This window comes from Euprymna scolopes, chromosome 46 (assembly GCF_053919585.1).
Source record: "Euprymna scolopes isolate OS-2025 chromosome 46, ASM5391958v1, whole genome shotgun sequence".
Classification (NCBI taxonomy): domain Eukaryota; kingdom Metazoa; phylum Mollusca; class Cephalopoda; order Sepiida; family Sepiolidae; genus Euprymna; species Euprymna scolopes.
The window spans coordinates 171999189-172071277 of NC_136527.1; the positions used below are offsets into that span (position 1 = coordinate 171999189).

At 29.9% G+C, this 72089-nt stretch overlaps 1 protein-coding gene across 1 annotated transcript; it reads left to right on the forward strand.

The window, feature by feature from the left end:
- Nucleotides 1–11291: 11291 nt before the first annotated feature.
- LOC145270274 (uncharacterized) lies at nucleotides 11292–54679 on the forward strand. Its single transcript, XM_080125918.1, has 5 exons — nucleotides 11292–12869; nucleotides 19201–19261; nucleotides 36798–36845; nucleotides 38037–39188; nucleotides 53625–54679. The coding sequence occupies exons 1-5, from the start codon at nucleotides 12514–12516 to the stop codon at nucleotides 54636–54638; spliced, it is 2631 nt and encodes an 876-aa protein (XP_079982044.1). The 5' UTR covers nucleotides 11292–12513; the 3' UTR covers nucleotides 54639–54679.
- The last annotated feature ends 17410 nt before the right edge of the window (nucleotides 54680–72089 follow it).

The following is a 72089-nucleotide window of genomic DNA, read 5'->3' on the forward strand; positions in this document are numbered from 1 at the left end:
TGTGAATGTGTTTTTGTGTGAGACTTGAAAAAGGCTCGTACAAGTCAACCACTTGCTCTTATTTACGAATTTACATAAAATATAGTCGTGTGCAATCAGGTAGTTATGAATAGAATGTCACAATAATTTAATTTACTTAGATAGTAATTGTTTCTAATAGTTATAGTGTGCTTTTTAACTTACTCATCATATCGCCAAAATTTTCAAATTAACATGAGAATAAATATAAATTTAGCATTTACAGAATGTTGATTAGAACGAAAAATATCAGATATCCACGCATTGTTTGGATTACAATAATAATTATGTTACAATAATAATTATGATTTAAAGTGTTCCTTGCTGTTCACTACATTCGACATAACAAAACTATATTTACCAGAAGTTAAAAGCCAACCATCTGTCCTATTGAATAACTAGGAGAAGATGTAGTTTGTGGGAACATGATGAGAATTAGCAGCGAACCGGATGTTAACGCATCCACTATAAGAGACAAAATGAAAAAAATTGTCTTTTGCACATGGCTCCACGCATCGCTTCCGCTTGGGAAGAAAAATCAGATAACCACAAAATAATAATCGACTGGAAGCCGGTGTACCACTATAAAACGAGGGATGTGAGGGAACCGAAAAGAGGGAGGAGATTCGCCCTGCTGCGTCAGTGAATGCACGGACAGATTCTCCCACCCGACCTAGAGAGATGAAGAGAAGAGAACACGCCCCGCTGTGTCAGTGAACGTATGGACGGATTCTGTCACCAAACCTGAAGAGATATAATGAAGAAGAAAAGGAAATAGGCACCAGTGAATTGAAGCCGATTACAGTCTCATGTTATGGGCCAAACGCCTTCAATTCTAAACACTGCCTAATTCATACGAACCAAAGAAGATAGGAGGAAAAAGAAGACAAAGACGCCGGGCTGCTAGCTGCTGATGAAAAAGTCACCCGCTTTCCAGTTACAAGCCAGGACACGCATCACCGACAGCAGGATGGCCGGCCTACCCTAACCATATCCATCGTCCAAAAGATAAGTTACATTTTACGAACATTCATTCCTTTTCAATTCACACATACCTACAAACAGTTTACAAACATTCATTCTTTGTCAATTCATGTATATCTACAAACATTTTACGAACATTCATTCTTTGTTAAATCGTACATACCTGCAAACATTCTACGAACATTTCACTGTAATACAAGCTGTCAAATATCTCCATTGGACAATCCATTCTTCATTAAATTACATTCCATCCTACGAACACTTTGCCTCTTCTAATACAAGTTGTTGGTAGTAAATAAAATCGTTTCTCAACCTTCAATATTCGTCTGTCTTTAATTATATGGAGTAAGAATCTACACACTTCCAACGTTGTTCATTTCACGTATGCTTTGTTGTGACCTCTATGGCATCTTTCCTACCCCTAACCCTTTTTATAAATACCGAGGCCATAAGTTTGTAAATATCTTTGCGTTAAGGAGAATACAACCATTGAGCATTATATGATGTGAGATAATGTCCATGAGAATGCATCAAACACTTTAATCAGATTCTCATAAATAAAATATCTGCCATCAACTGATTTGCATTTTTATCAGATTATATCAGATTATAAATGGTCTTGACACAAACGATGAAGAAAATGACGTCCCTGCTTTATGCCGTTACCTAATATAGAATATAATGACAAACTATACTTAAAATGGAGAGAATGTTGTTTCGCCTAAAAGAATCCTCGAATAAAAATGATCTCATAGCGAATCAAGTGACACGAATTGTCGCTTATTGTCTATAAATGGCTTGAAAACAATTAAACTTGCAAGAAAGTTATATATGTATTATTGTGGATTGTCCGAATTAAAAATATAAAGAAATTAGTCAGAATTAAACCAAACTAGCAAAACGTTTTGTAAATATACTCAAACCTCATTTAATATTGACGTTAGAACTTTACATTAAAAATGTTTATAACTGATTTCGACGTTTATGACTGATTGTTTGATTTGGGAGTTATTTGAATTATTGGGACTTCTATTTGAAATGTTGTCAATGCCCCAGCTCGCGGATATGAGAGGATACGAAAAAAATAGAACCAAACCCAATATCGTTTAAGGGGCAGGTAATTCTTTTGGGAGTTATGCCCCTTTGATTGCATTATTACATTGTTCTTATCTCGGATGTAAATCCTTAAAATAATGAAGTCTTCATAAATATACATTATTTTTTTATCTTCATATTTTTTAAATTTTATAATGACTTGGACAGACAAAACCGAAATTATGGTAATCCTAACGCTCCGCACTTCTTTATTTACATTGGAAGTGACGTCACACAAATCTTATAATACGGATGGCTACAATTGTAAAAATAATTTGTTTTATTTTTCTTTCATTTTGAGCTCCTTTTTTTCTCCCGTTTGTTTTTGTTTTCTACAATTAATTAATGAGCGGAGAATTTATTTTATTTTCATTTTGAGCTCTTTTTCCAATCCGGCGTTACCTTTTATAGGTATTCCTGCAGTGCAGTAGTGCAGTCAGTACTGCACTTTACGACTCGAGTTATTTTGTAACGCTATTATTTAGAAACCTATTATTTAACATGGGGAAGGAAGGGTGTATTGTAACTATTCTGTACTTTCACCTAACAATTCAATTAAAAAAAAGGGTAAATATGAAGAATTACTCCACCCTCAAATTCCTTTAAAATTACCACTCTTAAAGGTTTTCGAGGTCGCTGAAAATGAAAATAACGTTTGAAATTACGGCAAACGAGTAGTTTCCAAAATTTAATTTACTTGTAAACTGGTTTATTAATTGTAGAAAACAAAAAACAAACGGGAGAAAAAAGGAGCTCAAAATGAAAGAAAAATAAATCAAATTAGGGTTTGTATCGTATCACTGTACACATAGATTCGAAAAAGTTGTCAAAAAACAAATATATAACAAATAAATGTTACCAAAGGCAAGATAACTTACTTTTCTACCAAACTGGATATATTTTTCGTGTTTTTATTCAATCTAACATGTTTATTCAGCTCGAAAACCATACAGTGTTTACCGATGTATTGGACCATTCAAGATGGCGTCTGACTTTCTCTTTAACACGGTAAGTTTAGGAAAAGGTGTTATAAATAAAAAAACTGGATAAAATACTGTTAAAACTCGCTCAATATATGTTACCGTGACATAGGATGACATATATTCGGCGGGGTTTTAATAGTATGTTGTCTAGTTTTTTTTTATTTATTTATAATACCTTTCCCAAACTTGCCGTGTTAAAGAGGGAATAAGCGCCATCTTGAATTTTCCAATACATCGGTAACCACTGTATGTTTTTCGAGCTGAATAAACATGTTACATTGAATAAAAACACGAAAAATATATCCAGTTTGGTAGAAAAGTAACTTATCTTGTCTTTGGTAACATTTATTTGTTATATATTTGTTTTTTTGACAACTTTTTCAAATCTATGTGTACAGTAATACAAACCCACAAATTATTTTTACAACTGTATCCATCCGTATTATAAGATTTGTGTGACGTCACTTCTAATGTAAATAAAGAAGTGCGGAGCGTCAGGATAACCGAAATTAACATCAGAAATCGTAACAAGCCTTAAGCGTCAGTTTTGCACTTATGTCCGGCAAAGTCGAGAGTAAGTTCGACAAGGGTCACACCAGATGTTACTCTGTAAAATCACGATATTACGAATCATTACGAATTTGAATTTGATCAAATAAATTAAACGAACAAAATATAAATGTATACAAAATAAAACACAGTTGAACGTTACACTATTGTTGTCTTGCTTGTAATAATTTCAAATTTATAGAAAAAGTAAATGTTTAAAAAAAAGCATGAAACTTAAAATAAATAAAAACAAATATTTTAAAACTTGATGTAAAAAACGTGAAACTTCGTCGTGCTTAATAAATAAAAAGCATAAAACTTAAAATATTTTAAGAAATATTTTAAAATAAAAAAAATATTTTTTAAATATTTTTTAATTCTAAGTTTAGAAAATTTAATAATTCGTAATATCGTGATTTGACGGTGTAAAATACTGATGCGACCTTTCTAAAGTTGTCGAACTTACTCGACTTTGCCGGGTGTAAGTGCAAGACTATCCTTTAAGCACTGACAAATATAATCTAAACTTGGCAGGAAAACAAATGTTTACAAGAGGAACGAAATAATGATTACACCGGGTTCTGATGACCTAAATTTCTTGTTTTTTAACAATTGATTTTCTATTAAAATAATTTTTAACGTTTTAATCGTGTTTTAAATTTGTTTAGTTTATATACTGATTTGTTTTATTATTAATAATAATATCAACTTGATAGGAAACAATTCGTACAGTTCAATAATGATCAAACATTTTTATACGAGGAACGAAATAGAGATTACACCGTGTTACGATGACCTGAATTCATTGTTCATATTAGCAATTTTCTCTTTAAATAATTACACGTTTAAATCGTGTTTTTAATGTTTTAATTTTTTTCTTTTATATTTTCATATATTTTATTTCTTAATGCATTGGACACACAAAACAAAAGTTGTATCAATTTAATTTACATAGCCTAACAAACAAAAACAACTTTTCTGTTTTGAACAGAAAAGAAAAGAAAAAAATCATCCATTTTTTTTTTTTTCCCGTATTGAATTCCTGGAATGAAAGGTTAGTTTATTTTTCTTCCTTTTTTACACTTTCGAAAATATCATTAATTAAATTTTTAAATACTCGAGTTTGCATTACTGTACACATAGATTCGAAAAAGTTGTCAAAAAACAAATATATAACAAATAAATGTTATCAAAGGCAAGATAAGTTACTGTTCTACCTAACTGGATAGGTTTTTAGTGGTTTTATTGATTGTAACATGTTTATTCAGTTCGAAAAACATACAGTGTTTACCGATGTATTGGAAAATTTAAAATGATGCCCGAATCTCTCTTTGACACAGAAATGGAGTTATAAAAAAAAATTTAAATAGACAAAATACGGTTAAAAACTCGCTCAATATATATTACCGTGACATAACCTAACATATATTCGGTGGGGTTTTAACAGTATTTTGCATATTTTCTTTATTTGTAACTGCTTTTCTCAAACTTACCGTGCCAAAGAGAGACTCGGGCACCATTTTAAATTTATTGTGACAACTTTTTCGAATCTATGTGTACAGTAATACAAACTCAAAACTTTGCAAAAAGTGTCGTGACATATACTTGATTTATTTCTGCAAGTATTTGATTTAATTTTCGATTCATGAGGGATTATCGGTTCTCCTGAAATGACCAACTCATGTCAGCCAATTCTTCTTTTTCTAACAGAATATTCGGCAGTATTTTTCAAAATAAACAAACACTTATATATAAGTTAAAACATTAAAATAAAAATGATCTAGGTTGGTAGAAAATAACTTATATTTCCTTTGGTAACATTTCTTTGTTTTATATGTTTTTTTTCAGTAAGTTTTCGCTTTTCGTTCATACTACAAGATAATAATAAATAAATAGGATGGCACTTTTAAAAAATCTCAAGTATAAATTTGAATATTAAAATTTAAAAACGCCAACAACGATATTATGTGTTAAGCATTGATTTATTTATATTTTATTTATTATGTTTTATTTATTCTATGCTTAAATGTTTTACGCATTTTTTATTATTGTTAATCATCTCTCCCTTTTAATAGTAACTTAATCATAAAGGAAAAAAGTCGTTCATAAAATCATGTGTAATTCTCTCCCTGCTCCCTGTTTTCTTGACTATATGAACATACAAAAACTTTACTTTGATGTAACAGACATATCACATCACAAGTCACTTAGAATTCCTCTGTTAATATGACCCTAATATATAGTATCCCATCATGTTTCAGTATCAATGTGTGTTGATTTGAGGGAATACATTGTTTTATTAAGCAAAGAGTAAAACATAAAAATCCTGACCAAACAACCATACATAAGAATTCTAACGATTTTGCTACAAAGAAAATAAATTAACAAGAATAAGCATGCTGGAATAATCAGGGACACATAGAATCGCAAAAGATAGGATTTCTGGAAAATCTATAATAGTGTAGTGAATAATGGGTAATCAGTAATTCCTCCACTAAGCAAAAACCAGAAGGTTACATGCACAGATACGGAGAAGGCAGAACTAATTGCCCAGCGATTCTCCTCCAACTCCACCTTAGAGCCAACAAACGACTCCCTCCCAAAATTCCCTATGCAGACTGTAGCCATATTAGATGATGTAAAAATCAACCCTTCTCATGTCTGCGATATCATAAAAAACTTAGATACCTCAAAGGCGTGTGAGCCTGATCTCACCTCTGCTATACTAATTAAGAAATGTTTAACTGAGCTAGCCCCCATACTTCCAAGCTCTACAATAAATGCCTTGCTGAATTTTGCTTCCATAATAGCTGGAAGATTGCCTTTGTGGCCCTCTCAATTATCTCCCCATTAGTCTCCTCCCACTCTTCACTAAAATCTTAGGAAGCTTAATTAATGAAGCATTAGTTTATCACCTCGCAAAAGCAAATATTCTCTCTGACAAACAGCAAGGATTCAGGAAATGTCATTCTACTGCAGATATTTTAACAGTCAACGAGTGAGGCCAGGGCTGTAGTCCTTAATATATCCAAAGCGTTAGAAAAAGTCCACCAATAGGAGCTGCTAAAGAAAATTAAATCGTACAGTATAACTGGACGTATACTAAATAGGATAAGATCCTTCCTAGATAAGAGAAGCATACAGGTTATCATTGATGGAAGTATATCCAAGCAGCATAACATTAATGCAAGAGTGCCTCAGGGGTCGATCCTGGCTGTACTAATGCAGAAGTTTAAATGGAACATAACCCAACATCTTGTTAACGTTTCCTAGATATGGCCCCAAATAGTACCCCTGTTATGTCATAGTGGCGATATGCCTTGCTAGGGGTGAACGTGAGAAAAAAACAAGTTATATTTTCTAAATATTTTAATCTGAAAAAATATATATGTCTAACAAAACATAACCGTATTACTTTGTGTAGGGATTGAGTTATGCTTCATAAAAATCCATTTTATTTAGAAATTAGCTTTAGCTTGCATATAACACATCAAGTGTCCCATGTCTCACTATGTCGTGTACCAATCTCTTACTCTCTTTCAAAATTAATAAATCGTTGCTCTAAATATATTCGTAAATTTTTTTATGGCATTTTCACCCCAAACAAGGCACATTTCCACTTTGGGGTAGAGGGCTACTATCAGGAACATAAGCATCAGGGGTACTGTGTTGGGAGTTAGACAGCAAGATGTCGGTTAACGTTACACTTGAACTTCTGCATGTCAGTACAGTTGGGGAAGTAGGTACCCGGAAGGGAATTCCAAAGTCTAGCTGTTCTGGGGAAGAAACTACTGAAGTAGAATGCTCTCTTACATCTAGGGATCTCTACCGTGAAGGGGTGGGATTTAGCTGCCTATTGGGTCTGTCGGGGTTATTTACGTCGTCGAGGCAAGCGTGCTTGCAGTTTGTCAGAGAATTCACCGTTAAAGTACTTGTAGAACAGGCAGAAGGATGCAAAATTTCGTTTATGGGACAGAGGGTGAAGTTTAGATGACAGTTCAGGACCTATCAGATTGGCGACTCTCTTTTGAACCTTGTCTAGGAGCGAGAGATAAGTGGCAGATGCACCAGCCCAAATATGACAACAATACTCCATACATGGGCGAATGGTGGCCTCAGAGAGGTATAAGATACTTTCAGGCGTTAATAGCTTTCTAGCACGGTAGAGACAACTCACCTTCTTTGCAGCAGTCCTGGCAATGTTCTCAATGTAATTGTTCCAACTCATATTTCCTGCGAACGTAAGGCCAGGGAGTTTAAAAGATGTACTTTCAGATAAAGAGTCATTGGCCATTGCTATTGGCGGTAGGGAAGGCTTTTTGTAATTATTGAAGGAAACAAGTTTAGTCTTGGCAGCATTGAATGTGATCATCCATTTTTGTCCCCATTCCACTACAGATCAGAGGTCATCCTCTAGTGTTTCTGCCATTTCTTAAGATATGTGTTCATTTGTTTTCCTGTCATGTCTTTTATAGAGCGTGGTGTCGTCAGCATGCATACCATCTCACAGACAATTTTGTCAGGGAGGTCATTTATAAATATTAGGAATAAAAGATGTCCAAAGATAGTTTTAGAAAACATTTCTTCAACTTGAAAAATGAAAAATATGTTGAGTAAACAACTTCTAATAAATTACTTCATAAGTCTGTACTTTATAAAGCACACACAAAATGGATAGTTACAGCTCAGACCTGTTTGATAAGTCTATCTAATTGAATTCTTACATAAAGAAGAAGTGCAACCACACAATATATATATTGTCTGATTATTATGTAAATATAAATAAGTATTGATACAACACATAACCATTTTAAGGCCAATCGATTTGGCAGATGAGTTGTTACACACTCCTTACACATAATACAACTTATCCAAGATAATATTGGTCTATTTTCTAAACAAATTATACATCATTATTAATTTGATGACGTCACCCCAGCCGGCCTGAACTTCATAAACCATGTGCAAAGTGGCAGCTCAAAAATGAGAAATAAGCTTCGTCAACCTGCATATTAGCTAACTTTATCACTACCAACGTATGGTCCGTAATATGTTAAAATATATCAATTTATAATAACTTCTCTTGAATTTGAACAATTTTTTTATTTTTCCGTAAAAGGGCTCTTAAAATCTATAATACTGGTGATTCAAGTTTAATTCTAACATGTTTCAACAGTTCATTAAGACATGCTTTGTGAAACTCAGGCAGTTCTCACTAAAGAGGATAATTAAGTACAATATTGAAACTCATTCAATATATGTTATCGTGACAGGTGGACATATATTCGATGCAAGAAGTTTTAGCTTGAAGTCTTTCAAAGAGAACACACTGCATATGGTAATCTTTGAAATCTTTCAAGCAGAACACAATTCATATGGTAATATTTAAAGTATTTTAAACAGAACACAATGCAGATGGTAATCTCTGAAGTCTTTCAAGCAGAACACAATGCAGATGGTAATATTTGCTTTGAAGACGTATAAGATTCTTTCGTGTCTAACTAGTTTTCTAGTGGAGTTGAGTAATTCCCACCTCGTTAGTAATGTTCTCACTATGTGAATAGTGTACTTAATAATTAGTAAATTACAATTTTATTTTAACTAATTGTTAAGGATTAAACATTTACTCGCGGATAATTTAAACACATGTACGGTAAGATGAATTAGCGATACTTAAACATTTGAGAAATAAATGAAAAGAGAAATAAACTAACTTTAAAATAGACTTTTCCCTGAATTATTTTTCTTTTACCTGAATTATTTTTCTTTTAGTAACTAAATAAGCCCCATTTTCGGGAAATGCTGATAGTTTTGATAATTTTACATATTCTTATATAAAATATGTGTGTATGTGCTGTTGCATAATAGGGTGGTTCATATTGGAGAGAGACGGGACATGTATATAACACTGATGTTAAGGAGAGTGGCATTTATAACAGGGAGGAGACATGTTCCTTTATTACATACGATTGGTTGCAATGATTTCACATCCAGGAATTCAAGTCGACTACATGATTAAAACTCTCCCTCGCTTCCAAAGGGAACTGCATTCTCTGACAATGTCAGCTCTCTCTCTAACTTGACTCTCCCCCTGTCTCAAACTAGCAAACTATATTGGCAATTCATTTCTACATGACGTCATACGTGTATTTGGCCACGTGATCGATCCATGTGGCCTAAACGTGGATTGGTTCAGAACGTTTCCAAACCACTTTTGCAGACAATTAATTTTCTCTAACCTATTTTTCGACCTAACTTATTTTTCAACATATTTCAATTTGCTATTGTTCGTTCTTCTAATTGACCTTATTTTAATTCAGTTTTCATGAAAAAGAATTTTACAATCAAAACTCCTTTTACTCAAACATATCTATTTTATATTAATTTGAACAATGCGAATTCCTTCCTGAATCTATTTCCGAACCTTGCTTACAACCTCGGTCTATATAATCTCATTTTTACTTGTTCAAGGTTTTTCTCACTTACAAGAAAGGGGAAACCTTTCTTGTTACAGTGCTTGAGGACGGCGGAAATAATTGTATGCAAGAAAAAACTTTTCTGGAGAGATTTCTCTCATTAGGACAATGGTAAACATAACGTTAGATACACACACATTCACACGCACACACACACACACACACACTCACACACATATATATGCCTGTGTGTGCCTTGTTTTGTTGCCCTGATTTATTCAAAAAAATTCAAGTATAAATGTCTCTAGCCCATATCATAAGCAACACCTTTATTAACTAGTTTTGATATCAGTTTATTTTTCAAACGTGTTTCATGTGTTGCATGTTGGTTTAAATTAATCAAAAGGTTGTAAGTTTAAGTCAATAATATTGGCAACAAAAAAAAACAGATCCCTAATACTATATGAATTGCAATACTAAAAATAGCAAGTTTCGTTTATTTGTTTTATTTTCATATGTTACTGCTTAAGCGCTTTTATTGAATTTTAATGGGCCATAATTTTCTTTACACAGTATTTTGTAGACTATTAAAGCCTTATGTAGCAGAGAACAGAGACACTTGTACAAAACTTTATGTATGCTTGTGTAGAGAGTTGTTTTATCTGGCAGATTTAGCAAATAGTGATAAAAACGTCACACATCACAAAGATAATATTTATATTCGCGAACAATGTGTGTTTAATAATCCAATAAATCATAAGATAACAAAGTAAATAGATATTCTTATGTCAAATATAGTCATGTGCTTGAGGAAGGCAGAAACAATTGTATGCAAAAAACTTATATCTTACTATAACATTACATTAAGATGCACACACACACACACACACACACACACACATATATATATATATATATATATATATATATATATATATATATATATATATATATATATATATATCAATGTGTATTGTTTTGTTGCCACAATTAATTCATTAAAATTCCGGGTATAATTGTCTCTGTCATAAGCAACACGTGTATCAACTAGTTCCGTGTTAAGTTTTAAATATCAGCTTATTTTCATATGTATTTAATGCGGCGTGTTTGTTTAAACTAATTAAAATAAACAATATGCAGTAATGAAATTTCGTTTATTTTTTTTTCAGATGTTCCAGCTTTAACGTATTTATTGAATTTCAATGGATTATAGTATTACTTTTCGTGGAAGACAACAAGCAAAAACTTTATTTAGACATTTGTGTGAAGATGTGTTTTATTTGGCAGATTAAGCGAATGGTAATAGCAAGGCCACACATCTTGAAGATCATAATTTTTATAACAAAGTGTTGATGATTTTGGTCGAGTAGCAACTTTATTAAAACAGCAAGTACACATTGGAAAAAGGTCACATTCCTATGAAGTGTACAGATGTACTTTCAAAAATCAGAAATGAGAAATCACGCTGGGAGAAACAACATTCTAGTGCAGTTGTGGAGCTTGTTCTGGAAAATCAGATTTAGTGACACATATGAGGATACTTTTTCCATAGAAGTAAAACCTGACCAAATATTCAAAATCAAATAGTATTCACTGCCCAAATAAGATCTCTTCACTGTGGCTAACCCACATTAGCTTTTCCGAGGAATGGTGCACCTTCTCCAAGTGATCTTACCTCAAGTAATTGCACGAATATGGAAATTCAACCAGACTAGATAAATTCTTGTCCTGAAAGCCATAAAGACCAAGAGACCAAAATGAAAGATATACTACAACGTATAAAAATGGTTAATTGAGGAGAGGAAAATTATGTTCTCAATTTCTTTACTATATCAGTGTTTGAGAAATGAAAAACTTAAATAGAACAATCGAATATCTATGTATATCATATAGTTATGTATTTCTTATAGAGTTCAAGTGTTAGCCCCAGGTTGTAGGCCCCTTGGTTTCTTAGAACATCGCCTGAAGTAAAATAAAACAAAAGGAAAAAACTACATTCTAGTGAAGTTTGTGGGCTTTTTTTCTAAAAGAATCTACGCTAGTGAAACATGAGAACTCACACTGGGGAAAAGCCACATTGTTGTGGAGTTTGTAAATTTTCTTTTTCTAAAAAATCTACGTTAGTGAAGCATATGAGAACTCACACTGGGGAAAAACCATATTCTTGTGAAGTTTGTGGACTGTCTTTTTCTCAAAAATCTACATTAATGAAACATATGAGAACACACACTGGTGAAAAGCCATATTCTTGTGCGATGTGTGGATATTCTTGTTCTTCAAAATCAACATTAGTGATACATAATAGACGTCACACTAAGGAACAGCCACATTCTTGTGAAGTGTGTGGATATTCTTGTTCTGAAAAATCAAATTTAGTAAAACATATGAGAATTCACACTGGGGAAAAACCACATTCTTGTGAGGTGTGTGGATATTCTTTTTCTCAAAAATCTACGTTAGTAGAACATATGAGAACTCACACTGGCGAAAAGCCATATTCTTGTTCGGTGTGTAGATATTCTTGTTCTTCAAAATCAACGTTAGTGATACATAATAGAACTCACACTAGGGAAAAGCCATATACTTGTGAAGTGTGTGGATATTCTTGTTCTGAAAAGTCAAATTTAGTCAAACATATGAGAACGCACACCGGGGAAAAGCCATACTCTTGTGAAATTTGTGGATATTCTTATTCTCAAAAACCACATTTAGTTACTCATATGAGAAGTCACACTGGGGAAAAGCCATATTCTTGTACAGTATGTGAATATTCTTGTTCTTATAAATCTAGTTTATCGATACATATGAAAAACAGACACAGTTCGTAAACCCTATTGTTGTAAAATGTATTTCTACAAAAACTTCTAATGTGAGAAGCTACAGAATTGTTCTATACCACATAGTCTCTGAATAATATAAACATACCAGTTGTAGTTGAATTAAATTGCATCAAAATCTTAATAAATAGTTAGATACAATCTCTGGAACAGATCACAGCTGTAGGAGTACGTTCATACTTAATAGAACCATTTACTTTATATTTAAGAATGTCATCTGCAAAAGGCAAGTATTTGATTCATTAAAGCTTTCTGATGTGAAAAAGAAAAGACAATTGATTTTTTGCTGATGTAAAAATAGGAGGGGAAACATTATTTTGGAACACTATAAATATTTTGGTCTCATAAATAAAGTGCAAGCAATTTATAAAAATAAATAATATATAAAAAAACAATAATGTGTAAGAACGATTGAGTAATTATAAGAAATCAAGTTTTGTTATACATTTGAGAATTCACGAAGACAGGACAGTTCTTGGATGACCTTTGCCAGGAGTATTTAAGGATATAGACAGGGATGCCACACTGTAATAGCGCAAAGGTATGAGCCTTCAATTTTATGAGAAAATCATCATTGTAAGATAAAAATTGATTTTGACAAATAGTCTACAAGGAAATCACACGTTTTCTCACTCGAAAATATAGAATATTGTTGCTCAGTGCTGGTTTTTTTATGATCTTCAACAAGCCAGCAATGTATTAATTCTATCATGACGCACGAACCATGAAATAAACCTTTCTTCAACAAGCCAACAATGTATTAATTCTATCATGACGCACGAAACATGAACTAAACTCTTCTTCAACAAGCCAACAATGTATTAATTCTATCATGACGCACGAACCATGAAATAAACTTTTCTTCAACAATCAGCAATGTATTAATTCTGTCATGACGCACGAACCATGAAATAAACTTTTCTTCAACAAGCCAGCAATGTATTAATTCTATCATGACGCACGAAACATGAACTAAACCTTTCTTCAACAAGTCAGCAATGTATTAATTCTATCATGACGCACGAACCATGAAATAAACTTTTCTTCAACAAGTCAGCAATGTATTAATTCTATCATGACGCACGAACCATGAAATAAACTTTTCTTCAACAATCAGCAATGTATTCTATCATGACGCACGAACCATGAAATAAACTTTCCTTCAACAAGCCAGCAATGTATTAATTCTATCATGACGCACGAACCATAGAAATAAACTTTTCTTCAACAAGTCAGCAATGTATTAATTCTATCATGACGCACGAACCATGAAATAAACTTTTCTTCAACAAGTCAGCAATGTATTAATTCTATCATGACGCACGAACCATGAAATAAACTTTTCTTCAACAAGCCAGCAATGTATTAATTCTATCATGACGCACGAACCATGAAATAAACTTTTCTTCAACAAGTCAGCAATGTATTAATTCTATCATGACGCACGAACCATGAAATAAACTTTCCTTCAACAAGTCAGCAATGTATTAATTCTATCATGACGCACGAACCATGAAATAAACTTTTCTTCAACAAGCCAGCAATGTATTCATTCTATGATGACGCACGAACCATGACATAAACCTTTCTTCAACAATCAGCAATGTATTAATTCTATCATGACGCACGAACCATGAAATAAACTTTTCTTCAACAAGCCAGCAATGTATTAATTCTATCATGACGCACGATACATGAACTAAACCTTTCTTCAACAAGCCAACAATGTATTAATTCTATCAGGACGCACGAAAAATGAAATAAACTCTTCTTCAACAAGCCAACAATGTATTAATTCTATGAGTACGCACGAACCATGAAATAAACTTTTCTTCAACAAGCCGGCAATCTATTAATTCTATGATGACGCACGAACCATGAAATAAACTTTTCTTCAACAAGCTAGCAATGTATTAATTCTATCATGACGAACGAAACATGAAATAAACTTTTCTTCAACAAGCCGGCAATGTATTAATTCTATGATGACGCATGAACCATGAAATAAACTTTTCTTCAACAAGCCAGCAATGTGTAAATTCTATCAGGACGCATGAACCATGAACTTAACTTTTCTTCAACAAGTCAGCAATGTATTCAATCTATCATGACGCACGAACCATGAACTATACTCTTCTTCAACAAGCGAGCAATGTATTAATTCTATCATGACGCACGAACCATGAAATAAACCTTTCTTCAACAAGCCAACAATGTATTAATTCTATCATGACGCACGAAACATGAACTAAACTCTTCTTCAACAAGCCAACAATGTATTAATTCTATGATGACGCACGAACCATGAAATAAACTTTTCTTCAACAAGTCAGCAATGTATTAATTCTATGATCACGCACGAACCATGAAATAAATTTTTCTTAAACAAGCCAGCAATGTATTAATTCTATGATGACGCACGAACAATGAAATAAACTTTTCTTCAATAAGCCGGCAATGTATTAATTCTATCATGACGCACGAACCATGAAATAAACTTTTCTTCAATAAGCCAGCAATGTATTAATTTTATCATGATGCACGAACCATGAAATAAACTTTCTTCAACAAGTCAGCAATGTATTAATTCTATCATGACGCATGAACCATGAAATAAACTTTTCTTCAACAAGTCAGCAATGTATTAATTCTATCATGACGCACGAACCATGAAATAAACTTTTCTTCAACAAGTCAGCAATGTATTAATTCTATCATGACGCACGAACCATGAAATAAACTTTTCTTCAACAATCAGCAATGTATTAATTCTGTCATGACGCACGAACCATGAAATAAACTTTTCTTCAACAAGCCAGCAATGTATTAATTCTATCATGACGCACGAAACATGAACTAAACCTTTCTTCAACAAGTCAGCAATGTATTAATTCTATCATGACGCACGAACCATGAAATAAACTTTTCTTCAACAAGTCAGCAATGTATTAATTCTATCATGACGCACGAACCATGAAATAAACTTTTCTTCAACAATCAGCAATGTATTCTATCATGACGCACGAACCATGAAATAAACTTTCCTTCAACAAGCCAGCAATGTATTAATTCTATCATGACGCACGAACCATAGAAATAAACTTTTCTTCAACAAGTCAGCAATGTATTAATTCTATCATGACGCACGAACCATGAAATAAACTTTTCTTCAACAAGTCAGCAATGTATTAATTCTATCATGACGCACGAACCATGAAATAAACTTTTCTTCAACAAGCCAGCAATGTATTAATTCTATCATGACGCACGAACCATGAAATAAACTTTTCTTCAACAAGTCAGCAATGTATTAATTCTATCATGACGCACGAACCATGAAATAAACTTTCCTTCAACAAGTCAGCAATGTATTAATTCTATCATGACGCACGAACCATGAAATAAACTTTTCTTCAACAAGCCAGCAATGTATTCATTCTATGATGACGCACGAACCATGACATAAACCTTTCTTCAACAATCAGCAATGTATTAATTCTATCATGACGCACGAACCATGAAATAAACTTTTCTTCAACAAGCCAGCAATGTATTAATTCTATCATGACGCACGATACATGAACTAAACCTTTCTTCAACAAGCCAACAATGTATTAATTCTATCAGGACGCACGAAAAATGAAATAAACTCTTCTTCAACAAGCCAACAATGTATTAATTCTATGAGTACGCACGAACCATGAAATAAACTTTTCTTCAACAAGCCGGCAATCTATTAATTCTATGATGACGCACGAACCATGAAATAAACTTTTCTTCAACAAGCTAGCAATGTATTAATTCTATCATGACGAACGAAACATGAAATAAACTTTTCTTCAACAAGCCGGCAATGTATTAATTCTATGATGACGCATGAACCATGAAATAAACTTTTCTTCAACAAGCCAGCAATGTGTAAATTCTATCAGGACGCATGAACCATGAACTTAACTTTTCTTCAACAAGTCAGCAATGTATTCAATCTATCATGACGCACGAACCATGAACTATACTCTTCTTCAACAAGCGAGCAATGTATTAATTATATCATGGCGCACGAACACTGAACAAAACTCTTCTTCAACAAGCCTGCAATGTATTAATTTTATCATGACGCACGATCACTGAACTTGACTCTTCTTCAACAAGCCAGCAATGTATTAATTCTATCATGACGCACGAACCATGAAATAAACTTTTCTTCAACAAGTCAGCAATGTATTAATTCTATCATGACGCACGAACCATAAAATAAACTTTTCTTCAACAAGTCAGCAATGTATTAATTCTATCATGACGCACGATACATGAACTAAACTTTTCTTCAACAAGCATGCAATGTATTAATTTTATCATGATGCACGAACTATGAACTAAACATTTCTTCAACAAGTCAGCAATGTATTTATTCTATCATGACGCACGAACCATGAAATAAACTTTTCTTCAACAAGCCTGCAATGTATTAATTTTATCATGACGCACGATCACTGAACTTGACTCTTCTTCAACAAGCCAGCAATGTATTAATTCTATCATGACGCACGAACCATGAAATAAACTTTCCTTCAACAAGTCAGCAATGTATTAATTCTATCATGACGCACGAACCATGAAATACACTTTTCTTCAACAAGCCAGCAATGAATTTATTCTATCATGACGCACGAAACATGAACTAAACTTTTCTTCAACAAGCATGCAATGTATTAATTTTATCATGATGCACGAACTATGAACTAAACTTTTCTTCAGCAAGTCAGCAATGTATTAATTCTATCATGACGCACGAACCATGAAATAAACTTTTCTTCAACAAGTCAGCAATGTATTAATTCTATCATGACGCACGAACCATGAAATAAACTTTTCTTCAACAAGCCAGCAATGTATTAATTCTATCATGACGCACGAACCATGAAATAAACTTTTCTTCAACCAGTCAGCAATATATTAATTTTATCATGACGCACGAACCATGAAATAAACTTTTCTTCAACAAGTCAGCAATGTATTAATTCTATCATGACGCACGAACCATGAAATAAACTTTTCTTCAACAAGCCAGCAATGTATTAATTCTATCATGACGAACGAACCATGAAATAAACTTTTCTTCAACAAGCCAGCAATGTATTAATTCTATCATGACGCACGAACCCTGAAATAAACTTTTCTTAAACAAGCCAGCAATGTATTAATTCTATCATGACGAACGAACCATGAAATAAACTTTTCTTAAACAAGCCAGCAATGTATTAATTCTATCATGACGAACGAACCATGAAATAAACTTTTCTTCAACAAGCCAGCAATGTATTAATTTTTTCATGATGCACGAACCATGAACTAAACTTTTCTTCAACAAGCCGGCAATGTATTAATTTTATCATGACGCACGAACCATGAACTTAACTTTTCTTCAACAAGCCAGCAATGTATTAATTCTATCATGGCGCACGAACACTGAACAAAACTCTTCTTCAACAAGCCTGCAATGTATTAATTTTATCATGACGCACGATCACTGAACTTGACTCTTCTTCAACAAGCCAGCAATGTATTAATTCTATCATGACGCATGAACACTGAGTTGTTCCCTTCTTCAAACAGCCACCATGGTATTAAATCTATCTTTATATACACTGAGCACCTGTCTTTTTCTTTCTTTCATTCTCCTTCAACAAGCCTGACCTGTATCTAACTGTCGGGTATCTAATCTTTATTTCGACACAACAAACTCTTCAAGACAATTATAAGAACAGGTGCGCATACGAACACCGAACTCTCTTACTAATACATTTCTTTCTTGTACTCTTCTACCAAAGCTACCAACGTGAATGACAAATAAAGTTTATTTGTTAATAGAGAATGAAATATCCATTGCGTTCTATCATTTCTATAAACATTTTGAACCCTTCCTTAACTTAAAAATTCATTAAAAATCAAGAAATTAACCAATTTTAATGAAATGTTCAATATTCATCAGATAATAATCACGAAATATAATAGAATCATTCTTTTTATTTGAATCCTAGTGAACATGTGTTATTCTGTTAAAACAGAAAATTCCTTTACTGAAATTATGGTTTTCAAGTAGTAAAAAATGCAAGAATTCATTTTTTTCTTTTTTTATGAAAATACAGCATCGTAAATTATAACAATTAATTACGAAAAGAAAACCCTCTTATAAATTACTCAATGTTGCATAACTGAAAGAAATTAATTTTATCATTGAATGAAGTAGTGTTTACGTAATATTTTTCCACAAACAAATTATAATTGCAATCAATATTTCCACTTTTTAAATTACAGGTTTCGCATGATGTTTATATCTAAGATTGTTTACTTGCTGCATGAATGTGAAACTTTTAGCGTAACATTATTTTTTCATATTCTTGAAAAATATTTGTTCATAATTTAATTTAAACATTATTTTTACATAATCTTGAAAAATATTTGTTCATAATTTAATTTAAACATTATTTTTACATAATCTTGAGAAATATTTGTTCATAATTTAATTTAAACATTATTTTTACATAATCTTGAAAAATATTTGTTCATAATTTAATTTAAACATTATTTTTACATAATCTTGAAAGATATTTGTTCATAATTTAATTTAAAAGCACAGACATGGAAAAATAATTAACATTTAAAAAATGGTAAAAATCATACAAGCATTCAGGATATGAATGTACGGACACAAGTCTTGTGGGCGGGGGAAATAAAACCAACACCCCCTACGTCCCTTTAACTACTTGACGTCATTTTAATTCAGCCTTTCAACTGTCTGAGATTTTGGGCTTCCGTATAATCTATCTTGGAGAGTTCAGTTTTGTTGACATTCAACGAAGCGAGAAACTCTTGCAGCTATTTTTTTTTGTTTTTTTTTCAAAATTTATCACTTTTGGAAACTAATCAATATTTTTTTTTACATAGGCATCACCACATTATCAAGGCCAAGAGGCCACTCAAGGATAAGGGTTAAAGAGTGTACAATAGAAATTGGACAATAAATATAGTAATCATTAGTAATGAAAATTTGGTACATTTAATAACTTATATAGAACGGCTCATCAAGAACTTATTTACGTTAGACCTGAAGACAACCATATTGTAGTTAGCCGGAAAGCAGGAAAACGGAAGACAATTCCACAGGCGTGCAGTTCTAAGAAAGAAGCTTTGTTCATGGAATCTACGTTTAGGTTTAGGCACAGATAAAGAGTGGGGGAATTATTGATAGTGTTTACAGCTAGACGTGTGTTTCTTGTGAAAGTTTGGCGAGGGGGACCATAGATTGAAGCTCAGTCGAACACTTTCCATGAAAATAACGATACATCAGAGACAAACTCGCAACATCTCTTCTGTGATATGTTTATTATATTTAATTCAATATCTTAGGGCGTTACTTTACTAATTATCATTGAACTCGACCCATAAAACTAATATATATATATATATATCTTTCAAAGGATTTGGAAAATGAATTTATTCAACTTCAACATTTAGTTGAATTAGCTTACCGTGAAAATATTTTGCATAACTGTTTTTTTACATGTACAAATATTATTTTTCCCTTGGAAATAAACTTTAGTCTTTAGTCTTTCAAATACAAAAATTAGTCAGAAACCTACAAAAAAATATGATAAATCGGCTTTCAAAATTATGTCCCCCTATCTTTAATCTACAAAAATGAATAACTTATTATAAACATCGGCTGCAAAGGACTCAATCAAGTAACAAAACAATACCAAGAAAATGCATACACATTTTGGGGGTTGTATTACTGTACACACACTATACAAAATACTATTAAAAGCCCGCCGAATATATGTCAACCTATGTCACTGTAAAATATATTGAGCGAGTTTTTAACAGTATTTTATCCGTTTTTTTGTTTTTTTTATAACACCTTTTCCCAAACTTACCGTGTTAAAGAGAGAGTCAGACGCCATCTTGAATGTTCCAATACATCGGTAAAAACTGTATGGTTTTCGAGCTGAATAAACATGTTACATTGAATAAAAACACGAAAAATATATGCAGTTTGGTAGAAAAGTAACTTATCTTGCCTTTTGATAATATTTATTTGTTATATATTTGTTTTTTGACAACTTTTTCGAATCTATGTGTACAGTAATACAAACCCACATTTTGTTTGCTTTTGTTGTTCTGTCATTTATTTATTTATTTATTAAATGTTGCTTCGCTAATTTAAGTTATTTATACGAAATATTTAGTCCCACGAAATAAAACTGATTTTTGCCTAACAAACGTTTCTTTGTTTAATTCGTATTAATACTTATTTATTTCGCATTTGTTAAGCATTATTCTTAACACTTTAATACTTTTTTTATTTCGCATTTGTAAAGCATTATTCTTAACACTTAAATACTTATTTATTTTGCATTTATTAACCATTATTCTTAACACGTTAATACTTTTTTTTTATTTCGCATTTGTTAAGCATTATTCTTAACACTTAAATATTTATTTATTTCAAATTTGTTAAGCATTATTCTTATCATTTAAATACTTATTGATTTCGCATTTGTTAAGCATTAATCTTAACACTTAAATACTTATTGATTTCGCATTTCTTAAGCATTATTCTTAACACTTAAATACTTATTTATTTCGCATTTGTTAACCATTATTTTTAACACTTAAATACTTATTTATTTCGCATTTGTTAAGCATTATTCTTAACACTTAAATACTTATTTATTTCACATTTGTTAAGCATTATTCTTTACACTTAAATACTTATTTATTTCACATCTGTTAAGCATTATTCTTAACACTTAAATACTTATTTATTTCGCATTTGTTAAGCATTAATCTTAACACTTAAATACTTATTTATTTCGCATTTCTTAAGCATTATTCTTAACACTTAAATACTTATTTATTTCAAATTTGTTAAGAATTATTCTTAACACTTAAATACTTATTTATTTCGCATTTGTTAACCATTATTCTCAACACTTAAATACTTATTTATTTCGCATTTGTTAAGCATTATTCTTAACACTTAAATACTTATTTATTTCAAATTTGTTAAGAATTATTCTTAACACTTAAATACTTATTTATTTCGCATTTGTTAACCATTATTCTTAACACTTAAATACTTATTTATTTCAAATTTGTTAAGAATTATTCTTAACACTTAAATACTTATTTATTTCAAATTTGTTAAGCATTATTCTTAACACTTAAATACTTATTTATTTCAAATTTGTTAAGAATTATTCTTAACACTTAAATACTTATTTATTTCGCATTTGTTAAGCATTATTCTTAACACTTTAATACTTATTTATTTCACATTTGTTAAGCATTATTCTTAACACTTTAATACTTATTTATTTCACATTTGTTAAGCATTATTCTTAACACTTAAATACTTATTTATTTCAAATTTGTTAAGAATTATTCTTAACACTTAAATACTTATTTATTTCGCATTTCTTAAGCATTATTCTTAACACTTAAATACTTATTTATTTCGCATTTGTTACCCATTATTCTTAACACTTAAATACTTATTTATTTCAAATTTGTTAAGAATTATTCTTAACACTTAAATACTTATTTATTTCGCATTTGTTAAGCATTATTTTTAACACTTGAATACTTATTTATTTCAAATTTGTTAAGAATTATTCGTAACACATTAATACTTATTTATTTCACATTTGTTAAGCATTATTCTTAACACTTAAATACTTATTTATTTCGCATTTGTTAAGCATTATTCTTAACACTTAAATACTTATTTATTTCAAATTTGTTAAGAATTATTCTTAACACTTAAATACTTATTTATTTCGCATTTGTTAACCATTATTCTTAACACTTTAATACTTATTTATTTCACATTTGTTAAGCATTATTCTTAACACTTAACTAATGCATTGCATGACCTAAATTCCTGATGTCACCGATTGTACGATTCTATCCTCTTATTTGAGTTTTTATGTGAAATATTCAGTTTTGAATTTTTTAAAATTATTATTATGACGATTTTTTTTTAATTATTTGGACTACTATTCTTATCTTGTATGTTTACAAATTCGACAAAAAATCTATCGAAAATTCTCCGATACCAAAGATAGTGGATAAATCAAAATTAGATGTGATAAAAACGGTTGCGAAATTTTCCAAGATCGTGACCCCCAGCTCTATTAGGAGTCAAGAAACACAAGACTATAAATCAAACCCGCGCGTCTGAACTCTAGTATTGGTAACAAAATAATGGTCGCTCGAAGTATCCGTCGTCAGAACACTTAAATATTTATTGATTTCGCATTTGTTAAGCATTATTCTTAACACTTAACTAATGCATTGCATGACCTAAATTCCTGATTTCACCGATTGTACGATTCGTTCCTGTTATTTGAGTTTTTTGTGTGTGAAATATTCAGTTTTGAATTTTTATTATTATTATTATTATTATTATTATTATTATTATTATTATTGTGACGATTTTTTTAATTATTTGGACTACTATTCTCATCTTGGATGTTTACAAATTCGACAAAAAATCTATCGAAAATTCTCCGACACCAAAGATAATGGATAAATCAAAATTAGATCTAGTAAAAACGGTTGCTAAATTTTCCAAGATCGTGAGTTCCAGCTCTGTTAGGAATCAAGAAACACAAGACTATAAATCAAACCCGTACGTCTGAACTCTAGTATTGGTAACAAAATAATGGTCGCTCGAAGTATCCGTTGTCAGAACAGAACACTGCTCAAGTGCTCAACTGCTGTCCCAATGGAAACACTCCTTTAAATAATTAGCAACATATACAATCATTTCAAGCAGCAGCAATAACAGTAGCAGCAAGAGCAGTAGCAGCAGAGATGTTAGAATTAAAACGTGACTAGGTTTCCACAGTTTAAAATGAATCCGAACCTCCACCTCAAGTAAAGTGAATTGTCTCTTATTTTTCTCCCAAATCCAAAGGTTCAGTCTTACAAAATAAACCTGTTTTTTATATTTACATATATTTTATTTTTTGATATATAAATTGGACAAACAAGAGAGAAATTTGCAAAAGAAATCCCAACAAGCTTTAAGCATTTGACAAATACAATCTAAACTTGATAGGAAAACAAACTTAACTAATGAATGGACATTTTTACACAAGGAACGAAATAATGATTTCACCGTGTTACGATAACCTAAATTACACCGTCATACTATGACCTAAATTCATTGTTTCTTAGCAGTTGATTTTCTGTTTAAATAATTCCACGTTTAAATCGTGTTTTTCATCTTTTAATTGGGATTCTGTTATATTTTCATATATTTTATTTCTTAATGAATTGGACACAGAAAACAAAAGTTGTATCAATTTGCGAAAGAAACAAACAAAACAAATTTTCTATTTTGAAAAAAAAAAAATCGAATTCATCCCACTTTCTTTTCGTACTGAATTCCTGTAATGTAATTCCTGGAATGAAAGGTAAGTTTTTGTAAAACACCTTTTAAAACTTCTATTCAATAACTTTGAAAATAATTATTATAATAAGTTCATTTATTTATTTCTTCGTATTGCATTCCATGAAAGATAACTTTTTTTCTTCTGTTTTTATCCAAATTTTACAAATTTACACTCAATAACTTATTAAATAACGTGAAACATTTTTGGGTTTGTATTACTGTACACATAGATTCGAAAAAGTTGTCAAAAAACAAATATATAACAAATAAATGTCATCAAAAGCAAGATAAGTTACTTTTCTACCAAACTGGATATATTTTTCGTATTTTTATTCAATGTAACATGTTTATTTAGCTCAAAAAATACATTTTATATTGTTAAGTGAAAGTACCGATAGGTGTATCAGAATTTTTGTAGGAATTTTTGACACCCCTAACATGAAACTGCGACTAAAATATAAAAATCTCGTAATTTCTCTGTTAAAAGTGTGTTATTTTCTTTATGGATTATACTTCCAAAATAAACTATTAAAGTTGTTTTAAAAGTAACAGAAATATTTCTTTTTTAAAACAGTAATGAATTTTCCGAACTCAATATTTTTCAATTTTTAAACTTTAAAAATCTATCAAAATTTTTCTATTGATTCTATTTTTACGATATTTTCAGGGTCAATGTGAAATTTTATGTTCTTTCCAATAAACCGATTATAATATTTTAGACAAACGTTTTTTTTTTAATTCACGGCCCCCCATTTTCAAGTGTCTATTAAAAAGTAAATAATTAATTTACTCACCGAAAACTAAATAATTAAATTACTCACAAATTGAAGAGAAAAGGTCAATAAATAATATATTCAAATTTGAAACAAGAAAAACGTACTTTTTTTTTAGAATTTTACCTGTAAAGTTTGAAGTTTAAAACTTTTTTTTTAAAACCACGTTATTTGTTTTTTCTTTTTTTAATGAAACCTTGGTCCTTGCTCCTTTAATTGAAAAAAATATTAGGACTTGAATTACATTTTTCAAGGAGTTATAAGCTGTGAAAGACAGAGGGTCGAATAATTCACGCCTTCCATTTTGCAATGTCTATTAAAAAGTAAATAATTAATTTATGTACCAAAGTCTTATATATCACAAATTGAAGAGAAAAGGTCAGTAAATAATATATTCAAATTTAAAACGAAAAAAAGAACTGTCTTTTAGAAATTTACATATAAAGTCCGAAGTTTAAAACCTTTTTTTAAAAAAAAACACGTTTCTTTTTTAATGAAACCTTAGTCCTTGCTCCTTTAATTGAAAAAAATAATTAGGGGTTGAATTACATTTTTCGAGGAGTTATAAGCTTGGAAAGATGGGGTTGGGTTATTCACTATTTTCACGAAATTTCTGACGCACTTAAACCGATTAGTTGGCAAAGACATTCACCCCAATGTTAGGACTGGTTTTCTAAAACAATAACGTTATTCGTAAAGAGGGTGGAGATTTTATTTGAAATAGAACAGAAAATAAAATGGATAAAAAATTAAATTTAAAAAATCGGTGCGCTCTCTATTTTCATTTAAACAAAAGCAACATACATCAAACGATAATTTTTACTAATTAATATATTTAGTATACATAAAAAAATGGAAACTGCAAAGGATTGGTTCTGAAGTGGTTGATCATTTTACATTAAATATATAGAACAAAAACAAAATAAATCAAACGACAAACTGCAAACGATTGGTTCTGAAGTGGTTGATCATTTTACATTAAATTTACATAAAACAAAAACTAAATAGATCGAACGGCATATTTTACTAATTAATATATTTATTATACCTCACAAAATTGAAAACAGCAAACGATTGGCTATTAAATGGGGGCTCATTTTACATTAAATTTATATAAAACAGAAACAAAATAAATCGAACGAAATTTTTACTAATTAATATATTTATTATACCTAAAAAATAGGAAACTGCGAACAATTGGTTCTGTAGTGGTTGATCATTTTAGATTAAATTCATACAAGAAACTCATTTCCTATTCTAAAGCTTTATTTTTTAATTCCTTGTTTATGGATTTATTTTTCACCTTCTCTAAAATTTTATATATCTCTACTTTTATATAAATGCAACTTTGTGTGAATTGGTTCCTTATGGATTCCTAAACGGCTCCGCTTGATTTTTTTCTTTTTTTAGATGAAGGTACTTTATGAGTTGTGCAGTGTTCTTTGATAGGTTTTGTATGGAAATGTCTTCGGTAATTATCATGTAATAGAAAGAACAGATGCTAATGTCTTATACAACCTAATTGATTCATTTGAAGCGTTTTATTGTCACACAAACAGGCCTAACATTCATTTGAAGCGTTTTATTACCACACAAACAGAAAGGCCTAACATTCATTAGAAGCGTTTCATTTCCGCACAAACATAAAGGCCTAACATTCATTTGAAGCGTTTTATTACCACACAAACAGAAATGCCTAACATTCATTTGAAGCGTTTTATTACCACACAAAGAGAAAGGCCTAACATTCATTTGAAGCGTTTTATTACCACAAAAACAGAAAGGCCTAACATTCATTTGAAGCGTTTTATTACCACACAAACCGAAGGACCTAACATTCATTTGAAGCGTTTTATTACCACACAAAGAGAAAGGCCTAACATTCATTTGATGCGTTTTATTACCACACAAACAGAAAGGCCTAACATTCATTTGATGCGTTTTATTACCACACAAAGAGAAAGGCCTAACATTCATTTGATGCATTTTATTACCACACAAAGAGAAAGGCCTAACATTCATTTGAAGCGTTTTATTACCACACAAAGAGAAAGGCCTAACATTCATTTGAAGCGTTTTATTACCACACAAAGAGAAAGGCCTAACATTCATTTAATGCATTTTATTACCACACAAACAGAAAGGCCTTACATTCATTTGAAGTGTTTTATTACCACACAAACAGAAAGGCCTAAAATTCATTTGAAGCGTTTTATTACCACACAAAGAGAAAGGCCTAACATTCATTTGAAGCGTTTAATTACCACAAAAACAGAAAGGCCTAACATTCATTTGAAGCGTTTTATTACCACACAAACAGAAGGACCTAACATTCATTTGAAGCGTTTTATTACCACACAAAGAGAAAGGCCTAACATTCATTTGATGCGTTTTATTACCACACAAACAGAAAGGCCTAACATTCATTTGATGCGTTTTATTACCACACAAAGAGAAAGGCCTAACATTCATTTGATGCATTTTATTACCACACAAACAGAAAGGCCTAACATTCATTTGAAGCGTTTTATTACCACACAAAGAGAAAGGCCTAACATTCATTTGAAGCGTTTTATTACCACACAAAGAGAAAGGCCTAACATTCATTTAATGCATTTTATTACCACACAAACAGAAAGGCCTTACATTCATTTGAAGCGTTTTATTACCACACAAACAGAAATGCCTAACATTCATTTGATGCATTTTATTACCACACAAACAGAAAGGCCTAACATTCATTTGAAGGTTTTTATTACCACACAAAGAGAAAGGCCTAACATTCATTTGAAGCGTTTTGTTACCACCCAAACAGAAAGGCCTAACATTCATTTGAAGGTTTTTATTACCACACAAAGAGAAAGGCCTAACATTCATTTAATGCATTTTATTACCACACAAACAGAAAGGCCTTACATTCATTTGAAGCGTTTTATTACCACACAAACAGAAAGGCCTAACATTCATTTGAAGCGTTTTATTACCACACAAACAGAAAGGCCTAACATTCATTTTATGCGTTTTATTACCACACAAACAGAAAGGCCTAACATTCATTTGATGCATTTTATTACCACACAAACAGAAAGGCCTAACATTCATTTGAAGCGTTTTATTACCACACAAACAGAAAGGCCTAACATTCATTTGAAGCGTTTTATTACCACACAAACAGAAAGGCCTAACATTCATTTGAAGCGTTTTATTACCACGCAAACAGAAAGGCCTAACATTCATTTGATACGTTTTATTACCACAAAAACAGAAAGGCCTAACATTCATTTGATGCGTTTTATTACCACACAAACAGAAAGACCTAACATTCATTTGATGCATTTTATTACCACACAAACAGAAAGGCCTAACATTCATTTGAAGCGTTTTATTACCACAAAAACAGAAAGGCCTTACATTCATTTGAAGCGTTTTATTACCACACAATCAGAAAGGCCTAACATTCATTTGAAGCGTTTTATTACCACACAAACAGAAAGGCCTAACATTCATTTGATGCGTTTTATTACCACACCAACAGAAAGGCCTAACATTCATTTGATGCATTTTATTACCACACAAACAGAAAGGGCTAACATTCATTTGAAGCGTTTTATTACCACAAAAAAAGAAAGGCCTAACATTCATTTGAAGCGTTTTATTACCACACAAACAGAAAGGCCTTACATTCATTTGAAGCGTTTTATTACCACACAAACAGAAAGGCCTAACATTCATTTGAAGCGTTTTATTACCACACAAACAGAAAGGCCTAGCATTCATTTGAAGCGATTTATTACCACACAAACAGAAAGACCTAACATTCATTTGATGCATTTTATTACCACACAAAGAGAAAGGCCTAACATTCATTTGATGTATTTTATTACCACACAAACAGAAAGGCCTTACATTCATTTGAAGCGTTTTATTACCACACAAACAGAAAGGCCTTACATTCATTTGAAGCGTTTTATTACCACACAAACAGAAAGGCCTAGCATTCATTTGAAGCGATTTATTACCACACAAACAGAAAGACCTAACATTCATTTGATGCATTTTATTACCACACAAAGAGAAAGGCCTAACATTCATTTGATGTATTTTATTACCACACAAACAGAAAGGCCTAACATTCATTTGATGTATTTTATTACCACACAAACAGAAAGGCCTAACATTCATTTGATGCATTTTATTACCACACAAAGAGAAAGGCCTAACATTCATTTGAAGCGTTTTATTACCACACAAACAGAAAGGCCTAACATTCATTTGAAGCGTTTTATTACCACGCAAACAGAAAGGCCTAACATTCATTTGATACGTTTTATTACCACAAAAACAGAAAGGCCTAACATTCATTTGATGCGTTTTATTACCACACAAACAGAAAGACCTAACATTCATTTGATGCATTTTATTACCACACAAACAGAAAGGCCTAACATTCATTTGAAGCGTTTTATTACCACAAAAACAGAAAGGCCTAACATTCATTTGAAGCGTTTTATTACCACACAATCAGAAAGGCCTAACATTCATTTGAAGCGTTTTATTACCACACAAACAGAAAGGCCTAACATTCATTTGATGCGTTTTATTACCACACCAACAGAAAGGCCTAACATTCATTTGATGCATTTTATTACCACACAAACAGAAAGGTCTAACATTCATTTGATGCGTTTTATTACCACATAAACAGAAAGGCCTTACATTCATTTCATACGTTTTATTACCACACAAACAGAACGGCCTAACATTCATTTGATGCGTTTTATTACCACACAAACAGAAAGGCCTAACATTCATTTGAAGGTTTTTATTACCACACAAATAGAAAGGCCTAACATTCATTTGAAGCGTTTTATTACCACACAAACAGAAAGGCCTAACATTCATTTGATGCGTTTTATTACCCCACCAACAGAAAGGCCTAACATTCATTTGATGCGTTTTATTACCACACAAACAGAAAGGTCTAACATTCATTTGATACGTTTTATTACCACACAAACAGAAAGGCCTTACATTCATTTCATACGTTTTATTACCACACAAACAGAAAGGCCTAACATTCATTTGAAGGTTTTTATTACCACACAAATAGAAAGGCCTAACATTCATTTGAAGCGTTTTATTACCACACAAACAGAAAGGCCTAACATTCATTTGAAGCGTTTTATTACCACACAAAGAGAAAGGCCTAACATTCATTTGATGTATTTTATTACCACACAAACAGAAAGGCCTAACATTAATTTGATGCATTTTATTACCACACAAACAGAAAGGCCTAACATTCATTTGAAGCGTTTTATTACCACAAAAACAGAAAGGGCTAACATTCATTTGAAGGTTTTTATTACCACACAAATAGAAAGGCCTAACATTCATTTGAAGCGTTTTATTACCACACAAACAGAAAGGCCTTACATTCATTTGATACGTTTTATTACCACACAAACAGAAAGGCCTAACATTCATTTTATGCGTTTTATTACCACAAAAACAGTAGGCCTAACATTCATTTGAAGCGTTTTATTACCACACAAACAGAAAGGCCTAACATTCATTTGATGCGTTTTATTACCACACAAACAGAAAGGTCTAACATTCATTTGATACGTTTTATTACCACACAAACAGAAAGGCCTAACATTCATTTGATGCGTTTTATTACCACACAAACAGAAAGGCCTAACATTCATTTGATGTATTTTATTACCACACAAACAGAAAGGCCTAACATTCATTTGAAGGTTTTTATTACCACACAAATAGAAAGGCCTAACATTCATTTGATGCGTTTTATTACCACAGAAACAGAAAGGCCTAACATTCATTTGATGCGTTTTATTACCACACAAACAGAAAGGCCTTACATTCATTTGAAGCGTTTTATTACCACACAAACAGAAAGGCCCAACATTCATTTGAAGCGTTTTATTACCACACAAACAGAAAGGCCTAGCATTCATTTGAAGCGATTTATTACCACACAAACAGAAAGGCCTAACATTCATTTGAAGCGTTTTATTACCACACAAACAGTAGGCCTAACATTCATTTGAAGCGTTTTATTACCACACAAACAGAAAGGCCTTACATTCATTTGAAGCGTTTTATTACCACACAAACAGAAAGGCCTTACATTCATTTGATGCATTTTATTACCACACAAACAGAAAGGCCTTACATTCATTTGATGCGTTTTATTACCACACAAACAGAAAGGCCTAACATTCATTTGAAGCGTTTTATTACCACACAAACGGAAAGGCCTAACATTCATTTGATGCGTTTTATTACCACACAAACAGAAAGGCCTAACATTTATTTGAAGCGTTTTATTACCACACAAAGACGAAGGCCTAACATTCATTTGATGCGTTTTATTACCACACAAACAGAAAGGCCTAACATTCATTTGAAGCGTTTTATTACCACACAAACAGAAAGGGCTAACATTCATTTGAAGCGTTTTATTACCACACAAACAGAAAGGCCTAACATTCATTTGAAGCGTTTTATTACCACACAAACAGAAAGGCCTAGCATTCATTTGAAGCGATTTATTACCACACAAACAGAAAAGCCTAACATTCATTTGAAGCGTTTTATTACCACGCAAACAGAAAGGCCTAACATTCATTTGAAGCGTTTTATTACCACACAAACAGAAAGGCCTTACATTCATTTGAAGCGTTTTATTACCACGCAAACAGAAAGGCCTAACATTCATTTGAAGCGATTTATTACCACAAAAACAGAAAGGCCTAACATTCATTTGATGCGTTTATGACCACACAAACAGAAATACCTAACATTCATTTTATGCATTTTATTACCACACAAACGGAAAGGCCTAACATTCATTTGATGCGTTTTATTACCACACCAACAGAAAGGCCTAGCATTCATTTGATGCATTTTATTACCACACAAACAGAAAGGTCTAACATTCATTTGATGCGTTTTATTACCACATAAACAGAAAGGCCTTACATTCATTTCATACGTTTTATTACCACACAAACAGAACGGCCTAACATTCATTTGATGCGTTTTATTACCACACAAACAGAAAGGCCTAACATTCATTTGAAGGTTTTTATTACCACACAAATAGAAAGGCCTAACATTCATTTGAAGCGTTTTATTACCACACAAACAGAAAGGCCTAACATTCATTTGATGCGTTTTATTACCCCACCAACAGAAAGGCCTAACATTCATTTGATGCGTTTTATTACCACACAAACAGAAAGGTCTAACATTCATTTGATACGTTTTATTACCACACAAACAGAAAGGCCTTACATTCATTTCATACGTTTTATTACCACACAAACAGAAAGGCCTAACATTCATTTGAAGGTTTTTATTACCACACAAATAGAAAGGCCTAACATTCATTTGAAGCGTTTTATTACCACACAAACAGAAAGGCCTAACATTCATTTGAAGCGTTTTATTACCACACAAAGAGAAAGGCCTAACATTCATTTGATGTATTTTATTACCACACAAACAGAAAGGCCTAACATTAATTTGATGCATTTTATTACCACACAAACAGAAAGGCCTAACATTCATTTGAAGCGTTTTATTACCACAAAAACAGAAAGGGCTAACATTCATTTGAAGGTTTTTATTACCACACAAATAGAAAGGCCTAACATTCATTTGAAGCGTTTTATTACCACACAAACAGAAAGGCCTTACATTCATTTGATACGTTTTATTACCACACAAACAGAAAGGCCTAACATTCATTTTATGCGTTTTATTACCACAAAAACAGTAGGCCTAACATTCATTTGAAGCGTTTTATTACCACACAAACAGAAAGGCCTAACATTCATTTGATGCGTTTTATTACCACACAAACAGAAAGGTCTAACATTCATTTGATACGTTTTATTACCACACAAACAGAAAGGCCTAACATTCATTTGATGCGTTTTATTACCACACAAACAGAAAGGCCTAACATTCATTTGATGTATTTTATTACCACACAAACAGAAAGGCCTAACATTCATTTGAAGGTTTTTATTACCACACAAATAGAAAGGCCTAACATTCATTTGATGCGTTTTATTACCACAGAAACAGAAAGGCCTAACATTCATTTGATGCGTTTTATTACCACACAAACAGAAAGGCCTTACATTCATTTGAAGCGTTTTATTACCACACAAACAGAAAGGCCTAACATTCATTTGAAGCGTTTTATTACCACACAAACAGAAAGGCCTAGCATTCATTTGAAGCGATTTATTACCACACAAACAGAAAGGCCTAACATTCATTTGAAGCGTTTTATTACCACACAAACAGTAGGCCTAACATTCATTTGAAGCGTTTTATTACCACACAAACAGAAAGGCCTTACATTCATTTGAAGCGTTTTATTACCACACAAACAGAAAGGCCTTACATTCATTTGATGCATTTTATTACCACACAAACAGAAAGGCCTTACATTCATTTGATGCGTTTTATTACCACACAAACAGAAAGGCCTAACATTCATTTGAAGCGTTTTATTACCACACAAACGGAAAGGCCTAACATTCATTTGATGCGTTTTATTACCACACAAACAGAAAGGCCTAACATTTATTTGAAGCGTTTTATTACCACACAAAGACGAAGGCCTAACATTCATTTGATGCGTTTTATTACCACACAAACAGAAAGGCCTAACATTCATTTGAAGCGTTTTATTACCACACAAACAGAAAGGGCTAACATTCATTTGAAGCGTTTTATTACCACACAAACAGAAAGGCCTAACATTCATTTGAAGCGTTTTATTACCACACAAACAGAAAGGCCTAGCATTCATTTGAAGCGATTTATTACCACACAAACAGAAAAGCCTAACATTCATTTGAAGCGTTTTATTACCACGCAAACAGAAAGGCCTAACATTCATTTGAAGCGTTTTATTACCACACAAACAGAAAGGCCTTACATTCATTTGAAGCGTTTTATTACCACGCAAACAGAAAGGCCTAACATTCATTTGAAGCGATTTATTACCACAAAAACAGAAAGGCCTAACATTCATTTGATGCGTTTATGACCACACAAACAGAAATACCTAACATTCATTTTATGCATTTTATTACCACACAAACGGAAAGGCCTAACATTCATTTGATGCGTTTTATTACCACACCAACAGAAAGGCCTAGCATTCATTTGATGCATTTTATTACCACACAAAGAGAAAGGTCTAACATTCACTTGATGCGTTTTATTACCACATAAACAGAAAGGCCTTACATTCATTTCATACGTTTTATTACCACACAAACAGAAAGGCCTAACATTCATTTGAAGCGTTTTATCACCACACAAACAGAAAGGCCTAACATTCATTTGAAGCGTTTTATTACCACATAATCAGAAAGGCCTAACATTCATTTGAAGCGTTTTATTACCACACAAACAGAAAGGCCTTACATTCATTTGAAGCGTTTTATTACCACACAAACAGAAAGGCCTTACATTCATTTGAAGCGTTTTATTACCACACAAACAGAAAGGCCTTACATTCATTTGATGCATTTTATTACCACACAAACAGAAAGGCCTAACATTCATTTGATGCATTTTATTACCACACAAACAGAAAGGCCTTACATTCATTTGAAGCGTTTTATTACCACACAAACAGAAAGGCCTTACATTCATTTGAAGCGTGTTATTACCACACAAACAGAAAGGCCTTACATTCATTTGATGCATTTTATAACCACACAAACAGAAAGGCCTAACATTCATTTGAAGCGTTTTATTACCACACAAACAGAAAGGCCTAGCATTCATTTGAAGTGTTTTATTACCACACAAACAGAAAGGCCTTACATTCATTTGATGCATTTTATTACCACACAAACAGAAAGGCCTTACATTCATTTGATGCATTTTATTACCACACAAACAGAAAGGCCTTACATTCATTTGATGCGTTTTATTACCACACCAACAGAAAGGCCTTACATTCATTTGATGCATTTTATTACCACACAAACAGAAAGGCCTAACATTCATTTGAAGCGTTTTATTATCACATAAACAGAAAGGCCTAGCATTCATTTGAAGTGTTTTATTACCACACAAACAGAAAGGCCCTCCATAGACAATCAATTGTCGGCTTTTTGACAAAGGAATGTTCGAAATAAATGTTTCTGTTTAGAGCACAATTGAACCATGATACTTGATGTTTGCCTTTTAAACCTGAATTAAAACTATTATACCCACACAAGTTGATATGCTCACGATATAAAATCAAAAGTAGTTTTTTGACATGACATCGTCAGCTTCGAAAAGAATATTTCTGTTTAGAGAACAATTAAACCATTATACTAGACATTTGAATTTAAAATTTTAATTCAAGCCATTTTATATAAAAAATAATCTTATAAAATCAACAGTAAGTTTTCTACAGTGTAATTTATAATGTATTGTGCATTAACCTATTTTGAGGAGGCATGTGGAGTTTACTCTCAGTGCAACCCGGGGGGGGGGGTCCCAACTAGAGAATTCAAGGTTTAATGTTTATTACATGTAACATGTATATAGTAATTTTAATATTTAGTTCTAATATTTAAAGATGAAACATTAAAATGTTTATAAGTTAAACATTTGTTGTTGTAAACAATGTTTATTAATTATTTATAGTAATTTAAATATTTAGTAAAAATATTTAAAGATGAACATTAAACTGTTTATAAGTTAAACATCTGTGGCTGCAAATAATGTTTACTAAATATTTATAGTAATTTAAATATTTAGTTCAAATATTTAAGGAAGAAACAGTAAAATGTTTACAAGTTGCTGTTACATCTGTTGTAAATAATGTTTATAAATTATTTATAGTAATTTAAATATTTTGTTCAAATATTTTAAGATGAAACATAAAAATGCTTATAAGTTAAACACCTATATTACATATTTATAGCAATTAAATATTAAATATTTGTAGTAATTTACATTTTTTCAGATAAAATTAACTTTATATTCAGATTACTTAAAGATGGACCGATATATTTCCTTAATTAAATACAAGATAGAATAATAATAAATATATACGAAAAAAGTGTAAATAAAGAAGATATAAAATGTATAGAATTTAACTGTTAAAGTTATCAAACTAATGAAATTTTGAGGTGCTAAACATATATAATTATAAAATTTTGTACACTGTTGATAATATATATATATATATATATATATATATATATATATATATATATATATATATATATAAATTATCAACAGTCTACAAAAATTTATAATTGGCTTAAAATTTATTGGTATATGAACGATTACTGAATTTTCAATTATATTAACCTAGTGAAATTCGGAGTACTATAAATAAGATTATATATATATATATATATATATATATATATATATATATATATATATATCCGAAAGGATGAAACACTAGTCTTTAGGTATTTCATTATTATAGTAAAAAATAATTATGACATCCCCTTTAAGAAACTCATTGCTTATCCTTGGCCACTCTCAGTTGAATTAAGTCGGTCAATTTAGCTCTTATGAATAGATCATCGTATAACGATTAGATCACTGTTCTGACGTAAAGAACATTTGAAATGAAAAATATTTAAATCTAATGTTATTTCATGCAGTTAATGGTAGCTGAATGGACACGGTCTTTGCGAATCAAGCCAGAGATGGTTTGTGTTGCCGAGTTCAAATCTGTCGACTAGTGTTAATCATGATACTCTGCACTGAAGATTCCCAAAAGGATGAAACACTAGTGTCTGTAGGTATTTAATTTTTATAGTAAAATAAATTATATATATATATATAAATTATGAAGAAGGCAAGTAAAGGAAATATCTTGATGTACTTTTTGTAATTTATATATTTATTTTACATGCAAACAAAGTAAATTTATTGATGCCACTGAGAACAGAATACTAATAATAAAAATATTTATTTGCAGATGTTCCTGATTTGACGATTATAATTGCGTATTTACGGAGTATCATTTTCATGAAACATTATCCTATAAACAGTTGTTATCTAATTTGGATTTTTATAACGATATTATTTGGAAGATTTATTATGAATTTTATGAAATATATATTTTTTGTAAAATGTGTTCAATCTTCAAAAGTTAATAAGAAATCAAATCGCAAACTGGGGCAAAGAAGAAATCCAACTTGAAAAAAAATATTCTTGTTAAGTATGTGATTTTATTAAACATCACATTCAGTGACATTTCTGAGAACTCACACTGGAAAAAAGCCACACTATTGAGGAATTCTGTTTTTCTGCAAAATAGGGTTTACTAATACATCTGAAAACACACACTGGCGAAAAAAGAGCTCTCGGCTAGTTTCAGTAAAATATAGGGAATTTTGACCACTGGTCTAGCTGCCCCATAGTCAGCATCACAATATTTAAAAGAAAAAAAAATAAAAAAGAAAAAGATTAAAGCGAAACATAATCAGCATCACAATCTTCAAAGAAAGAAAATTAAAAAAAGAAAAGATTAAAACGAAACACAGTCAGCATCACAATCTTCAAAGAAAAAAAAGGAACAAAAGCTTTTGGATCTGGTAGAAACTCCTATCCTCAGCATAAAAAAATGAAAAAAATGTTTCTGTAAAATGTCAAATATGCTTTATTTGAAAAATCAAAATTGATGATACACATGAGCATTCACATTGCGGAAAAGCCAATTACTTTTGAAGTGCATGAATATTCTAGTTCTTGAAAATTCTCGTTTGTGAGACATATGAGAAATAAAACTGGGAAAAAGCCTAATTATTGTGAAATGTGTGATTCCTTTTCTCAAAAATCATAGTTATCCATATGAGAACTCACACGGTAGAAAAACCACATTCTTGTTCGGATAGTCTTGTTCTCAAAACGCAAACTTAATAAGGAATATGCAGACTCACACTAGGGAAAAGCTACATTCTTGTAAAGTGTGTGGATATTCCTCTTCTGTAAAAGCAAATTTAATAGCACATATGAGAACTCACACTGGGGAAAAGCCACATTCTTGCAAAGTGTGTAATTATTCTTGTTCTCAAAAGGCATCGTTACTGAAACATATGAGGACTCACACTGGGGAAAAGCCACATTCTTGTAAAGTGTGTGGATATTCCTTTTCTGTAAAAAACAATTTAATAGCACATATGAGAACTCACACTGGGGAAAAGCCACATTCTTGCGAAGCCTGTAATTATTCTTGTTCTCAGAAGGCCTCGTTAGTAACGCATATGAGAACTCACACTGGGGAAAAGCCACATTCTTGTAAAGTATGTGGATATTCCACTTCTGTAAAAACAAGTTTAGTAGCACATATGAGAACTCACACTGGAGAAAAACCACATTCTTGCAAAATGTGTAAATATTCTTGTTCTCAAAAAGCATCGTTAGTTACACATATGAGAACTCACACTGGGGAAAAGCCACATTCTTGCAAAGTGTGTGGATATTCGTTTTCTGTAAAAACTAATTTAATAGCACATATGAGAACTCACACTGGTACAAAACCACATTCTTGCAAAGTGTGCAAATATTCTTCTTCTCAAAAAGCATCATTAGTGAAACATATGAGAACTCACACTGGAGAAAAGCCACATTCTTGTAACGTATGTGGGTATTCCTTTTCTCAAACATCAAATTTATTAGCACATATGAGAACTCACACTGGGGAAAAGCCACATTCTTGTGAAGTCTGTAATTTTTCTTGTTCTCATAAAGTATCTTTAGTGAAACATATGAGAACTCACACTGGGGAAAAGCCTCATTCTTGTGAAGTTTGTGGATATTCTTGTTCTCAAAAAGCATCGTTACTGAAACATATGAGAACTCACACTGGGGAAAAACCACATTCTTGTAATGTGTGTGGATATTCCTTTTCTCAAAAATCAAATTTAGTTACACATATAAGAACTCACACTGGAGAAAAGCCACATTCTTGTAAAGTGTGTAATTATTCTTGTTCTCAAAAAGCATCGTTAGTGAAACATGAGAATTCACACTGGGGAAAAAACACATTCTTGTGAAGTTGTTGGATATTCTTATTCTGACAAATCAAATTTAGTTCTTCATGTAAGAACTCGTACTGGGGAAAGCCATATTCTGGCACAAAAGCGAATATTCTTGCTGTTATAAATCAAGCTTAGTGATACATATAAAAAATAAACATAATTAGAAAATGTCATCTCAATCTTAGTTTGCATTCATTCAAGTAAGACATGAAACAATTATGTATTACAGTATTACATAAGACATAAAATTAGATAAAACAAACGTGAAACGTGTCCAAACTTCCAAACTTCTGTATACGTAACGCACCTTCTCACAACGAACTTCTGCTAATTCAACTTATTTCTTCGAAATCCAACTTCAAAATGAACGTCCCTCTAAAAATCAACCCTCTTTTATCTCCAACCAGGGGCATCACATTTGCATATCGGGTGGTCACATTGCAGGCATATAACGAGATAAAGCAGCCATTTTTGTTTCTTTCTTCTTCATTCATTTCATTCCACGACACACGTGCTAATTAGGTAAGTCGCACGTTTCCCTACAGGTTAAACATACGATAATCTTCTGATTTCAAACTTAATCCTGCTAATTATCTGTTAGGTATAATATCAGAACCCGGAGAAGAATGACTAACGTGTAGTAGCTGTTCCTGTTTTGAGTTTGGGTTATCATTATTCTGGCGTGATAAATGCAATCTTTACATGTCATGAGTTGCATTCTCCCATGCATTTACTCCTTCATTGAAATAAGTAATGTCAACGTGTCTTTCTCGGTCATTTTTCATGTGAGAGTGCCCCAGCCATTAAGTAGTTTTTTTTTCGTATTAAACGATAAATTTATTAAATCTTCACAGCATCATAAACTCATAAAAACTACTTGTTTATGTTCTGCAATAACGTAGCTTTTTTCCTTTATCAATAAACTTGTGTTTACAAAAAAATTGTTTTGACAATAAATTAAAATCCAAGCGGAATTCCTGTTGATTTGTTCATGTTTTTGTTATTTACTTATCACTGTCAATAACTCGTCTGTAAAAAACTATGTTTTGACATTAATATTAAAATGAAAGTGTAGTACCAGTTTCTGGTTTGTTCTGTCATATCTGCCGCGTTTATGTACTCATAACAACCATGTGTAAGATTATCATTATTATTGCAAGTTAAATTCAAGTTTTGCTTGTTGAAATGAACTATGGTTTGTCTGTGTCTCATGAGTTGACTCCTCCCATGCATTATGGCCTCCTTTCAGATGAATTTGATTAATAGCCAATCTGTAATGCCGTTACTATGAAATGCTAAGTGATCTTTGGATTTTTTAATCTATATATATATATATATATATATATATATATATATATAAATTCGTATTCCTGTCTGTTTGTTTATTTGTTTGTTTGTTCACAATTTGATTAATATATATAAAAGGTTCATTCAGTCCTATATATAGTATTAGTCGTGTAAAATAGACGATTGAGAGATGGCATGATTTGCATATTATATTAAGGAAAATCGATTTATAAAATAACGGTTTGTTTGTTATTGCTTATAGTAAGATAATTGTTTTAAGTGTTCTATTTAAGTTTATTATTTAAATTTGATTTATATTGATAACCTATTTAATTTTATTTATTTTTACCAACAACGATTTTTTTTATAAAACAGTTTGAGTTATTTGAGTTTTGAGTTATTTCCTTTTCTTCTTATTGTTTTTGTTTTCTTTTTCAGTGGATAATCAAACTAAAAATAATTCACACAAGATTTCAAGCATTATTTATTTAATCCGTTCAAATAAAATAATTCCGTGATTTCGCAGTTACCGTTTTGGTCCAGTTAATTTTTATGTTAAAATAAACAAACAATCCAATTCAACTACGATTCTTTATTTAAAACAAAAACAAAAAAAATCATTTATGTTTTTTCACCAATGTTTTTCTTCACATTTTTTGGCATCGAAACTAATTTTTTTTTCCTTTTAATAACACAATAAGTCAAAACTCATCATTTTTATAACATAAAAATTCGTTTAACACAAATTCTATTTTGGTATTTTTGAAACCGAATTATTTACAGTTTGTTTTAGTTGCAACAAACCGTAATAACAAATTTTTCTAGACTGAGGAAGCATAAAAGCAATTCGCTTAAACTGGAATATAGTTATAAAAGGTGCTCAATATCCGGAGAATAGCTTCTCTATCCCTTCTGCCGAAATACCTGGTGAAGATTTTGTCACGTACTTCTGCTTTTTTCGGGGGGGGGGATTACATTTTCGTGTTTTCATTCGTTCTTTTATTTTTGAAATTTTTGTTGGGGTAACGATTGAGCTGAAACATAATAATGAAAAGCTGGTCAATATTCGTAGCATAGCAGGTGTGGCTAAACCGAACTTCATGTCGACCCTGGCAACGCTGGGTATCCATGCTAGTATTTTAATAATTTTAATAAATGGTTTTGTGTTTTCTCTTTACAAAATCCTAAATATTAGTCAAACCATACTTAGCAACACCAAAACTACGGATCCAATGTGTTGCTGGTTATCCCCTACTGAGAAACAAAAGAAAACCACTTGAATAATCCCAATAGCAATAGGTACTTGCAAACTATAACAGATTTCAACATTCAAAGCATGCCTTTGAATTGCCGTGATAATGATAATATGAGACATAGTTGTTATGAGTATATAAATGAGAAACATATACTACACTTTTATTATTGCGATGCATAAACATTTCATGAAAACGTGTCCAAATTTCGACGGTCAAATAAACGCATTTCAAAACAACCAGAATAAATACACTTTTTTTTACACACACGTTTATTAAACATGAAAAAAGATAAACCTATTAAAACAATAAACATAAACAAATGGCGGTAAATCACTCCACTCTCGAAAATTCCTTTAAAATGAACATTTTTATAGTTGTTTTTTTTTGGGGGGGGGACTGAAAAGAAAACAACCGTGCAAAATTACAGCAAACGAGTAGTTTCCAAAATATGAAGAAATCTTAGTTTTAAAAAAAGTGGAGGATCACTTTTCTATAATAATTTAAGGTAAACAGACATACAATTATTGAACTTATATAGATTTTTAACAGATGCTTCTGCAGTTTAATTAACTGTTTTAACGTAAGTAACGCACCAACATGAACCGGTTCCCACAATCCCCCTACTTCCACCGCCTCCTACTATATATTAACAGAATTTTTGTGAAATATTAAACAGTTCTTCTGCTTGGTTCATGTTGGCGCGTTACTTACGGAAGCTGTTCATCTGATCGGTTCATGTTGGCGCGTTACTTACGGAAGCTGTTTGTCTGCTCGGTTCATGTTAGTGCGTTACTTACGAAAGCTGTTCGTCTGCTTGGTTCATGTTGACGTGTTACTTACTGAAGCTGTTCGGCTGCTCAGTTCATGTTAGCACATTACTTACGGAAGCTGTTCGTCTGGTCGGTTCATGTTATCACGTTACTTATGGAAGCTGTTCGTCTGCTCGGTTCATGTTGGCATGTTACTTACGAAAGCTGTTAGTCTGCTCGGTTCATGTTGGCGTGTTACTTACGGAAGCTGTTCGTCTGCGCGGTTCATGTTGGCGTGTTACTTATGGAAGCTGTTCGTCTGATCGGTTCATGTTGGCGTGTTACTTATGGAAGGTGTTTGTCTGCTCGGTTAATGTTGGTGCGTTACTTACGGAAATACGGTTACTTAAACTGCAGAAGTGCCTGTTAAAAACTATACATCTTCTAAAACAAAAAAAAACAACGAGAAAACATAAATCAGCAGCCTCTTCCCTCCTCACCTCCCAAAAAATGGTGGCCATAAAGTGAGTGCATTTCTTCATCTTGAGATTTTAAATGTTAGTGGTAATTTTAAATGATTTCCCGAGGGTAGAAAGAAAGTCCTCTACTGGAAAAAAATCGTAGCCACCAAATGGGGGCTCATTTTTACGTTAAATTATTATAGAAAATTGATTCCCCACTTGTTTTAAACTAACTTTTCTTCATATCTTGGAAACAACAAGTTTGCCGTAATTTAAAACGTTATTTTCCTTTTTAGCGCCCCCGAAACCCTATAAAACTGATAATTATAAAGGAATTTTAGCGGGTGGAATGATTCTTTTATTTTAGCTTTTATTAGTTTTTGCTGCCCCAAAGAATTGAGCCATTTTTTTGTAGATGAACAGATCGGGAGCGCCTTCTCACATGAAAAAAAAGAAGAAAACACAAAAAGCAATAACCTGGAAAATCAAACTGGAATTACTTAGTGTTGGCGCCTCACTTTCCTTTTGAGTTGTTTATGTGAAATATTCAGTTTGGAGATGTTTTATGTGAGGATTATTGGAATTATTTATACGACTGTTCTCATCTTGGATGTTGAATGTGGTTCAAATATTTTAAAAAATCTTTAAAAAATAAATCCTGGCTGACGTACACGAATGCTACCCTGGCCTACTACCGATACGCTAGCAGTATCAGAATTTTGGGGAAATTTTCAGGCGAGTCGCCATTTTTAATATACACCTATATTTCTATCAGATTTTAATAATAGTAAAACGTAATTTAAACCCATAAATTTTATTTCAATAAAACGAGCAAAGACCAAATTTTAATATCATAAAAGCTTTAATAGAGAAATAAACAATTTTATTTATTTTTCCTTCGATTTCTTCACTTAACATTACACGGAATGTCGAACAAAACACTAGTTGAATCTTACGATATATTTTTAAAATGGCCAAATATATAACTTACCTGGTTAATGAGTAAGATATGCTTTCTTTTAATCTTCCTGTATGAGAATTTATTCATATTTATGTATTATAATCCATGTATTTTTTAAATGGAAGGATTTTTCCAACACACATCGCGACCACGCGTGGCTTTCAAGCAACTTGTAACGACACCGGAAGTGAAAAATTATCTCTTACTTATGTACGGAGGCCTATAAGTGTAAAAAAAAACACTAATTCAGAAACCTTAATAATCTCGATATTGGATTATATTCCTTCAAATTTTCCACTTTTAAAGGTTTTCGGAGGCGCTGAAAACGGAAATAACCATTTATATATACGGCAAACGAAACTAGTAGTTTCCAAGATAAAAATTTTACAAATGGTCACAAAGTGGGTGGTCACTTTTCTATAATGATTTGACGTCAAATGGGCACCCACTTTATGGCCACATTGCAATGAACAGATTTGGCCGTAATTTTAAAGGAATTTTCGAGGGTGGCTTCATATTGGCCCTATAGGAATAAAGGGTGGAATTCTTCATATTTACCCTATATGATTAAACAAATATTTAATGTAATAATAACAATAATAACAAACCAAAACACGTCTTCTTTATAATATAAGTTTGTCTAACATATTATATTCGGTTTATTGGAAAGAACATAAAATTTCACATTGACCCTGAAAATATCGTAAAAATAGAATCAATAGAAAAATTTTGATAGATTTTTAAAGTTTAAAAATTGAAAAATATTGAGTTCGGAAAATTCATTACTGCTTTTTTTTTTTTTAAATATATATATATATTTCTATTACTTTTAAAACAACTGTAATAGTTTATTTTGGAAGTATAATCCATAAAGAAAATAAATAACCCACTTTTAACAGAGAAATTACGAGATTTTTATATTGTATTCGCAGTTTCGTGTTAGGGGTGTCAAAAATTCCTACAAAAATTCTGATACTCACATAGATTCAAAAAAGTTGTCAAAAAAACAAATATATAAACACAAAGGCAAGATAAGTTACTTTTCTACCTAACTGGATATATTTTTTGTAGTCAGTTACGTTTTTGCCTGACTTAAGGGAGATAACTTGTCCTTTTTTTATTTTTGTGCCTTTACGCTATCGTAAATAAAAAACTGGGAGTTTTCATTTTTTTCATTAACACGAATTACGATATGACGCAGATATGCAATGTTATTATTTTTTTTTTAATATCTTAAAGAAATACCTGATTTTTTTTTATTATACTATAAATCTGCATTATCCGATTTCGTCTTTTTTTTATATCGAAAAAAAGGAAACCAGGAATTAAATATAAAAATATAAACTGATCGACCATTAATTACTGGAACATTCTAAACAAAAATTAAGCTTCCACGTAAAAAAAAAAAAAAAAAAATACGTGGTTATCGAAAAAAGAAGGATTCAAATTTTGGACTTTACCGGTAAATTTACAGATAAGTGATATTTTTTGTTGTTTTAAATTTGAGTATTTTATTTATTCATGTTTTATCTTCAATTTGTGATATATAAAACGTGCCGAACAAAATTAATTATTAAAATTCTCATAGACATTCCAAAATGGGGGGGTGAATTTATAAAACAACGTTTGTCTAAAATATTACATTTAGTTTATCGGAAAGAGCATAAAATTTTACATTCACCCTGAAAAAAACGTAACAATTGAACGAATAGGAAAATTTTGATAGATTTTTAAAGTTTAAAAATTGGAAAATATTCATCTCATAAAAATCAATTGATTTCACTACGTAACAAAATGGCTTCCCAGAGCGCACGCACGCACTTTGTAAACAATGGTTTTTAAACAATGAAAAATAATATTTCTATTATTTTTTAAACAACTTAAATAGTTTATTTTGGAAGCATATTCTATAAAGAAAATAAATAACCCACTTTAGAAAGAGAAATTACGACTTTTCTATATTTTAATCGCAGTTTTCTGTTAGGGGTGTCAAAAATTCCCCCAAAATTCTGATACTGCTACCGATACGCGTTAGACTGATGAGATGATAGCTTAAAGAGCTCTCGAAAGAGCGTTGAGGGATCCGTTATTGTTTATACGAGGAAAGAATTTTTTTGCGTTTGTGACCTAGTTTATTTATTCATTTGCTTATTTTGGCTTGAACTTTGCGCATTATTTTGTTATTATAATTTGCACTTTTTTTGTACTTTATATATATATATATATATATATATATATATATATATATATATATATATATATATATATATATATACCGGAGTTTTTGTTAGAAGTAATTATTAACAGGAACATTGGTGAAAGTCAAAATTAGCACTTGTGGAGATAAACAAAAATAAACAAAAAACTTTAGCGTGTGTGTACTTCTCATGGAATGTCGTAGGTCGAAACACAGTGAAATGTTGTTATTGCTAGTGCACTTATTGATCCGCGCTATTTTTAAATAGTACTTTCAAGTTTTATTAAAGTTATACGATACCTGTTCTTATTAAATTATTAGGTTAAAGTACCCGCGCATTTTTAAATAGTATTTTCAATTTTAATTAAAGTTTTACGATACCTGTTTTGGTAAATTGTTAGGTGAAAGTACAGATTAGGTACACAAGACTCTCCCGCCACATGTTAAGAATGGCTTTCTAAATAATGTCATTATTTCAGCATGGCATGAGTACCTTTTATTTTCTTGAATAAAAAAAAACTACTCGATGAGAACAATACTTTTTTTTTTGTTTGTTTTAGACTTATAACTGTCAGCATTTTTCACTTTTGGTGCCGGAGGCGGGGTATGGGCACAAGTTCCAAATATTTAAAAATAATTAGAAGCACTTCAAACATTGGGGGAGGCCATTAAAAAATAACGGTAATATAAGTGCCTAAGCACCAAATTTTTTTGTTTTGCTTTGCTTCGCTTTGCTTTCATTTTGTTAGTATGTTAAATCCGACCCCCTAAAAAATAAAAATAAAAATAACAAAAAAAAACAATAAGAAGAACAGAATCCGTAAAGTTCAAGCGAACTTGAAATTTTTATTTTATATTTTTACATAAAAAATGACGCACGTATAGTAAAACTTTTATTAAACTTTAAAATAAAAATTAAAAATAGCGCGGATTCCATTTTGACTTTCACCAATTTTCCTGTTAATAATGACAGAAATTTCTGCAAAAAACGGATAAAATCATAATAAGAAAATAATGCACAAAGTTCAAGCAAAAAAAAAACAAAAAACAAAAAAAAAAAAACAACTAGGTTACACACGGAACGAAATCTTTCCTTGTAAAAATAATAACGGACTCCTCAGTAATTCGCTAGTGGGTAAAAGCAAGACCGTCTTAAAAGACAAGATGGCCGGTGAGCAAAAATAATTTAATCTGCTGACGTCATCACGGATAGTCCATACCGGTGACACCGGTAGTCACCGGTAGGCATTCGTAACGTCTTGAAGTCAGTGTAATATTTCTTTTTTTATTAAAATGCCTTCACGGTGCATCGTTCCAACTTGCTGAGGAAATTATCGTAAAGGACCAAAAAGTGACAGTATTTTCATTTCCGAAAGATAAAGAATTATAATGCAGTAAAAAAAAAAAAAAAAAGATTTTACACCATCTCCATTCAGCAAAGTAAGTTTTAACGTGCTCCCCCTGTATTTAACACGATGTAACTATAATTTAATTCAATATTATCATCCTAAATGTTCTACCATTCAAAAGAAGAAGCTTCAAATAAATTGCTAATATTAAAAAAAAATTTTTTACAGCATACAAAACTAATGAAAATGCGAGACAACATCGACTCTTTAAAACACGATTTTTTTAAGCTGTTGACACACGTTTAAAAATCTAACAAAAATTAATTTTCCTGAAATTTTTCAATATTTAAAAATAAATTATGCCGGCTGATAAAATTTTTAAACTTTTTTTTAAAGCTAGAAAGATAAAATTTAAAAATACTTATTTTATATATATATATATATATATATATATATATATATATATATATATATATATATATATATATAAAACTAAACTAAAAAAAAAAACGCGCGTTCACTCGTGGTCGGGACCAGATCAAAGTGTAGTATCTGTTCTCCAGATGCTGCATTCTATTTCTTGTTCTCTTTCGGTGGAGGAGAAATCCTTCACGACTGAGACAATTTTTATTTTTGTACCTTTTCTCCACGTTAAAAAACGACCCTGGTGTCTAACTCTGTCCCGTGGGGAGGCATAGTAAATAAGTACAATTCATTTCATTAACGTAATTGGGTTTGTATTACTGTACAGTACACATAGATTCGAAAAAGTTGTCAAAAACAAATATATAACAAATAAATGTTATCAAAGGCAAGATAAGTTACTTTTCTACCAAATATTTTTCGTGTTTTTATTCAATGTAACATGTTTATTTAGCTCGAAAAACATAGTGTTTACCGATGTATTCGAAAATTCAAGATGGCGTCTGATTCTCTCTTTAACACGGTAAGTTTGGGATAAGGTGTTATAAATAAAAAACTATACAACATACTATTAAAAACCCGCCGAATATATGTCAACCTATGTCACGGTAACATATATTGAGCGAGTTTTTAACAGTATTTTATCCGGTTTGTATTTATAACACCTTTTCCCAAACTTACCGTGTTAAAGAGAGAATCAGACGCCATCTGGAATTTTCGAATACATCGGTAAACAGTGTATGTTTTTCGAGCTGAATAAACATGTTACATTGAATAAAAACACGAAAAATATATCCAGTTTGGTAGAAAAGTAACTTATCTTGCCTTTGATAACATTTATTTGTTATATATTTGTTTTTTGACAACTTTTTCGAATCTATGTGTACAGTAATACAAACCCACGTATTTTAGCAAACTGAAAATATGGATATAAAAAAATGATTTTGCATGTTATTTTTGTTATGTGGTGAAATAATCTTAAATAAGAAACATGATTTTTTCTTTAGGTTAATTTTTTTACTGTGCAATATTTCATGAATTTATTAAAAATATTGTTTTTGATTTTGAAAAAAATATTGTGGTTCATTTTGATTTAAAAATATTCATTTTGATTAAAAAATATTCATTTTGATTTAAAATAAAAATTCATTTTGCTTTAAAAAAAAGTTTAATTTTAATATTTGTTTATTGTCTTAACTCATATCAAATGTTTTGCTTGTGTTCTGCTTCAAATATTCATAATCTTACATGCATAATTTTCATTTAATTATATTAAATAAACTTCAAGTTTATTTCAAATCAAATCGTGTTCCTTCACTTTTTTAAAATGTAATTTATAAGTAATTAAAGAACGCATTCTAATCTTTAAAATCTATAATACAACGAAATATTCAATTGCTTATAATATACTTAAACAAATAACTTGTGTTTTTTTTAAAATTATTTTTTTATTATTAATATTAGATGAGTTTCAGTATAAATCGTGTTCTTTCTTTATTTCTTTATTTTAATCCAATTTTGAAGTTTTGTAACGCTGTCTGTAAAAATTACTGTTCATTATTGACAGTCTAAGAGTTCCACATATCTTGCTTGTTGGGACCTCGGCGATAACGTCATTTTTTCAGCTGGCCGGCCATCTTTATAACGAAGGCCACGGTAAAAGTCTAAATCTGATGTTTATATATACATGTATTTTGTATATTTTAATGAAAGAACGACACAAAAAAAATAAGTTTACTAAAGAAATAAAAAATAAAATCGAAAAAATAAATTTAACAAATAAATCACAACAAGCATGAAGTATTGACAAGTTTTAATCAAAACTTGTCAATACTTTTAATTTAAACTTGTTATGAAAACATTTTTTAGCAAACATTTCGAACAATTAATTAATTAACAGACATTTTTACACGAGGAACGAAATAATGATGACACCGTGTTATTACGATGACCTTAAGTTCTTTGTTCTTTAGCAATTGATTTGTTTCTTTTAATAATTTCACGTTTAAATCGTTTTTTTTTAATCTTTTAATTTTGATTCGTTTATATTTTCATATATTTTATTTCTTAATGAATTCAACACATAAACAAAAAGTTGTACAAATTTACTAAAGAAATCTTAACAAACAAAACAGATTTTCTGTTTTTAACACAAAGGGAAAAAAACGAATTTACCTCACTTTTTTGTTTTCGTATTGAGTTTCAAGAACGATACGTAAGTTATTTTCTCATTTTATTTTATTTATTTTTGTTTACAATTTCCAAAAAATGCATCCAATAACTTTTTAAATAATGTTAAACATTAAAATAAGTTTATTTTGTATTGCAATCCAATAAAACTATGGATTCTGCTTTTAACAAACGTGAATAAAAAAAAGTATAAATCTCCAATCAATAAAAATCTCCGACAATAAGATTTTTTCAAATCGGAAATTCGTTTTTTTTTAGTAAAATTTATGTGATTTCTTAGAAAATAATGTTTATCATAAACAGGATAATTTAATTCAAATATGGTTGAAGTGTTAGACAACTTAGCACAAAAACTGCTTTTGCGGTTTTTAATTGTTTTAATATTTTAAAAAATATTGAATACACTTATTTAGTATTATTATTAATATTTTATCCAATATTTTAGATTTAAGGATGTGATCATATTCTTCTATAAAGTTTACATAAAATGATCACCCATTTACTGGCCATCATTTCAAAATTCTAACTTTACTTTTATTGACTAATAAGTTTCAAAAACCTTAAAAATATCCGCAAAGAAAATTTTAAAAATATAATTATTATTTAAGATTTTAAAGTAAGGTATCACTTTGCTATATAAATTCATTGTAAAATGATCACCCATTTAAAGACCAGTTAACGGTCAACACGACATGGAATTGTTCGATGATTCAAATTTTTGTGGCAGAGGAGAATTGACTTTTGCTTTCTTTAAGTTTTTTTTTTATTCTGTATTTTCAGGTAACAATTTATAAAACAAAACGAGCCATAAAATATCATTCTATATTTTCACGTAACAATTAACAATTACACAGTGTATTATTATTATGTGAAGGGAATATAATCTTGATAGAACGAATGTTAGTGGAAACAAAAACCGGGTTGTCGAAAAGGAATCAAAAAATCATAATTATCTGGTATCCGTCCATCACTCTAGCTCACCCGGTTTTAAGGGCAAGTCGATTTACTAGGTGAATTGTTATACACTCTTTGTGTTAAGTTATCCATAATATTTAACTGATGATATTATGACGTCATATCACCCCAGCATGCATGTGATAAACCACATGTAAAATTGTTAGCAGCTGATCAGAATTGTCTCAATAAAATACCCGTGTACATGATTTATAAACATTAGTTGTGATAACTTTCAAACTGATGTGCATAATCGTCTGTAATCTAGTTGTCCGCTCGAGAAATGGGTTTACAAGTAAAAGTTTAATCATGTTATAAACACTTTTTTAGTCGGTATTGATTCTTTACCTCTTTAAGATCACATATACATATAGCAGGTGTCATCCGTGAGGAGACTTGTTAATTTACTGTTCTTCATCATTTTGCTATTCATGTACCTCGTTATAATACATTATCATATTTTAGTTCATGTAGCTCGTTATAATACATTATCATATTTTAGTTCATGTACCTCGTTATAATATATAATCGCATTTTAGTTCATGTACCTCGTTATAATACATTATCATATTTTAATTCATGTACCTCGTCTGTAATCTAGTTGTCCGCTCAGAAAATGGGTTTACAAGTAAAACGGTAATCATGTAATAAACACTTTTTTAGTCGGTATTGATTCTTTACCTCTTTAAGATCACATATACATATAGCAGGTGTCATCCGTGAGGAGACTTGTTAATTTACTGTTCTTCATCATTTAACTATTCATGTACCTCGTTATAATACATTATCATATTTTAGTTCATGTACCTCGTTATAATACATTATCATATTTTAGTTCATGTAGCTCGTTATAATACGTTATAATATTTTAGTTCATGTACCTCGTTATAATACATCATCATATTTTAGTTCATGTACCTCGTTATAATACATTATCATATTTTAGTTCATGTAGCTCGTTATAATACGTTATAATATTTTAGTTCATGTACCTCGTTATAATACATTATCATATTCTAGTGCCTTCTTTCTTTTTTACTTGTTGAATCTATTGCTATTGTTTTCTTAACTATTACCTTACTAATGTAAATAGGTATCAGCTGCTGTTGCGTATTACAATCTGGATGTAAGGGGCAAGTTGTCACTTTACTGCTTTCATCAGTTCGCTGTTCATGTATTTTTTCATGGATTTTTAAAAATTTACTCTCATTGTAACATTCATATATACATGTTAGTGTTTTATTACCACAATGGAAATCATATAAAAACTCAAGATAGAATTTCAACACGATTATATTATAAGCAACACCTGTATTGACTGGTTCAGTGTAATGTTTGGAAAAAGTTATTTTTAACGTGACTCCTATGATGTTTTGGATGAAATTAATCTAAGTTTGTGAGTTCAATCCAATAATATTGACAACAATAAGCAGAATACAAATACGTGAATGCAAATACTAAAATACAGAATTTTATTGTTTTGCAGATGTTCCTGATTGAACCCTATTCATCAATTTTTATGGAGTATCATTTTTCTTAACATGATTGAACACTACTATTGAATTTTAATGAAATATCCTTTTCATTAAACATGATTGAACCCTATCATTGGATTTTAATGAAATATGATTTTCTTTAAACATGATTGAACGCTATCATTGGATTTTAATGAAATATGAATTTCTTTAAATATTATGCTATAAATATTTACTACCTTATATAGAAGATAACAGCGATATATGTGGAAAGATTTCTATACTGGACTTTATTATTTATTAATTACTGGACAATATTATTTATGAATTTTATGCAATAATTGTGAAAACATAACACGTCTTGGAAGTAATATTATTTTTTTGTGAATTGTGTGCTTGCTTTTACAATAATAAAAACTAGAATAAAATTGAGATGAGAAATTGAACTGGAGAAAAACCATATTTTTATTAAGTGGTTATTTTATTATAAAAATCACATTTAGTGACACATATGTGAACTCATTTGGAAAAAGCACATTTTGTGAAATCTGATAATATTCTTTTTTTGTAAAATATGGTTTGGCAAAACACATGCACATTAAAGGAAAACAATTGCACTTTCTATACTGGACTTTATTATTTATTAATTACTGGACAATATTATTTACGAATTTTATGCAATAGTTGTAAAAACATAACACGTCTAGAAGGTAATATTAATGTTTGTGAATTATGTGTTTGATTTTACAATAAATCCAGATGATAAAAACTAGAATTAAATTGAGATGAGAAATTGAGCTGGAGAAAAACCATGTTTTTATTAACTGGTTGTTTTATTATAAAAATCACATTTAGTGACACATATGAGAACTCATTTGGAAAAATCACATTTTGTGAAATGTGGGAATATTCTTTTTCTGTAAAATATGGTTTACTAAGACATATAAGAATTGCACTTATACAGAAAAATATTTGGAATATATTAGATAGTAAGTAAATGTTTTGCATCTTTTAGGATACTTCTCCGCTTAGCAAACTAGTAAGGAAATTGGATTAAAAGAGAAAGGCAAGGTTCAAGTAAAATGTATAAACATTCTTGTTCTGAAAAATCATTGTTAGTAAAACATGAGTACTAACACTAAGGTAAAACAACATTGTTGTGAACTTTGTGGATATTCTTCTTCTAAGAAATCAAATTTAGTGACGCATAGAAGAACCCACACTGGGGAAAAGCCATATTCCTGTGAAGTTTGTGGGTATTCTTGTCTTACAAAATCAAATTTAGTGACACATACAAGAACCCACGCTAGGGAAAAGCCATATTCCTGTGAAGTTTGTGGATATTCTTTTTCTGTAAAATCATCGTTAAGGGCACATAGGAGAACCCACACTGGGGAAAAACCATATTCTTGCGAAATATGTGGATATTCTTGTTCTGTAAAATCATCGTTAATACAACATACGAGAACCCACACTGGGGAAAAACCATATTCTTGCGAAGTTTGTGGATATTCATTTTCTCGAAAATCATTTTTAGTGATACATACGAGAATCCACACTGGGGAAAAACCATATTCATGTGAAGTTTGTGCATATTCTTGTTCTGTAAAATCATCATTAGTGAAACATACAAGAACCCACACCGGGGAAAAACCATATTCTTGCGAAGTTTGTGGATATTCTTTTTCTCAAAAATCATCTTTAGTGATACATACGAGAATCCACACAGGGGAAAAACCATATTCTTGCGATGTTTGTGGATATTCATGTTCTGTAAAATCAACGTTAGTGAAACATAAAAGAACCCACACTGGGGAGAAGCCATATTCTTGTGAAGTTTGCGGACATTCTTTTTCTCATAAATCACATTTAGTGACACATATGATAACTCACACTGGAGAAAAGCCGCATTCATGTAAAATTTGTGGATATTGTTTTACTCGAAAATCACATTTAATGACACATATGAGAACACACACAAGCGAAAAGCCACATTCTTGTGAAGTGTGTGGATATTCTTTTTCTCAAAAATCACAGTTACTGAAACATATGAGAACTCACACAGGGGAAAAGCCACATTCTTGCAAAATATGTAAGTATTCTTTTTCTTTAAAATCGAATTTACTGAGACATATGAAAAAGATACACAATTAGAAAATGCCAAGTTCAAGAATTCTCATTTATTCATGTGAGAAGTTCAAATAAAACAGTATTAAATCGATGAAACTATCTTTGAAAGATATTTTATAATAGAACTACATTGGAGAATATCATACAATATAAAGAAGTTACGAATTTTTTAAAAACGGTATTGTTTCTGGAAAATATAAATATATTATTGATTGCTATGAACAAAGAAAAATCTTTTAAAAATACACAAGACACACAATTCATAAAAGACCAAACTGTTGTTAACAACAAATGAAGTTATAAAGAGAACAACTGATTTCTTATGATTTATTCAAAATAAAGACGAAAATCGATATTCTTGCACACTGTATCAATATTTGTTTGCTAGTTAATAACCTGATGCGAAAATAACAAATAATAGACAAAGTTACAGATATATTCGAACAATTGCCTCTAAATGAATCAATGCTTAGTTTCTGCTGATATTTTTGCAAAGAATTCAAGTGTATTTATATATTATAGATAATTTACGTTTTCACATACAACAACTACTGAAAATATCTAACTCATGCAGACCGCCATCAAAACTGACCCGAATTTACCCGGTAGCTTTCATGATGCAAATGCATCATCATCAACAACAACAGCTACGCAAAAACAAATTACATATTTATTACATACCGAGCAACACGCGCCCACACCAGTTTTGCGCTGTCTTCACGTTAAACCAGATCACACAATCATAAAACCGCACTAGGCAGACAATAAACAGATAATGTTGACAGACGTATGACTGTTACAAAAAGACGTCATAGTTCAGCAACCTAACAGAAACCCGAAACGAACTATTAAGGAAATATTGTTCTATTTCATTGATCCACATGCCTTACATAATGCCACAGAGGAACAGCTGCTAGGATACATCAAATCTGTTGCAGGAAAGTCGGTCCATCTTAACATGTACCGACAACAATTTTCGTCATGAAGCAAGGTGATAGGGAAGCTATAACATCTTTCATTTCCCGAGTGACATTTGAAGCTATACTCTGTGCTTTCGAAAGACAATGTGGTTAAAACAACCAACGATGTACAACCTATGAGGATAAAAAATTCCAGATTATTGCCTGCTTACAAGATATTTCCCACCAAAGCAAAAGCTAAGTGACCTAACCAAACGCTTGTTGACTCTAGAGTTTACTGCCAGTGTATCGAATCACGTGACAACGACAACCAACATGTTGCCTTCTTCATTCGTTTTGAAGTTCTTTATATAAAATTTAATTAAAAAAAAGGCTTTTAGATTTTTATATAGAATATTTTACTTTTACTACGGGGATCGCAATACAACTATCAGGACGGATACTGAGAACCTTCAGGAGTAGGACAATTAAGTGCATGCTAACACTATGGAAATCCCGTGTCCTCTTAGGGCTGGAATGCTGATGTCAGCTGTGGTCTTTACAAAAAGCAAGAGAAATCTGCAAAATAGAAGATCCCCAGAGAATATTTACTAGCAAAATATGTGGAGTAGACTAAACGAATTGCTGGGAGAGGTTGACGGAGTTGCAACTGTATTCATTATAATGCCGAAGAGAAGATATATTATCAGTTGAATATGAAAATGTTGGAAGATAGGGTCGCAAAGATAACACTAGTGGAAAGAACCCATTAGTGGCGAGGAAGACTTTGCTATATAAAAACCACACCTGGGACTACACAGAAGATCGAGTCCCTCATCCACCACAGCTTCACCTACAGTGGCACAAGAACATTTAACTATTCTAGAAGCAATAAGAAATATAAGGAGAGTGTTCCCGACACTTTCTAAAAACAACTGGAAAAGATACCTGATCAGCTACCAGCATCAGGCTAGCCTAGTTCCAGCCTCAATCGTCTCGTGGACTGGACCTCTGTATGAAGTGGACAGGATCGAGTGGAGCTCCATCTCAGTTGTGTTAATAACTGATGGAATATCACAAACCCAAATAATTTTGAATTTGATTTATTTCGAAAACGTAAATCCGGAAAAAATAACAAAAAGAAAATTAAATGAAATAATTCAAAAATTGTTTAAAACTAATAATATCATAAATAGTATTATGAGAAACTTATCCGATATTAAAAGCTTTCTACTTACTTTATAGACGAGACTATAATTATAACTTAATTCACTAAACCTAATTCACAAAAACAAATTTAAAAATTATCAAAGGCCAATGTCTAATGCTAACTGGTTTTGGTTAAGTGATTTTTGTTAAGGATTAAAATTAAAAATCTTATTTTTTTACTCGTGTGAAAACGAATTAGCAAGGAATTAATATATATAAGTAAATAATTCAAAAGTAATCACACATGTAATAATATAATAACAATAACAATAATAATATATTCATAATAGATATTAATATAAATATTTATAATACTTAAAGTGAAAATGAGAATAATGTCAATTTCAAATGTTGAAAATAATAATAATAATGGTGATCAAGAATAATAGTAATAATTATAGACAAAAATAACAACCACCATCATATTGAAATAATAATGACAATAATAATTAATAGTAATAGCAAGAACGACAACCTTATATCAATAAATAATAATCGCCTATATATATATATATATATATATATATATATATATATATATATATATATAAACACCTATATATATAATCATAAGATGAAGCATTGATGAGAAGTTCGTCTATGTTGTCTTCCTCGTGTGTTTTGAATGACTCTACATAAAACGTAATTATGAAAATTGAGGTTGTCTTTTTTTCAATACAACAATCTGTAACTTGAATTTATGAAAACAAAAATAAATTTGAGTTTGTCTTTTTTGAAAACTTCAATACAAAAAAAAACAATAAAACGAAATTGAACGGGACAATTTTATTTTAACATATTAAAATTGCATTAATAAAAAGATACATTGAGTTTGATTTTTTTTTCAAAAACGTCAAGATTTATAACTTTATTTTCTTTCATGTTTAACGCTGGTAATTTGTGCGTTACACATGGTAGGGTGAGAAAATAACGAGAGAGTGAATTTTATTAACTATGCACACGACTGAATTCATAAAAGATTATAAAAATTATAAAGTTGACAAAAAGCAATATTTTTGTATTCTGTCACAAATTCTGCAATAATTGTTTAGCTTGGAATTGTCATCCCATCATCCATTACATAATATTGTCATCCCATCATCTCCAGTACACAATATTTTTACAAGTTCTGTAAAGTACGTTGAACATATTCAACAGCAAAAAATATTGTTTTGTAAAGACATTCCAATCATGCAAAACGATGTTTTTTTTTCATTAAAAAAGTTTACTAGTTTTTGAATACGTTTTAGTAAACTTTATTCACAAGAACAAGAGAAATTTAAAAAATAATGCCTGCATGTGTCATAAAAATTGTATAGTCATAATTGATGGTGTGTGATCACATGTAATTGTAAGGTTATCATTTGATCTGAACTGTACTGTCTCTGGTGTAGCTAGTCCTGAGAGATTCAAACCCTCGATAAGGTGAGCCGTCTGCTAATTGCTGTAATACCCACAGGACCTGATTACATTAGATACATCCACTAGTATATATAAGGCGGGTATATCTGTGTGTGTGTTTAGTTGTGTAAGAGGATGGACACACTGACCAGACAAGAAGAACAAAATTAAATCATTGTTTTGTTTAAAGATATTTCAAAACAAAATGAGAAATGTTTCTTTTTTAGATTTCAATTGATGTAGAATTTGTCTCTGGAAGCTTGAGTCAGGTTAAAGGTTTCTTGATCAATTATATTTTAGTGAGAGTCAAGGTAGTGTGAGTTAATTGGTTAATCAAAAGAGAAATCACATCCTTACTGGACCACATTGAAAAATAAGTAACTTTTCTGGTTAAATATATTTCCGAGCAAAATTTGAAATGCTGATTCGACTTGATTTCGATTAATGTGTGTCGAAGGTTGCATAATGTACTTGACGCATTGACCAACGGAAATGAGTTCAGTAATTGTGAGTTTTTGCAATCATCTTTCAGTGAGACCAACGGAAATTAGTTCACTAATTGTGACTTTTTTGCAATCACCTTTCAGGGAGACCAACGGAAATGAGTTCACTAATTGTGACTTTTTTGCAATTATCTTTCAGTGAGACCAACGGAAATGAGTTCACTAATTGTGACTTTTTTGCAATCATCTTTCAGTGAGACCAACGGAAATGAGTTCACTAATTGTGACTTTTTTGCAATTATCTTTTAGTGAGACCAACGGAAATTAGTTCACTAATTGTGACTTTTTTGCAATCACCTTTCAGGGAGACCAACGGAAATGAGTTCACTAATTGTGACTTTTTTGCAATTATCTTTCAGTGAGACCAACGGAAATTAGTTCACTAATTGTGACTTTTTTGCAATCATCTTTCAGTGATACCAACGGAAATGAGTTCACTAATTGTGACTTTTTTGCAATTATCTTTTAGTGAGACCAACGGAAATGAGTTCACTAATTGTGACTTTTTTGCAATCATCTTTCAGTGAGACCAACGGAAATAAGTTCACTAATTGTGACTTTTTAGCAATCATCTTTTAGTGAGACCAACGGAAATGAGTTCACTAATTGTGACTTTTTAGCAATCATCTTTTAGTGAGACCAACGGAAATAAGTTCACTAATTGTGACTTTTTTGCAATCATCTTTTAGTGAGACCAACGGAAATGAGTTCACTAATTGTGACTTTTTAGCAATCATCTTTCAGTGAGACCAACGGAAATAAGTTCACTAATTGTGACTTTTTAGCAATCATCTTTCAGTGAGACCAACGGAAATAAGTTCACTAATTGTGACTTTTTAGCAATCATCTTTTAGTGAGACCAACGGAAATGAGTTCATTGATTGTGACTTTTTTGCAATCATCTTTTAGTGAGACCAACGGAAATGAGTTCACTAATTGTGACTTTTTAGCAATCATCTTTTAGTGAGACCAACGGAAATGAGTTCACTAATTGTGACCTTTTAGCAATCATCTGTTAGTGAGACCAACGGAAATGAGTTCACTAATTGTGACTTTTTAGCAATCATCTTTTAGTGAGACCAACGGAAATTAGTTCACTAATTGTGACTTTTTAGCAATCATCTTTTAGTGAGACCAACGGAAATGAGTTCACTAATTGTGACTTTTTAGCAATCATCTTTCAGTGAGACCAACGGAAATAAGTTCACTAATTGTGACTTTTTAGCAATCATCTTTCAGTGAGACCAACGGAAATAAGTTCACTAATTGTGACTTTTTAGCAATCATCTTTTAGTGAGACCAACGGAAATGAGTTCATTGATTGTGACTTTTTTGCAATCATCTTTTAGTGAGACCAACGGAAATGAGTTCACTAATTGTGACTTTTTAGCAATCATCTTTTAGTGAGACCAACGGAAATGAGTTCACTAATTGTGACCTTTTAGCAATCATCTTTCAGTGAGAGTCAAGGTAGTAAATTGGGTAAATTTTTCAATCGATAAGGAAATCACATTCTTACCCGACCACACTCTCAGTTGCAAAGTTTTTTTTCGATGAAGCAGTTGATCAGTGAATTCGATGGATGTAAACAAAACAGACCCGCCAAAGATGTACAATTGAAGAATCTCCAATACATTCCAAGATGCAACTCCCTGATTTCCCAGACCTCCTCAACAAAGACATTTCTTTGACATATTGCAGATAACGTCAGAAGCTTGACCAATACAAAACCCCAAAATGAAAAAATGGAAAAAGTGAAAACACAATATAATGAACAAAAATAACGTAAGAAAGAAACAAAGTTAATAATGTGTTCAACTAATATGATTTTTTTCTGAATAAAAGAAGATCCAAAAATATTACAAGAGTTTAGTTTGCTTGTTTTCGATCCTTTGAATCAATTGTTTTATCCATTATTTCATGCAGCTTACCTCTGGCATTTTTGGAATTTTAAGTTGGGTTTGTTTCGTTCGATGTTTACTTTTTTGTTTGGTTTTGTTTTTAGTGTTACAACATATAAACCCTTATAGTAAATAAAACATTATGTCTTCAAATATTCATTGTATTTGTTTGTGTAGTTTGCGTTACAAAATATTAATCTTTTCGGGGTGTTGAAAGCATATTTTTCGAAAAAAAATGTTATATCGTCACATATTTATTATATTTGTGTTGATGTTTTACCAAATATTAATCTTTTCGGGGGTATTATGTGTTGAAGCATTATTTTATGAAACAATGTTATATCTTCACATATTTATTGTATTTGTGTTGTTTGTTTTGCAAAATGTTAACCTTTTTTGTAGATTATTACGTTTTAGACTTCTTATAATTAATTGTGATTTAGTAGAACAAGTATGAGCACATTTTTCACCAGAAAATGGTTTAGACTTTTTTTTTGTATTATACTTCAGTCGAAGTTCTTAGACATCAAGGGGCCCACTACCTGAGTCTAACACTGATATGAGATACATAAATATTATCATGTTCCATTTAAGTTCTTTATCTCTCAAACACTGTGTTAGTAAAGAAATTTAGAACATAATTTTCCCCTCCCCAATTAACCATTTTTATATGTTGTAGTATATCTTTCGTTTTGGTCTCTTGATCTTACTGGATTCAAGGAAAAGAATTTATCTAGTCTGGTGGAGTATCCAGCTTCGTGCCATTACTTGAGATAACATCACTTCAAAAAGGTGCAGGATTCCTCGGAAAAGCTAATGTGTTAGCATAGCGAGATGTTATTTGGGTAGCGACTACTATGGGATTTTGTATATTTGGTCAGGATTTACTTCTATGGAAAAAAGTATCCTCATGCCAGGTTGTTCTAACAAACTCCTGTACAAAGAGACCTTAGACACTCGAAGATAGTGTCTAGTAAGCATTCAAGTTCTCTCCAGTAGGCATTCAAGTTCTCTTATGAGCTCTTATGTGTGTCACTAAACTTGATTTAACAGAACAAGCATAGTCACATATTTAGCAAGAGTGAGTTTTCATATGTTTCTCTAAAGCTTGTTTCTGAGAACAAGAATATTCACACATTTTACAAGAATATGGTTTTTCACCAGTGTGAGTTCTCATATGTTTCACCAAACTTGATTGAACAGAACAAGAATATTCACATATTTTACAAGAATATGGCTTTTCGTCCGTGTGAGTTCTCATATGGAAATTTAAACTTGATTTAGCAGAACACTGGTATTCACATATGTCACAAGAATATGGCTTTTCGCCAGTGTGTGTTCTAATATGTTCAGACAATTGATATTTTCCAACACATGAAAATTCACAGATGTTACAAGAATATGGCTTTTCGCCAGTGTGACTTCTCGTATGTGCAACTAGACTTGATTTGGTAGCACAAGAATATTCACATATTTTACAAGAATATGGTTTTTCGCCAGTGTGAGTTCTCATATGTGCAACTAGACTTGATTTGACAGCACAAGAATATTCACATATTTTACAAGAATATGGCTTTTCGCCAGTGTGAGTTCTAATATGTCTAGCCAATTGATATTTTCCAATACAGGAATATTCACATATGTTACAAGAATATGGCTTTTCGCCAGTGTGACTTCTCATATGTATAACTAGATTTGACTTAACAGCGCAAGAATATTGACATATTTCACAAGAATATGGCTTTTCACCAGTGTGAGTTCGAATATGTTTTACTAAGCTTGCTTTACAAATACTAGAATAATCACATACATTACAGGAATATGTCTTTTTGCCAGTGTGACTTCTCATGTGTAGCACTAACTTTGATTTAGCAGAACAAGAATACCCACATACATTACAAGAATACATGTTTTCACCAGTAAATCTTACAGAATGTACTGACCAATTCAAATTCAGCAAATTCCTTCAAGCAGGAACATCTGCAAATAAAAAATGAAAATTAATTGTTAGTATTCCCATTCATATTCCGTTTTCTAATGAGATGATGTCTGAAAAAGCTAAAGAGAATGTTTTAATGTATTTCAAAATGTTTTACGTCAAAACGTTTGAATATTTACAGTAAAGGTATTGTCAACAGTAGATTAATAAATTTTGCAAATGTTGTAAATATTGTAAACACGAGATTAATGAAAAACATTCAAATATAGAGTAAAGGTATAATCAACACTAGATTAATGAAAAGCATTTAAATATTTATAGTAAAAATATTAGAAATAACATTAGTGTTTTATGTTGTTATGTATTAGTCAATTTATGAGGGTGAAGCCTCGAGGTTTGGGGGAGGGGTAGGGATTTTCGGGGTGAATGTAGTAAACAAATCTTGATAAAATATTTTCGATTTTTTGTCAGATTTAATTTCAGTTTTTCAGTTTTAATGAGAATGAAAAAAAAGAACATTGTTGTTGCATGGGAAGTCAATAGCAAAACTAATAATAACACATGATTTAAGAATAGTATTTTGGAATTTTAGAAATTAAATATAAACTTGGTGTGTAACAATGAACACCTTTATAAAAATTTAAACAAAAAAGGTAACAATCGGTAAAACATGTGTCTTTTTCAAAACACAAAATTTAAAATATAAAACAATAACGAAAAACCTTTTTTTCTACACTCGAAAACCTTAAAATAAAATTATATTTTAAGCATGATTGTTTGCTCAGAAAATCAAAAAGAAAGAAAAAAAAAAAAAATATATATATATATATATATATATATATATATATATACTGAAATGAACCTGTTTTTCTTAGTTAAATCTACATGTCTGATTATATAACTTATTTTATATAATTTATTTATTACAAATTTTGTTGATCGAAGATTCATATTTTTAAGCAAGTTTGTTATATAAGCTGACAGCAAAATAGACTTCGTGACCTGCTGGGAGATGTCCTTTTCTCTTTGCTGCAACCTTTATCTCACAGAAGAGATGTTGCGAGTTTGTCTCTGCTTTATCGTTATTTTCATAGAAAGTGTTCGACTGAGCTTCAATCTATGGTTCCCCCTCGGCAAACTTTCACAAGAAACACTCGTCTAGCTTAAAACACAATCAATAATTCCCCCACTCTTTATCTGTGCTTAAACCTAAACATAGATTCCATGATCAAAGCTTCTTTCTTAGAACTGCACGCCTGTGGAATTGTCTTCTGTTTTCCTGCTTTCCAGCCGTCTATAATATGGTTGTCTTCAAGTCCAACATGAACAAGTTTCTGATGAGACGTTCCACTTAAGTTAACAAATTTGCCGAACTTCCATTACTATCGATTACTATATTGTCCTTTTGATTACTGTACACTCTTTAACCCTTATCCTTGAGTGGTCTATCAGCCTTGATAAGTGGTGACGCCTATGTAAATAATAATAATAATAATAATAATAATAATAATAAAAAGCTGACAGAGTCAAATTATTTATAAAATAAGAATAATCTTATTTTAGTAGATTATCCCCGAGTGGCTTCCAGGCCTTGATAAGTGGTGACCTCCATGTAAAAAATAAAAAGTCATGAAATCGTCGTTGTAAACAGAATGAAAATAAAATGTGTATTAGCGATAAAAAAGTATTTGTTTTTATTATGTCACGATGACCCATTTAAAGTTAAAATCTATTAAGTATTGCGCATCGAATCTTAAGAAAAGCATGTTTTAAATGTGTAAATATACCAGAAATAATCGATGTTGTTACAAAATAGGTTCATACTTGAACAGGAAGTAGCTATTGATATGAAACGCTTGATTGTCGTTTTTAGATAGTTCAGGACAGAAATAGGTGTTTAAATGTTTTTGACGTAATAGTACGTGATTTTTAATTCAGAATTTTCATCATGTTATAATGTAAAATAGTAAATGATTTTTAATTCAGAATTTTCATCATGTTATAATGTAAAATAGTAAATGATTTTTAATTCAGAATTTTTATCATGTTATAATGTAAAATAATAAATTGTTTTTAATTCAGAATTTTCATCATGTTATAATGTAAAATAATAAGTGGTTTTTAATTTCGAATTTTCATCATGTTATAACGTAAAATAGTAAATGATTTTTAATTCAGAATTTTCATCATCTTATAATGTAAAATAATAAATGGTTTTTAATTTAGAATTTTCATCATGTTATAACGTAAAATAGTAAATGATTTTAATTCAGAATTTTTATCATGTTATAATGTAAAATAGTAAATGATTTTTAATTTAGAATTTTCATCATGTTATAATGTAAAATAGTAAATGATGTTTAATTCAGAATTTTTATCATGTTATAATGTAAAATAGTAAATGATTTTTAATTCAGAATTTTTATCATGTTATAATGTAAAATAATAAATGGTTTTTAATTTAGAATTTTCATCATGTTATAATGTAAAATAGTAAATAATGTTTAATTCAGAATTTTTATCATGTTATAATATAAAATAGTAAATGATTTTTAATTCAGAATTTTTATCATGTTATAATATAAAATAGTAAATGGTTTTTAATTTCGAATTTTCATCATGTTATAACGTAAAATAGTAAATGATTTTTAATTCAGAATTTTCATCATGTTATAATGTAAAATAGTCAATGATTTTTAATTTAGAATTTTCATCATGTTATAATGTAAAATAGTAAATGATTTTTAATTCCGAATTTTTATCATGTTATAACGTAAAATAGTAAATGATTTTTAATTCAGAATTTTTATCATGTTATAATGTAAAATAGTAAATGATTTTTAATTCAGAATTTTTATCATGTTATAAAGTAAAATAGTAAATGATTTTTAATTCAGAATTTTTATCATGTTATAATGTAAAATAATAAATGATTTTTAATTCAGAATTTTTATCATGTTATAATGTAAAATAGTAAATGATTTTTAATTCAGAATTTTTATCATGTTATAATGTAAAATAGTAAATGATTTTAATTCAGAATTTTCATCATGTTATAATGTAAAATAATAAATGGTTTTTAATTTAGAATTTTCATCATGTTATAATGTAAAATAATAAATGATTTTTAATTCAGAATTTTCATCATGTTATAAAGTAAAATAATAAATGATTTTTAATTTAGAATTTTCATCATGTTATAATGTAAAATAGTAAATGATTTAAATTCAGAATTTTCATCATGTTATAATGTAAAATAATAAATGGTTTTTAATTTAGAATTTTCATCATGTTATAATGTAAAATAATAAATGGTTTTTAATTTAGAATTTTCATCATGTTATAATGTAAAATAGTAAATGATTTTTAATTCAGAATTTTTATCATGTTATAAAGTAAAATAATAAATGATTTTTAATTCAGAATTTTCATCATGTTATAATGTAAAATAGTAAATGATTTTTAATTCAGAATTTTCATCATGTTATAATGTAAAATAATAAATGATTTTTAATTCAGAATTTTCATCATGTTATAAAGTAAAATAGTAAATGATTTTTAATTCAGAATTTTTATCATGTTATAATGTAAAATAGTAAATGATTTTTAATTCAGAATTTTCATCATGTTATAATGTAAAATAATAAATGGTTTTTAATTTAGAATTTTCATCATGTTATAATGTAAAATAGTAAATGATTTTTAATTCAGAATTTTTATCATGTTATAATGTAAAATAATAAATTGTTTTTAATTCAGAATTTGCATCATGTTATAATGTAAAATAGTAAATGATTTTTAATTCAGAATTTTCATCATGTTATAATATAAAATAGTAAATGATTTTTAATTTAGAATTTTCATCATGTTATAATATAAAATAGTAAATGATTTTTAATTCAGAATTTTCATCATGTTATAATGTAAAATAGTAAATTGTTTTTAATTCAGAATTTTCATCATGTTATAATGTAAAATAGTAAATGATTTTAATTCAGAATTTTTATCATGTTATAATGTAAAATAATAAATGATTTTTAATTCAGAATTTTTATCATGTTATAATGTAAAATAATAAATGGTTTTTAATTTAGAATTTTCATCATGTTATAATGTAAAATAGTAAATAATGTTTAATTCAGAATTTTTATCATGTTATAATATAAAATAGTAAATGATTTTTAATTCAGAATTTTTATCATGTTATAATATAAAATAGTAAATGGTTTTTAATTTCGAATTTTCATCATGTTATAACGTAAAATAGTAAATGATTTTTAATTCAGAATTTTCATCATGTTATAATGTAAAATAGTCAATGATTTTTAATTTAGAATTTTCATCATGTTATAATGTAAAATAGTAAATGATTTTTAATTCCGAATTTTTATCATGTTATAATATAAAATAGTAAATGATTTTTAATTCAGAATTTTTATCATGTTATAATGTAAAATAGTAAATGATTTTTAATTCAGAATTTTTATCATGTTATAAAGTAAAATAGTAAATGATTTTTAATTCAGAATTTTTATCATGTTATAATGTAAAATAATAAATGATTTTTAATTCAGAATTTTTATCATGTTATAATGTAAAATAGTAAATGATTTTTAATTCAGAATTTTTATCATGTTATAATGTAAAATAGTAAATGATTTTAATTCAGAATTTTCATCATGTTATAATGTAAAATAATAAATGGTTTTTAATTTAGAATTTTCATCATGTTATAATGTAAAATAATAAATGATTTTTAATTCAGAATTTTCATCATGTTATAAAGTAAAATAATAAATGATTTTTAATTTAGAATTTTCATCATGTTATAATGTAAAATAGTAAATGATTTAAATTCAGAATTTTCATCATGTTATAATGTAAAATAATAAATGGTTTTTAATTTAGAATTTTCATCATGTTATAATGTAAAATAATAAATGGTTTTTAATTTAGAATTTTCATCATGTTATAATGTAAAATAGTAAATGATTTTTAATTCAGAATTTTTATCATGTTATAAAGTAAAATAATAAATGATTTTTAATTCAGAATTTTCATCATGTTATAATGTAAAATAGTAAATGATTTTTAATTCAGAATTTTCATCATGTTATAATGTAAAATAATAAATGATTTTTAATTCAGAATTTTCATCATGTTATAAAGTAAAATAGTAAATGATTTTTAATTCAGAATTTTTATCATGTTATAATGTAAAATAGTAAATGATTTTTAATTCAGAATTTTCATCATGTTATAATGTAAAATAATAAATGGTTTTTAATTTAGAATTTTCATCATGTTATAATGTAAAATAGTAAATGATTTTTAATTCAGAATTTTTATCATGTTATAATGTAAAATAGTAAATGATTTTAATTCAGAATTTTCATCATGTTATAATGTAAAATAGTAAATGATTTTTAATTCAGAATTTTCATCATGTTATAATGTAAAATAATAAATGATTTTTAATTCAGAATTTTCATCATGTTATAAAGTAAAATAGTAAATGATTTTTAATTCAGAATTTTTATCATGTTATAATGTAAAATAGTAAATGATTTTTAATTCAGAATTTTCATCATGTTATAATGTAAAATAATAAATGGTTTTTAATTTAGAATTTTCATCATGTTATAATGTAAAATAGTAAATGATTTTTAATTCAGAATTTTTATCATGTTATAATGTAAAATAATAAATTGTTTTTAATTCAGAATTTGCATCATGTTATAATGTAAAATAGTAAATGATTTTTAATTCAGAATTTTCATCATGTTATAATATAAAATAGTAAATGATTTTTAATTTAGAATTTTCATCATGTTATAATATAAAATAGTAAATGATTTTTAATTCAGAATTTTCATCATGTTATAATGTAAAATAGTAAATTGTTTTTAATTCAGAATTTTCATCATGTTATAATGTAAAATAGTAAATGATTTTAATTCAGAATTTTTATCATGTTATAATGTAAAATAATAAATGATTTTTAATTCAGAATTTTTATCATGTTATAATGTAAAATAGTAAATAATTTTTAATTCAGAATTTTCATCATGTTATAATGTAAAATAGTAAATGATTTTTAATTTAGAATTTTCATCATGTTATAATGTAAAATAATAAATTGTTTTTAATTCAGAATTTTCATCATGTTATAATGTAAAATAGTAAATGATTTTTAATTTAGAATTTTCATCATGTTATAATGTAAAATTAAATACTGTTAATCACTTATTTTAAGTCGAATTTGAGGTGAAACTGTTTACGGCAGCGATATCATAATTTAATCGCATTTTTTTGTTGAAGAGTGTGGGAAAAGTTATTGATTGTTTTTGTTTTTTGTTTTTTTGTATTGCAAAATCTTACCTTTTCATTCCAGAAACTTCAATATGAAAAACAAAAACAAAAAAAAACAAGGATGATATCTTTTTCTTTTCTGTTCAAAACAGAAAATTTGTGTTGTTTGTTATGATGTCTTTACAACTTTTGTTTTGTGTGTCCAATTCATTAAGCAATAAAATATTAGATAAAATATAAAAGAATCAAAATCAAATGATAAAAAACACGATTTAAACGTGAAATTAATAAAAAAGAGAAAATTAACTGCTAAAGAACAAAAACACTTAAGGTCATCGTAATAACACGGTGAAATCATTATTTTGTTCCTTGTGTAAAAATGCCCGTTAAGTGTGCGTGGCGTATGTGTTGTCCTATCAAGTTTGAATTACATTTGTCAATACGTGATGTTAAAAATAAAACATTCATAGTAATTAAAAATAAATAATTAACGTTTGCTAGTAAAAAAAAATTGGTTTATTCTTTAAATACTAAAAGTTTCACATGAAACAACTTTAATAAATGGATGAATACACATGAATCGATGACGTCAGTAATTTGTGTTTACTACATGACGTTTTCATGAGTATGGAACAACAGAAAAGACATAATTTCCTTTTTTTTTTGTTTTTAATCTGTTTCTTTTTTAAATCCCAGAAAACATTTTTGTTTGCTTCACTTTTGTAACAAATTAAGATTTACACAATAATATTATTATTGAAAAATGTATAAATTTATTTAAAAAGACAAACAACATTTTTTTTTAAATATATTTTCCTTACATTACCAACTAAAACTTATTATTATTGAAAAATTTATAAATTTATTAAAAAAAAATTTTTTTTAAATATATTTTCATAACATTTCCAACTAAAACTTGAAGACCTGATTTTAATGACGCATAACTTTACGGAATGGTTTCGATACTTATATAAAAATTTAACGTTAAAAATATTTACCTAAATTGAATAAATCATTGCTATTTAATGAAATTTTAAGTATTTATTAATTATCGACCACAAATTAAAATAAACTCTTTATTTCTAAAAGGTCAAAATAAAGATATTAATTAACAACCACAAAATCTAATGAATTCAATATTTTATTAATTATAACACATTTTTCGTATATTACAACTAAATTTGGAAAATATGTTACTATACTCATTTAAAATAACGGGTAAAATCCATTGAAAACGGTCGGTGGTTCTATGAGAAAATAAAGCTGTGTACGCATTATAAATGTTTCTTTTCTGTGTCTTACGTTATACATTAGTACATTAGGGGTCATTTCGAGTTAAAAGTTTATTTACTGCACTCATCTGGACTAGAGAAAATCATGATTTAAATGTGTATGTCTCGTCTAAATAACTAACGATGAATATCTAATATGGCCGTCCAGACGGGTGATCAAAAAGTCAGATCGAGCGTACCGCGTACCGGAAAACGAAATGAGACTAACGAAATGAGTCCTCATTTGATCTCATTTCGTTTTCCGGTACGCTCGATCTGACTTTTTGATCACCCGTCTGGTCGGCCATATCAGAGAATTATCGTTAGTTATTTAGACGAGACATACACATTTAAATCATGATTTTCTCTAGTTCAGATGAGTGCAGTAAATAAACTTTTAACTCGAAATGACCCCTAATGTACTAATGTATAACGTAAGACACAGAAAAGAAACATTTATAATGCGTAGCGTACACAGCTTTATTTTCTCATAGAACCACCGACCGACCGACCGCTTACAATGGATTTTACCAAATAACGTATTTAAACCAATTTAAACAGAAATTATATTATTATTCATATCAAGTTCAGAAATTGTTTTATTGAAATGTGTTTTACTTGTAACCAAAACATTTTTTTAAAATTTATTTTATACAAAAAACTTTGTATTCAATTTTTTGTTTCAATTGAATTTTTTCCAACGCTAAACTATGACATAGTCGTGATATTCGTTTTTAGCATACCCCAAAACTCATAAATGTCACCATTTTATAGGTGAGGCTTGAGTTGAAAAGGAGGGATATGGGTAAATCTAGAGAGAGAATAAGCTGCCAACGAATCTGACAATTAAACCCGGGGAAATGAGCAAACAAATTAGAAACAAGTACTACACTTTCATCGATGTTCGTTTAATGTTGATTTTATGTAAAACAGGCGGACTAATAAGTCTGGAATAATGAGCGAAGTGTAATCGAATTGAGATTGATAACAATAAGTAATAATTTCCACAACGTTATCACGAGATCATAGTTTATTTTTTTGGTCCAAATCTATTTTTGTCATTTGACTGACTTGACCTTTTGTGCAATTCTTTCCTTTTATTTGAGTTGTTTATGTGAAATATTTAATTTTACATTTTTTTATATGAGCATTGTTTGGAATATTCGGACTACTGTTCTCATCTTGGATGTTAACAGTAGTTCAACTAATCCAAATAAAAATTAAATATTTAATCTAGAAAAAAGAAACCTGATATATTTTCTTTTTTAATCAATTGAATACGAAATAGAAATTTACATTAGAAGTATTTAAACGGATTATGACTTGGCAAATATAATCTAAACTTGATAGGAAAACAATTCGGCACATATAAGTAACGAACGGGCATTTTTACACAAGGAACAAACTTATGATTACACCGTATTACGATGACCTTAAGTTATTTGTTTTTCTTTGATTTTCTCTTTAAATAATTTTACGATTAAATCGTATTTTTCATCTTTTAATTTTGATTCTTTTATATTTTCATTTATTTTATTTCTTAATGACAAAAGCAAAAGTTGTATTTATTTACTAAAGAAATTCTAACAAACAAAATAAATTTTCTGTTTTGAAAACAGAAGAAAAAACAAAAACTTTTCCCGTATTAAATTCCCTGGAACGTAGGGTAAGTTTCTTTTTTTTTTTTTTTTATTATTAAAAACTAAAAAAAATATCATTAAAATAATCTTGAATATTAAAAGTTTATTTTTTTATCCAATACTAAAATAAGAATTTATCTAGTCTGGTGGAGTATCCAGCTTCGTGCTATTACTTGAGGTAATATCACTTGGAGAAGGTTCACCATTCCTCCGAAAAGCTGTGGGGTAGCTGTAGGTGTATCAGAATTTTTGGGGAATTTTTGACACCCCTAACAGAAAACTGCGAATAAAATATAGAAAACTCGTAATTTCTCATTCTAAAGTGGGTTATTTATTTTCTTTATAGAATATACTTCCAAAATAAACTATTTAAGTTGTTTTAAAAATTATAGAAATATTA

Excerpts from the sequence above, each read along its gene's own strand:
- LOC145270274 (XM_080125918.1), top strand. The coding sequence starts at position 12,514 with ATGAGAACTCACACTGGCGAAAAGCCATATTCTTGTTCGGTGTGTAGA. Across the intron at positions 19,262-36,797 it reads ATGAATGTGAAACTTTTAGC|TTAATGGTAGCTGAATGGAC; the intron begins GTAACATTATTT and ends TATTTCATGCAG. Across the intron at positions 39,189-53,624 it reads CACACTGGGGAAAAAACACA|AAGGTAAAACAACATTGTTG; the intron begins TTCTTGTGAAGT and ends AGTACTAACACT.